The following is a 55,565-nucleotide window of genomic DNA, read 5'->3' on the forward strand; positions in this document are numbered from 1 at the left end:
GGCTTTTAGTCGGGATATAGTCTAGGCTAGGCTACTACGTGAGTCAATCAATCAATCAAATGTATTTATAGAGTCTGTTTTACAACAGCAGTTGTCACAAAGTGCTTATACAGAAACCCAGCCTAAAACCCCAGAGAGACAGCAATGCAGATGTAGAAGCACAGTGGCCAGGAAAAACTAGAGAGGAACCAGGGTTCCAGGTCAGGGTTCCATAGCTGCAGGCAAAACAGCAGAAACTGGGTCAGCAGCCCGTCCAGGTGGACTAGTGACGGGGACAGCCAGGAGTTGTCAGGCCAGGTAGTCCTGAGGCATGATCCTAGGGCTCAGGTCCTACGGGAGGGGGGAGTGAGAGAGATGAGAGAATTAGAGGGAGCATCTAAGATCACACAGGACACCAGATAAGAGAGGAGAATTACACTAGATATGACAGATTTACCCTAGCCCCCCGGCACATAGACTGTTGCAGCATAGATACAGGAGACTGGGGGGGGGGGGGGTTGGAGACACTGTGGCCCCGTCTAAAGTTACCCCCGGACAGGGAGAACCAGGCAGGATATAACCCCACCCACTTTGCCAAAGCACAGCCCCACACCACTAAATGGAAATAAACAGGCCACTAATTTACTTCCCTGAGACAAGGCCGAGTATAGCCCATGAAGAGCTCCTGACCGCACAAGCCCAAGGACAGGAAGGATGTTAGAGCGCGAGCAAACCAGTGACTCAGCCTCTGTAATAGGGTCAGAGAATCCCAGTGGAGAGTGGGGAGCCGGCCAGGCAGAGACAGCGAGGGTGGTTTGTCACTCCAGTGCCTTGCCGTTCTCCTTAGCACCCCTGGGCCAGACTACACTCAATCATAGGACCTACTGAAGAGATGAGTCTTCAGTAAAGATTTAAAGGTCAAGACCGAGTCTGCGTCTCTCACATGGAGAGGCAGACCATTCCACAAAAATTGATCTCTATAGGAGAAAGCCCTGCCTCCAGCTGTTTGGTTAGAAATTCTAGGGACAATAAGAAGGCCTGCGTCTTGTGACCGTAGCGTACGTGTAGGTATGTACGGCAGGACCAAATCGAAAAGATAGGTAGGAGCAAGCCCATGTAATGCTTTGTAGGTTAGCAGTAAAACCTTGAAATCAGCCCTAGCCTTTACAGGAAGCCAGTCTAGAGAGGCTAGCACTGGGGTAATATGATACATTATTGGGGTTCTAGTCAAGATTCTAGCAGCCGTATTTAGCACTACCTGAAGTTTATTTAGGGCCTTATCCGGGTAGCCGGAGAGTAACGCATTGCAGTAGTTTCATCTTGAAATGACAAAAGCATGGATTAGCTTTTCTGCCATAAATTTCGACAAAAAGTTCCTGATTTTTGCAATGTTACGTAGATGGAAATAAGACTGCTCTTGAAATATTTGTAATATGTTCGTCGGAGAGATCAGGGTCCAGAGTAACGCTGAGGTCCTTCACGGTTTTATTTGAGAGACTGTACAACCATCAAGATTTTGTGTCAGATCAAACAGGAGATGGCTTTGTTTCTTTGGAGTCAAAGGCAAATAATCAACCTACTAGGCTAGCGTAGGCTGCATAGCTAGCTAACATGCTAGAAGAATGTTCTGATAACACTGATGGACCAAACTACACTAAAGATTATCATCAGGAACACGCACCTCAATTTGGCAAATATTTTCCCAGCCTACTTGTTATCAAATATCAAAACGTAGATTCTGTGAAAACAAAAAATCTGATTTATCATGATGAGCAGTGGTGTAGCGGAGGGTATAGGCAGGTATACGCTGTATACCCACTTAAATTTTTGTGGTCATTGCGTTATCTCACTTTTTAATCCCCACAATGCATATCAAAGTAGTGTAGTGGACGAACAGATCAGAATGTTTATCTTAAAATGTTAACAAAATATTATTTCTTCATGTGCAGCAATGTGCACACAGCGTTCGACCTATGTTCTAAAATGCAATTTGCGGGAAAACACCATTCTAAAATGCGCACCCATGCAAGCTGAAAGGACATCATTAACATCAACAGGACTGAAGTGGAGCGGGTCGAGAGTTTCAAGTCCCATGGTGTCCACATCACCAACAAACTATCATGGTCCAAACACACCAAGACAGTTCTGAAGAGGGCACGACAACACCTTTTCCCCCTCAGGAGACTGAAAAGATTTGGCATGGGTCCCCAGATCCTCAAAACGTTCTGCAGCTGCACCATTGTGAGCATCCTGGCAGGTTGCGTCACCGCCTGGTATGGCAGCTGCTCGGCATCTGAACGTAAGGTACTACACGTGCGGTCCAGTACATCACTGGGGCCAAGCTTCCTTACATCCAGGACATATATATACTAGGCATTGTCAGAGGAAGGCCCTAAAAATTGTCAGACTCCAGTCACCCAAGTTAAAGACTGTTCTCTCTGCTACCGCACGGCAAGCAGTACCGGAGCACCAAGTCTAGGACCAAAAGGCTCCTGAACAGCTTCTATCCCCAAGCTATAAGATTTCTGAACTAATCAAATGGCCACCTGGACTATTTACATTGCCCCCCCCCTTTACACTGCTGCTACTCGCTGTTTATTATCTATGCATAGCCACTTTACAAATGACCTCAACTGACCTGTACCCCCTCACATTGATTTGTTACCAGTACCCTCTGTATATAGCCTCGTTATTGTTATGTAAATGTATTGTGTTACTTTTTGATTGATTTGATTTGACTTATTATTTTAACACTATTTCTTCAACTGCATTGCTGGTTAAGGGCTTGTAAGTAAGCATTTCACGGTAAGGTCTACACCTGTTGAATTTGGCACATGTGACAAATAACATTTGATTTGATTTCATGGACAGAGATGGAAAGTTAAGGTCCAGGTTTCAAACAATTAAGGAACAGGAAAAATCTTGAAGTGACAAAAGCATGCTAATGATTGGCTTAACCGTCTTTTGGTAGATAAAAAGGCTTTCCGAAAAACCTTCTCAACTAAATGTTAACTAGCTACAAAGTATGTCATGTGCTACAGAAATCAAATCAAATCAAATTTTATTTGTCACATACACGTGTTTAACAGATGTTATTGCAGGTGTAGCGAAATGCTTGTGCTTCTAGTTCCAACAGTGCAGCAATATGGGCGGCAGGTAGCCTATTGGTTAGAGCGTTGTACTTGTAACCGAGAGATTGCAAGATTGAATCCCCAAGCTGTGACAAGGTAAAAATCTGTTGTTCTGCCCCTGAACAAGGCAGTTAACCCACTGTTCGTAGGCCATCATTAAAAATAAGACTTTGTTCTTAACTGACTTGCCTAGTTAAAAAAAGGTAAAAAAATATCTAACATTTTCACAACAAATACCTAATACACACAAATCTAAGTAAAGGAATGAATCACCTCTAACCTAACAACAGTGGTCTCCTGATTTGGTTTAAACTGTTGTTATGGACTTAGAACATCCAATTTTGTTGTTTTTCTATTTTTAAAAAAAGTGTGACTTTGAGAGCACATTTTTTTTACAAAATCTGAAAGCTGTGAATTTCTGACTCCGTTAACAGCCTCATTTATCTGTTTCAATAGTAGGACTACTATTAGCCTACTAGCACAGTACAGCTGGGGCCTGACTGTGAAAGACCAATATGGGATTCATGATTTTAGGTAATTCACTGTTTGTCATAGAATTTTTCACACAGGGTGCTTTTCCTTCGCCGGGTGGGTCGTTTGGGAAGTGTATACCCAGACACCACTACACCACACTTGTCTCAAAGCAACTGTAAGGTTCTGTGTTTATTTTCTTAGTCAACCTTGTGTTCTGTTTCTTTGTGTTCTTGAACGTAGCTCTGTCTTTCATTTTTGTTCATTGATTTCACCTGTTTTAGTTACCTGGTCTCATCAGCTCCTTATTTAGTTCAGTTCATTCTGTTTGTGCCTTTGTGAGGTATTGTTCGTTTTGACTCTACTAAGCCTTTTCCTAGCTCGTTTGTGAGAACCAGCCTTCAGTCCTAGTTTTGACTCACCTGCCTGTTTGCTTACCTGTGTATGACCATTGCCTGCCTGTGACCACGATTCCTGCCTTCTGCAAAGGCGAAATTAACACCTGCCGCGCTCTGCGCGTGAATCTACACTTTTTCTCCCTGAGTATTCATTACAGCAACTAATAACGCTGTCCCAATCCTAACGGTGCTGAAATTATGGTTGACCACACACGGCTATTGCTTAAAAGTGTTTAAAATGGTTGGATGACTTTGGAAGTTTCAGTAAGGGATGTTCACAATTTACAGAACGGTTACCTGGAGGGAAATGGGTGAAGGATCATGCTTAGGGTGTAGTTATTTTTTTAAATGTAGTCCAGGGGAGGGTCATGTAATTTGTTATTGATGAAATGTCAATATTTCTCAGTGTTTTAGAATTTGTTGCTTATTAGGCTATATATTGATGTGTTCCCGATGCCCCTCTCATCTCTGATTCTCCGCTGGGCACACAATATCAAATGTGCCTATCGGCTATTTAGTGTGGTCTCAATCAAATGATCCATAGCCTATGTTTAGAACTGCCACGAGGATGGTAACAGCCTAGTAATGGGCGCTGCCTAGCAACCATCATTATGAAGCCTCAAATCTCATGAAAGGGAAAACGGGTACCTGTGAACGCATATTGCTTACATCGGACTTAGCTACGACTGGTCTTATTTTTGGTTGGTGCAACAGGTGTAAATTCTGATCCTAAAATTGGACATAGCTACGCCTGACCTAGCAGTTAAGACTAAATGTTTTCCGCTCAACTGGTGAAAACGATCATTGATTGTTAAAGTAAGGATTGGAGTAGGGTAAGCTGATCCTAGATCTCTGCTTATAGGATCACTTTCTACACAGAGCCCATACTAAAGGGCTGCAGGTAGGCTATCTGCGTGGGATGTGATGAAGTTGCCTATAAGTGCTGATCTAAGGTCAGATTTGCGTGTGACTTCATAATGATTACCTCTATCTCTGATCTAGGATCTCTATTACGTGAATAACAAATTTTTCTACCAATATATATATACGCTGTATTCACCATATAAAGTATGTTACCCAGCAGGAGATGCTGTATTCACCATATACAGTATGTTACCCTGCAGGAGATACTGTATTCACCATATAAAGTATGTTACCCAGCAGGAGATGCTGTATTCACCATATAAAGTATGTTACCCAGCAGGAGATGCTGTATTCACCATATAAAGTATGTTAACCAGCAGGAGATGCTGTATTCACCATATACAGTATGTTACCCAGCAGGAGATGCTGTATTCACCATATACAGTATGTTACCCAGCAGGAGATGCTGTATTCACCATATACAGTATGTTACCCAGCAGGAGATGCTGTATTCACCATATACAGCATGTTACCCAGCAGGAGATGGCTGTATTCCAGGTCAATACCAAAGACCTGACTGTGATAGATCTTGAGCCAGTGGAGGAACCTGCAGAGATTAATGACCTATTGAGTATGTGTGTGTGTGAGAGAGAGAGAGAGAGAGAGAGAGAGAGAGAGAGAGAGAGAGAGAGAGAGAGAGAGAGAGAGAGAGAGAGAGAGAGTGTGTGTCGTACAGATGGATTCCATTCAGAAGTTGATCTGCTTAGCAGGCTCTTTTTCGCCTGTATTTCTGTCTCCTTCTCTTCGTCGACCCAGGGGTGTATAAGAGGCTGATAGGCACAGCAGTCATAGACAAGGAGCAGGGCGCATTAATAATTCATGGACAGGGCTGAGCGTTAGCTGGGCATCAGGACTGCAGAGCGCTCATGATTGGGGGAAACCCTCTCCCACAGAGCAGAGTGGGATGAATGTTAATAGGCTAATGTGCTAAGTTTTTAGCAACGCGCTAGGCTATGCCACGCTAGCTAGGCTAGCATTGGTTTTTCCCTCCATTTTGGTTGTATTTCTCAAACCTGCCAATCAAATGATAGACTGTAAATTGTGTAAGAAAGAACATTTCTCTACGTGAAAAATACTAGCTGCCCGTCTCGTGATATGAAGGCATGTGGGTGTTGTCAAGTTGCACATTTCCCCTGCAGAGTCCAATCAATACTTTGTTTCACCAGATCCTGCTGTAGCTTCCTACATTATGCGTGTTGCTGTGGGTCTGGGGGAATCGTATATCCATATGAGCGCTTGTGGGAATTAACGTGGCCAATGTGTGCATTCATTCCAAGGTCATTGCAAGCATTGGCGATTTTGATGCCAGATAGTATGTCTAGACTATGTTGTAGTTCTTTCTGTCCGGAAATGATTTCATCGAAAATATATCAGACCTTTACAGAATTGCTTCAGTAGTGTTAAATGATACACAGTAGATATCAATTAACTTTGAGGAGCACAAGCAAAAATGTGACCTGTTACTTACCACGTGTACATGGTCGCAGGAAGTAGTTTGGGGGTGGGGGTGCTGCAATTTGCTGCAATTTTTTGGGGAGCAGCTGTTTCAGATCACTAATACAGGTCTAGTAAAGCCCCAGGGCACAACTTCCGTGAGAGTTTTTGTTGTTGTCTCTCTCAAAGAATATTGTTTAATTCATATATTTTTTTAAATTAAGATTTTTCAGGCTCAGCACCCTTACATCCCATGGCACGTATAGCTTATCTTAGCCTAGCTACAATGGGCCAAAAGCTCTTGTCTTTAGTCAATATCTACTAAAGTGTTCTCCTCCTATTGCAAAAAGCAAGTTCTCTTTAGTAATGGTAGACTAGTAGCCTAGCATGAGTAATGTATAGAATATCATTGCTGTCAATTGTTGCATGTAAAAAACTGGGGTGGATATTCAGCATACATCACATACTGTACTGTACATGCAGGTATATGATCTGAGCCCATTGCTCTTCATATTGATCGAAGCTAGTTAATATAAATCAATATTATTGGGATATTCACCACCCACATACCAACAACCCCTCCCCCCCAAATAATACTATCTGTCTGTGAGGCATGCATGTTTGTCCCCTATGATAATCATTGATTAAACTATACTCTGCAAATCCCTGCATAATCCTATTTGAGGCAGATTATGCTCTTTGGTCCTGCCAGAGCTAGATTGACTGATAGTTCCTGAGAGGCCTCTTCATCAAGGCAGGCCGAATGGAAGAGGGGCATTGATCCTGTCCTGCAGCCGCCTCCATGCTACACACTGATAGCTCGGTGAATGCACAGCTGGCTTGCGCTAATGTTACTGGTGTACAGCCCAATAAGAATCCATCTGCATGTAGTTAGCAGGCGCTAAGGCTAGGCTAGTGGAGTGCAAACATGTTAAGTATCTATCTACAGGAATGCTATCTATCACTAATGCTAGCATGAAGCGTATTTTATTTGTTTATTTATTTAACCTTTATTTAACTAGGCAAGTCAGTTAAGAACAAATTTTTATTTACAATGACGGCCTACCAAAAAACAAAAGGCCTCCAGTGGGGACAGGGGCCTGGGATTAAAAATAAAAACAATATAAATATAGGACAAAACACACATCACGACAAGAGAGACAACACAACACTAGATAAAGAGAGACCTAAGACAACAACATAGCAAGGCAGCAGCACATGATAGCACAGCATGGTAGCAACACAACATAACAACAGAATGGTAGCAACACAACATGGTAGCAGCACAAAACATCGTGCAAACATTATTGGGCACAGACAACAGCACAAAGGGCAAGAAGGTAGAGACAACAATACATCACACAAAGCAGCCACAACTGTCAGTAAGAGTGCCCATGATTGAGTCTTTGAATGAAGAGATTGAGATAAAACTGTCCAGTTTGAGTGTTTATTGCAGCTCATTCCAGTTGCTAGCTGCAGCGAACTGAAAAAAGGAGCGACCCAGGGATGTGTGTGCTTTGGGAACCTTTAACAGAATGTGACTGGCAGAACGGGTATTGTATGTGGAGGATGAGGGCTGCAGTAGATGTCTCAGGTAGGGGGGAGTGAGGCCTAAGAGGGTTTAATAAATAAACATCAACAAGTGGGTCTTGCGACGGGTATACAGAGATGACCAGTTTACAGAGGAGTATAGAGGATACTATAGAGGAGCAGAGGATACTATAGAGGAGCATTGGTGGCAAATCTGATGGCCAAATGGTAAAGGACATCTAGCCGCTCGAAAGCACCCTTACGTGCCGATCTATAAATTATGTCTCCGTAATCTAGCATGGGTAGGATGGTCATCTGAATCAGGGTTAGTTTGGCAGCTGGGGTGAAAGAGGAGCGATTACGATAGAGGAAACCAAGTCTAGATATAACTTTAGCCTGCAGCTTTGATATGTGCTGAGAGAAGGACAGTGCACTGTCTAGCCATACTCCCAAGTACTTGTATGAGGTGACTACCTCAAGCTCTAAACCCTCAGAGGTAGTAATAACACCTGTGGGAAGAGGGGCATTCTTCTTACCAAACCACATGACCTTTGTTTTGGAGGTGTTCAGAACAAGGTTAAGGGTAGAGAAATCTTGTTGGACACTAAGAAAGCTTTGTTGTAGAGCATTTAACACAAAATCCGGGGAGGGGCCAGCTGAGTATAAGACTGTATCATCTGCATATATATGGATGAGAGCTTCCTACTGCCTGAGCTATTTTGTTGATGTAAATTGAGACAAGCGTGGGGCCTAGGATCGAGCCTTGGGGTACTCCCTTGGTGACAGGCAGCAGCAGAGACAGCAGATTATCTGTCTTTATACACTGCACTCTTTGAGAGAGGTAGTTAGCAAACCAGGCCAAAGACCCCTCAGATACACCAATATTCCTTAGTCGGTCCACAAGAATGGAATTGGCTACCGTATCGAAAGCTTTGGCCAAGTCAATAAAAATAGCAGCACAACATTGCTTAGATTCAAGGACAATGGTGACATCATTGAGGACCTTTAAGGCTGCAGTGACACATCCAAAACCTGAGCAGAAACCAGATTGCATACCTGAAAGAATACTACAGACATCAAGAAAGCCAGTCAGTTGATTATTGACAATTTTTTCCAAAACTTTTGATAAACAGCAAAAAATAGAAATAGGCCTTTAACGTTAAGATCAGCTTGATCTCCCCCTTTAAATGAAGGACGAACCGTGGCTGCCTTCCAAGCAATGGGAACCTCCCCAAAAAGGAGAGACAGGTTAAAAAGTTTGGAGATAGGCTTGGCGATGATAGAGTCAGCAACCTTAAAGAAGAACGGGTTTGAACCATCTGACCCAGATGTTTTTTTGTGGCCAAGTTTAAGGAGCTCCTTTAGCACCTCGTAGTCAGTGACCGCCTGCAGGGAGAAACTTTGTAGTGGGACAGGGGAAAAAGAGGGAGAAGCATCGGGGATAGTTGCATTAGAAGGGGTGGGAGATGAGGAAATGTTGGACAGGCAAGGAGGCATGACTGAGTCAAATAGAATCCTGACTTAATGAAATGGTGATTAAAGAGCTCAGCCATGTGCTTCTTGTCAGTAACAACCACATCATCAACATTAAGGGACATGGGCAGCTGTGAGGAGGAGGGTTTATTCTCCAGGTCTTTAACCGTTTTCCAGAACTTCTTGGGATTAGACTCACAGAGAGAGAAAGTAACTCACTTTGGCCTTCTGGATAGCCTGAGTGCACTTATTTCTCATTTGCCTGAATGAGAGCCAGTCAGCCTGAGTATGTGTGTGCCGAGCATTTCGCCAAATGCAATTCTTGAGGTGGAGTAACTCTGCAAGATCACGATCGAACAATTTTAATTCTCATTTTCTTTATGAGGGCGTGTTTGTTAACAATACCAGTGAAAATATTAAAAAAGAAGGTCCAAGCGTCTTCGACAGAGGGGATCAAGCTGATTCTATACCATTTTGCAGAGGCCAGTTCATGAAGGAAGGCTTGCTCATTAAAGTTTTTTAGCAAGCGTCTATGACAAATCAGGACAGGTTGTTTCACTGAGCAGCCATTACAAACACAGGCTGTAAAACAGTGATCACTAAGGTCATTACAGAAAACACCAGACTGATACCTATCATGATAATTTGTGAGGATAACATCGAGGAGAGTTGCCTTTTCTGGGTGTTTGGAGTCATACCTTGTTGGATTGGTAATAATCTGAGAAAGATTTAGGGAGTCCTATTGCTTTAGGACTTGGTCAGGTGTTTAAGCATGTCCCAGTTTAGGTCACCTAACAGGACAAATTCAGACTTAGTTAAGTGTAAGGGGCCAGGAGAGAGCTTAGGGCAGGTAGGGTACAGGCCGGTGCTGATGGAGGACGATAATACCCAGCAACAGTCAACAAAGAGCTATTTGAAAGTTTAGTGCTTAAAACCAGCAAATAAAATTATTTGGGGACAGACTTGGTGGAGACAACCGAGCACTGAAGGTAATCCTTGGTAAAGATTGCCACTCCCCCACCTTTGGAAGATCTGTCTTGCCAAAAAAGGTTACAACCAGAAAGGTTAACATCAGTATTCAAACAACTCTTCCTTAACCACGTCTCAGTAATGACCAACACACCTGGATTGAAGCTGTGAAACCACACTTTCAATTGATCCATTTTAGGTAATAAGCTTCTACTGTTAACGAATAAGCTTCTGCTGTTAACGTGCAGAAAACCCAGGCTTTTATGAGAGCAGAAGTCAGTGAAGAAGATATCAGAGCACAAGTCAGAATTGGGGCGAGCAACAGTAGATGGGCCAGGGTGTACATGCACATTTCCAGATATCATCAACAGTAATACAATCAAGGCACGGCAGAGGACAGGGAGAGCTCTGCAGTGCTGATTTATGACATCTGAATGTGCATCAGATGGCAACAAGATCATGTTGTACAGCAATTTCATCAGGTAACATGAATACAAAGCCGGCGAGAGGTGGTTAGAATAGGATGGGAGGCCGAAAGTCTATGTAAAAAATAGAGAGTCAGAGTCCCGAGTGTGGGAACAAACAGTCTGTTCCACAGTTGGGTAAAGAAAGTTTGAGTCAACAAAGTATGCAGGAGTCATGAGGCAAATAGCAAAATAGCAAAATGCACAAGAAAAAATGTAAATATATAATGCCTTGGGGCTAGCCATTGTAATCTCAGTCACTCACACCAACAGTGCAGATTTCGTGTAGAAAATGCCAGTGAATGGTCTTTGAACATCAGGTGGGGGCTTCAGAGGACGCTTCAAAGACTCCTGACACTTGTTGGTCCAAAAGGCCTCGACACTCTTTACTTCCCACCTCATTGCTAATTGAAGTTGTATCTGGTCTGTCCTTGCAAGCCTGGCAGCCTTAACTCAGCATTCAGTCCCCATAGAGTAACATATATCATTGTAATGTCCTTTAAAAATATATATATATTTTCTTGTCTTTCAAAATAGCATCAGACCTAACACTACTCACTCAGTTCCAGGTTGGATGGTGTCCTCAGGTCTCTGCTGTTTGTTTTGTCTAGCGCACCCTCCGTATAGCTTGGAAACAGGAAACCTTGGAAGCAGTAATCTCTCCTGTTCATTTTGGTCAAAATTAGGTTGTAGGTTTGGAGTATGATACCCCGATAGGATTATATCTGCATGGAGACATGCAGGGGACTGCAATATTAGGTCAAATATGATTTATGGGTTTAAGAAAACATTGAGATAAGTTTGATATGATGCGTTTATGGCATATTGTGGAACAACGATAAGGTAGGAAACCAACAGCCACATTGTCCTTAACTGTGTATTGTCGTGTACATTCATTATCAATTCCATATTTGTATTTTCCATGCAAAATAAAGAATCTATTGCATTATGACTGTGGAGATTGCTCCCTTATTCAATGGAAGGTGTTAGGCTATGGTGTAGCTGGTACAGGCTGAGAGACTAGAAAATAATCACATTACTGTACAATGAGAGCCCTGAAGGCCTTGGCAAATCCATGTAATCTCCACAAAACCCAGCAAACATGGGAGAAATTCTCCCTAGGAATTTGAGAAGTCATTACTAGCAATAGGTAGACATGAACTCACTGGCATAGCAACTGATAAACCAGCATAGCAACTGATAAACCAGCATAGCAACTGATAAGCCAGCATAGCAACTGATAAGCCAGCTCTTAAATTGAAGTATCTACCACCCACTTAGAACCCTGAAATTCTTGTGATTTGAATTGAAGAGAGATTCAACGCAGCATGAAGTCATCCACATTTCATAAATTACGTTGTCATAAATAATTCCATTTGAACCGCAAAATGCATTTTAGAGTGTTACATTTAAAAGCACCATTTTTTCCCCTCCTTTTTTGAATGAAAGAGAGAGCATGAAAATTGGAAACCCTAAGGCCATTCTATTCAAACAGTAGTGAGTGATCGGGATACAGTAGTACACACACACACACACACACACACACACACACACACACACACACACACACACACACACACACACACACACACACACACACACACACACACACACACACACACACACACACACACACACACGTTACCCATCCCAGTCAAACAGACACAAATCACTTGTTTAATGGCCTGTTAAAGGAGGTGTTCTCCTGTTTGTGTTTCTCCTAGGTGTTGTAAACCTGGAGTGTCCAACCATCTAAAGATCTACTATCACAGCACTTTGAGATAATTCACACTTGAATCAAATAAGGAGACGCTAAAGGAAATCACAAACAAAATCACAAACAACAGGTAGCTGGGGACCGGTTACATCATGTAACAGAGAGTACAACATATAGTGATCAAAGAATATAAACGCAATATGTAAAGTATTGGTCCCATGTTTCATGAGCTGAAATAAAAGATCCCAGATATGTTCCATATGCACAAAAAAACGTATTTCTCTCAAATGTTGTGTACAAATTTCTTTACATCCGTGTTAGTGAGCATTTCTCATTTGCCAAGATAATCCATCCACCTGACAGTTGTGGCATATCAAGAAGCTGATTAAACAGCATGATCATTACACAGGTGCACCTTGTGCTGGGGACAATAAAAAGCCACTCTAAAATGAGCAGGTTTGTCACACAACACAATGCCACAGATGTCTCAAGTTTTGAGGGAGCGTGCAATTGTCATGCTGACTGCAGGAATGTCCACCAGAGCTGCTGCCAGAGAATTGCATTTTAATTTCTTTACCATATGCCGCCTCCAACGTCATTTTAGAGATTTTGGCAGCACGTCCTCACAACCGCAGACTAAGTGTATGGCGTTGTGTGGGTGAGCGGTTTACTGATGTCAACGTTGTGAACAGAGTGGTGGCGGTGGGGTTATGGTATGGGCAGGCATAAGCTACGGACAACGAACACAATTGCATTTTATCGATGGCAATTTGAATAAACAAAAGTACTGTATCGAGATCCTGAGGCTCATTGTGAGACACATTTTTATTTTATTTTTTACAACATTTGTATACCTCTATTCCCAGTCATAAAATCCACAGATTAGGGCCGAATAAAATGACTGATTTTCTAAAATCAATGAAATTGTTGCATGTTGTGTTTATATTTTTGTTCAGTATAGATGGCAGTGTCACAGACTTCTGAACTGTCTACCACAGAAGGACAAGATCAAAGTCGTGTTTCTAAAAGGGGGAGTTTACCTTTGTGCCTCTGCCATATCATGCTAATACATGTTGCCTAATGTGTGACGTTCCAGCCAAGTACCAATTAATTACTGTGACTAAAGGATACAAGCGTATCTAAAACCTCATCCTAAATCTCATCAGGTATAAAGTACATTGGGAAAGTATTCAGATCCCTTGACTTTTTCCACATTTTGTTATATTACAGCCTTATTATAAAATGGATTCAATTGGTTCATTTCCTTATCAACCTACACACAATACCACATAATGACAAATCAAAAACAGGATTTTAGATTTTTTTGCACATGTATTAAAAAACAACAACTGAAATAATACATTTACATAACTATTCAGACCCTTTACTCAGTGCTTTGTTGAAGCACCTTTGGCAAAGATTACAGCCTCGAGTCTTGGGTATGACGCTACAAGCTTGGCACACCTGTATTTGGGGAGGTTCTCCCATTCTTCTCTGCAGATCCTCTCAAGCTCTGTCAGGTTGGAATGGGGGGGGGGGGGGGGGGCGTTGCTGCACAGTTATTTTCAAGTCTTCAGAGACGTTAGATCGGGTTCAAGTCTCTGGCTGGGCCACTCAAGGACATTCAGAAACTTGTCCTGAAGCGACTCCTGTGTTGTCTTGGCTGTGTGCTTAGTGTTGTTGTCCTGTTGGAAGGTGAACCTTCACCCCAGTCTGAGGTCCTGAGTGCTCTGGAGCAGGTTTTCATCAAGATCTCTCTCTCTGTACTTTGCTCCGTTCATCTTTACCTCGATCCTGACTAGTCTCCCAGTCCCTGCCGCTGAAAGATATCCCCACAGCATGATGCTGCCACCATGCTTCATCGTGGGGAGGGTGCCAGATTTCCTTGAGATGTTACGCTTGGCATTCAGGCCAAAGAGTTCAATCTTGGTTTCATCAGACCAGATAATCTTGTTTATCATGGTCAGAGTCCTTTAGGTGCCTTTTGGCAAACTCCAAGCGGGCTGTCATGTGCCTTTTACTGAGGAGTGGCTTCTTTTATGGCCACTACCATAAAGGCCTGATTGGCGGAGTGCTGCAGAGATGGTTGTCCTTCTGGATGGTTCTCCCATCTCCAAAGAGGAACTCTGGAGCTCTGTCAGAGTCACCATCGGGTTCTTGGTCACCTCCCTGACCAAGGCCCTTCTCCCACGATTGCTCAGTTTGGCCGGGCGGCTGGCTCTAGGAAGAGTCTTGGTGGTTCCAAACTTCTTCCATTTAAGAATGACGGAGGCCACTGTGTTCTTTGGGACCTTCAATGCTGCAGAAATGTTTTGGTACCCTTCCCCAGATCTGTGCCTCAACACAATCCTGTCTCGGAGCTCTACGGACAATTTTTTAGACTTCATGGCTTCGTTTTTGCTCTGACATGCACTGTCAACTGTGGGACCTTATATAGACAGGTGTGTGCCTTTCCAAATCATGTCCAGTCAATTGAATTTACCACAGGTAGACTCCAATCAAGTTGTAGAAACATCACAAGGATGATCAATGGAAACAGGATGCACCTGAGCTCATTATCATAGCAAAGGGTTTGAATACTTATGTAAATAAGGTATTTCTGTTTTTTATTTTTAATAAATCTGCAAACATTTCTAAAAATGTAACGATCTTCTTCATCTGAAGAACAGGAAAGATCGGACCAAAATGAAGGGTGGTACGTGTCCATGTTAAATTTATTATAACTGAACACTAAATACAAAATAACAAAAGTGAAACAACGAAAATCGAAACAGTCCTGAAAGGTGACACAACACAAAACAGGAAACAACTACCCACAAACACCAGGTGGGAAAAGGCTACCTAAGTATGGTTCTCAATCAGAGACAACGATAAACAGCTGCCTCTGATTGGGAACCATACCAGGCCAAACACATAGAAATACAAAACATAGAAAAAACACATAGAATGCCCACCCCAACTCACGCCCTGACCAAACCAAAATAGAGACATAAAAAAGGAACTAAGGTCAGGACGTGACAAAAAAATTGTTTTCACTTAGTCATTATGGGGTATTGTGTGTAGTCTGATAAGGGGAAAAAAATATTGTATCCATTTAAGAATAGGGCTGTAATGTAAAAAAAATTGGAAAAAGTCAAGGGGTCTGAATACTTTCCGAATGCACTGTACATAGAGGTTAAACAGCTATAGTAAAATAGATTGATGGACAGCATCTTCAACATTATTTATGGTGAAACCTGAAAGTATGGACATTACTATGTTTCAGCATCCTACTACGTCACTTCTGAGGAAGAATCGGAAGCCTGGTTTATAATTACAACCATAGTTCCCGGAAGCATGCAGGACAATATGAAAGGACAATAACAGGCCAGCGCGGTACAGTTTGGGTCGGCGCTAGTCTGAATCAGGTATGCGAGTCAGCATATTAACTATTGTCCCAACAGCTACACAAACCCCAGAGAGGGATTACTCATCCCAATGACTTTTCTTACTAATAGAGTCACCTACTGATACAGTGGTGTATCCTTGACTAGATGGACAGGCAGAGGCTAAGTAATACATAACTAGAGTTAACCAAGTCCTTGCTGTTGATAAGATGGGAACGTTTCTCGATCTACCTGACCTAACTACAAGTCTGGGCTTGTTCATGATAAGGTCCCTACTTTCAAAAATATCCCCCAGGGTTCGTACTGAAAGTTAATCTCAAAGCATATCCAGCCACTTGAGACAGCAAGGCCCGCCTCCACAATTCCAGATACACATTACTTATGAATATTAATGATGTAGTAATGAGTTTCCATTTCTAAAAACCCATATCTAAACAGAATCAGAAGGCAGACACTATTTATTTTAAGCTGTGAAACATTGAGCTCAGATTCCATCGTTGATTCCCTTTGTGTTAATGTTTGTAACATTGTTGACATTGTTGAAATTAGGCATAATGTTGTTTTGGAGTCTAGACATAAAAATGTGACATTTAATTTGCTTTGTTTGATCAGGAAATATCACTTATTTCAACAAATACTCTTGAACATGGAATTTTCAGTTCAATTGTTTGCAATCAGAACATACCACGTGTCTCTTTAAGGTCAAGGCTACAAACCACTGTACTATCCGACACTTTACACTGCTGTTAGTAACCATGCTGCAGAAATAACATAGTCCATTGGGATATACTCCAAGTTGACACTCCATGACCAGCAGTAAGCTCATCAATCACAATAACCCTTTACATCTTGCTCTCCTAGGTAAGATGTAAAGTCATGGTCATGGAAACTATCCTAAACTCCACTATGGATATTGTTGAACAAACATCAAGAACAAAACACACTTAAAATAATATAGTTCGATTTACCATGCCAATGACTGCACCTCTTCTTCCTTGGCTTTATATTCAAAGACCCTCCCCCTTAGACTCAGTCCTCCAAAAAATGTAGGGTGATACTTTAAAAGAAAGGGTATATAATGTATGCTTGTATCTTTAAGTAATTAATCAAGTTCAATAATTAAATTGATGAGCGAGAACATGAGGCACTCATTATAAATGTAACCATGTCCAAAAGTGGACGACAGTCCTGTCATAATAAATATTTATTATGAAGGCTTTATAATACATCTACGAAATTCATGCCTAGAATTAGAAAATGTCAAGGTTGATTGTCATGCGTCGATAGCACATAGGTCTAACATCAGTACTAGTTGTTATATAGATAGGCCCCTGGATGAGCAGTAATAATGTAGTGCGTCAGTGTAGCGGTAGCCTAGCGTGTAGTCTGCTGTGGTCGCTCTCTCTTGCTCTCTCTCTCTCTCTCTCTTTTGCACACACACACACACACACACACACGAATCGGCACGCCCCTTTTAAATGCATATTAGACGCATTGGAAGCCCCGGGTGCAGGTAGTGTGTAGTCAGTCATCCAACGTAGGCTAGATGGTGCAGAGCATACGCAGAAATCCACTAGCAGTTGGGAAAGAAGGAAGAGTAGTACATGGTTCATCGATAAGGCGGATTACAGTTCTACCTCTAAAGATGCTCGATGTCGTCATTGTGTAGCAGCATTGCATCCCTGTCAAAAATGGACAAGCATTCGCTTGGAATATGGACTAAAGCGGTAAGAGTCACGTTATTGGTTCTTCACGGTTCTTTCAACAGATATCGACATCAGGAAATACATTTCAGGGAATGTAACATTCTATAGTAGTCTATCCTAAACTATCGTTTGCGTCTCAAGTGTCCTCTGTCCCCGCATCCCCATTTTCTAGTGTTCATCTACTCATTGGCAAACTATGGATGCATGTTTAAGCTAATGACGGGAAGGACAGATCATCATGCAATGATTTTGAGCGCGCTTCACATAGCGACTGCGTCCATACTCTATACTGGATCAATTATAATTAATTTACGTTTTAAAATCAATTTTACACTTTGGTAGCCTAACGCAATTTGGATGTGCTTAAAATGCGCATCAAATGTGTTTGAACTCTACCATCATAACCTATAAGAGCATCATTAACAGTCAGCATCTGTTCTATTCACAACCATATAGACTACCACTCATCTGTTTTCAACGAATATACGCTACTGCTTACTGCTGCATTTTGCGTTCTTATAGGGAGGTCAAATATCCTTAAATATAGCATTCTTCATCCACAACAAAACCATCTGGTTCCCGCCATAGCCTGTTTCACATCTGGAATTGATAACGTGGGACCTTACAACTCGACGAATTCAAAGCATGTGCTGTCATGGTAATAACCTTATCATCCCCCATGCACGTAGCTTTACTACACTGTTACTACTACACAGTAACCACGTGACTCAGGGAAAAAAACACGCTTCATGGGTTTCCCAACTGAGATTAACCTCCAGCTAAGCATGATGAAATGGCCTGCTCAGGTCACGTGGTGCTGGATGCTGAGACTCAATGCATGCCTTGCCTTGCAACAAGAGCAGAGTGTTATAGGTCCATAATGGATTACTGGGTGCAGTCAATGAAGCATACAACTCTAGGAGGTATGAATCCTTTTTCTTGGCTCAATGGCCCATCACTGTTGAGTATAAATTATTCCGTGTTTAGGCTACAATTGAGAGATCAGTTTTAAGGATAGGTTTGTAGAATAGGTGTGTAGCCTTACATCCACAGGCAGTATTGCTGTTGACCGTGAAATTATATTCGCATAAAATACGCAATATGAATAAATACACTCAACGCCATGATTAAGGATATCGAATGGATGGTCTGTGGTATTTAAGAAAGGGCCAGGCCAGCTTGCATCAGTGGCAGTGGACTAGCCTGGTCCCAGGTCTGTTTGTGCTGTCTTTTCAACTCCAATGGTCATTGTTTGGCCTGACAATAACCGTAGGAGTTGGCAAGACAGCACAAACGGATCTGTGACCAGGCTAACAGTGAACAACCATCAATGTGAAGTGACAAATGGCACAGGGCCAACATTGGAATGGACCTTCCTAGAGTAAGTGAAGTCCTAATATCGATCACTAATGGCATTTTTAGCAGATGTTCTTATGAATTAAGTGATACTTAGTCACACACGCCACAGCCAGCATGTTTTTTTTAGGGTGCCGTGCACACCTTTCACCATGGATGAAGAGTAGATATAATTTATCTTGAGCAGGGACAGATAACCGAATGGGCATGCAGGGCTGGGGCCCCCCTGGAAGTCGGGGGGCCCTCAGAGAGCATATAGAATTTCATGAAATTAGCTTTTAAACTGCAACATTTTCTCTCAGCCTCGTGGCAAAATGTGTATAATAGCAGGAAATGTGCTTATTTCCAAAAATAATAGTAAAAAACAAACAAAATATTTAATTATTTTTTGGGGGGTGGAGGAGGTCGGTGTCAGGGGCCCCCAAATGCGGTAGTCCAGCCCTGGTCTTGAGTTCTTTTTGTAAAGTTTGTTAAAATTCTTAAATAATATTTTTTATCTTAATATGCCTAAGTGGTAGATGGTATTATTAGTGTGTTTCTCTGGACTCAATGTGAAAAATGATTGTTCTTCATGTACACTACACATTGACCACCCATGCCCACATGAACTCACACATGGCATGTGACAGACACACGCACGCGCACACACACAGACCCTGCTTTTGAGTGATTCCTTATGAAACCCAAACAAAAAAAGGCCATGATTTTGGGGATTTTCACGAAATGTAATCGATAGAAGAGTCCTTTGGAGGAAGGATTGTTGACACATGTTTGACATTTGTATCTTAAAGCATAATTGAGAAATAATTAAAGTTGGCATATTAATTACATTTTAGCCTTACCCAGGCCTCTTTTAAGACTCCATAATGTTTCATCTGTTGATGCTACAAAGAAAGAATTGGTGTCATAAGAAGCTTTACAGCTTGCTCTGTAATATGATTGGTATTTTGATTTAAATAAAACAATTTGTACATTAATTTATGAATAGGAAAATATAAACATGAATATAAACTCAGCAAAAAAATAAACGTCTCTTTTTAAGGACCCTGTCTTTCAAAGATAATTCGTAAAAATCTAAATAACTTCACAAATCTTCATTGTAAGTGTTTAAACACTGTTTCCCATGCTTGTTCAATGAACCATAAACAATTAATGAACATGCACCTGTGGAACGGTTGTTAAGACACTAACAGCTTATAGACGGTAGGCAATTAAGGTCACAGTTATGAACATTTAGGACACTAAAGAGGCCTTTCTACTGACTCTGAAAAACACCAAAAGAAAGATGTCCAGGGTCCCTGCTCATCTGCGTGAATGTGCCTTAGGCATGCTGCACGGTGGCATGAGGACTGCAGATGTGGCCAGGGCAATAAATTGCAATGCCCATTCTGTAAGACGCCTAAGACAGCGTTACAGGGAGACAGGACGGACAGCTGATCGTCCTCGCAGTGGCAGACCACGTGTAACAACACCTGCACAGGATCGGTACATCCAAATATCAAACCTGCGGGACAGGTACAGGATGGCAACAACAACTGCCCGAGTTACACCAGAAATGCACTATCCCTCCATCAGTGCTCAGACTGTCCGCAATAGGCTGAGAGAGGCTGGACTGAGGGCTTGTAGGCCTGTTGTAAGGCAGGTCCTCACCAGACATCACCGGCAACAACGTCGCCTATGGGCACAAACCCACCGTCGCTGGACCAGACAGGACTGGCAAAAAGTTCTCTTCACTGACGAGTCGCGATTTTGTCTCACTAGGAGTGATTGTCGGATTCACGTTTATCTTCGAACGAATGAGCATTACACCGAGGCCTGTACTCTGGAGCGGGACCGATTTGGAGGTGGACTGTCCGTCATGGTCTGGGGCGGTGTATCACAGCATCATTGGACTGAGCTTGTTGCAGGCAATCTCAACGCTGTGTGTTACAGGGAAGACATCCTCCTCTCTCATGTGGTACCCTTCCTGCATGCTCATCCTGACATGACCCTCCAGCATGACAATGCCACCAGCCATACTGCTCGTTCTGTGCGTGATTTCCTGCAGGACAGGAATGTTAGTGTTCGGCCATGGCCAGCGAAGAGCCCGGACCTCAATCCCATTGAGCACGTCTGGGACTTGTTGGATCGGAGGGTGAGGGCTAGGGCCATTCCCCACAGAAATGCCCGGGAACTTGCAGGTGCCTTGGTGGAAGAGTGGGGTAACATCTCACAGCAAGAACTGGCAAATCTGGCGCATCCATGAGGAGGAGATGCACTGTAGTACTTTTAATGCAGCTGGTGGCCACACCAGATACTGACTGTTACTTTTGATTTTGACCCCCTTTTGTTCAGGGACACATTTCATTTCTGTTAGTCACATGTCTGTGGAATTTGTTCAGTTTATGTCTCAGTTGTTGAATCTTGTTATGTTCATACAAATATTTACACATTTTAAGTTTGCTGAAAATAAACTCAGTTGACAGTGAGAGGACGTTTGTTGTTTTGCTGAGTTCATGAATATACAAATATGACATTGTTAATTTGGCAAATTTTCCAATATACTGTTGAACATAATGTACTCTACGGGCATATCAAAGTTCTCAATCCTTCTCAACTCATGACCAGTAATACATGATGTACTCCAATACCTTAGAATTAACATAAGCCTAACCTCTTAGAAACCCAAGAAGACCAAGTGATCTTGAACATAGCCTCACTGTACAGCTGTGATGACTTATTTTTCACGCATTCATTCCTTCATCCATGTTGGCCTAGATATCACTGTCTCACACATAACCCAGTACATGAAAGCCCTGATATTTTCCCCTGTAGCTGGCCATGTCTTTATGTTCAGCTCTAAGGATCATGGAGCACTGGCAATGTTTGGTTGCCTGCTTTGCTAAATTAAAATGGGCTTCACTCACTAGACCTACACTATCCACGTGTAGCATGTTGCTAAGTATCCATACCATTTATTTGAGTACAGCTCAGTTGCTAATGGTTAGCCGCTAGCCTGACTCACTAGGCCAGCTGAACTGCCCTGAGGGCTGGAGTATGCCATGTAATGTGTGTTTCTACAAATTGAAAAACATGGCCTTCTGTGTCCTTCGCCCCTACCCTGCTGTGGCCTAATAACAATGACACATCTCTACTGTTTACAAGCTTTATCACTGGGCAAAATGTTTCCATATCAGGGGATATCTTTACATGGCACATTTTTGATATTCTACAGAATACAGACCATTTCCAATGCATATTTTACATTTGTGGATTTGCACTATATCCTGACAAATTATGAATCTAGATGTGTCTTTTAGACATATATGATATTGGGATTACTCCCAATATCACACATGGACAATTCCTGTGGCCGGATATAGACTCATTCAATATCCTGAGATATGAGACATCCTATGTTCTCTCTTCATGTTGACAAATACTGACTGTATACATCACATATCTTGGTTTTCTCAACACATTCAAGATATGAAGCTAGAATGATTCCAGATATGCTTCTCTTGGCTGAGGTCCATATCTGGATATTGATATGCTTTTTGATATGCTGAAAATAAGGAACATTTCTGATGTTCAATCCATATTTTTTATTTTATGCACAAATCAGTTTTAGATTCCCATTGGATATCATACATGGTATGGACGGATATTGACTCATTAGATATCTTGTGATAGGCCTATGTGGACATTTTATTACTGACAGTAAGCCTACAAATACTGACAGTAGGCCTACATCGTATATTTTCTCAGCACATACAATGCATATGCTCTTGACTGAGGTCCATATTAGGGTCTTGATATGAGATGGTTATTTGAGTTGACGACATGCTCAGTAATTTGACCAATATGACATTCATAGAATTCTTTCAGACACTAGCTATAATGTTTGTTTTCCCTCTGGATAAAGACGTGCACAAACCGCAAGCTAAAAGCATTGTAACTGGTAGCCTAGCAACAAGAATCACATATTTTCTTCAGAGTTCCAACTCATTTTTTTAATTGGGCGCCACAAATGAGTGTGTAAACGGTGTGTGCTCAAACTGAGGACTGGAGAAACAAAGAAGTGAGAAGCTGTTCAGAAAATACCTCAAAGAGGTTAACGCTAAAGTGAGTAGCTAATGTGAGATGTTTTATTTATCTTAGTAACTAGAATCAAGAAATGTAGCTAAATTGACCAGCAGCCAGTAGGGATAGCTAGCTATCTAGACTTGTTTGGGGAGTAAAAGCTAACTGGTAGCCTAGCTAGCGAACAAAGAACAAAATTTCCTTCCCTTGAGGGAAAAGCATTTTTACGTGACAGCTAACATTTAAAAACATTTAGGCTTGTTTTGTATTAATGGTTAATATAAGATAGCTAGCTTGTTCCAGTTCGTTTTCTCGTCATGAATGAAGCAGGTAGATGGTTATTTGAAATGACAATATTTTCTTGCAATATCGACACAATTTGGATTCATGTTTTAGGCATTGACAGTTTGGAGTGGATCACAGACCAACACTACCACCACGTTGGGTCTGGACTGTGAGATACCGCCGCTGACGACCCAATCTGCATCCACCGTCCATAACAAACAGGGCAGACAGGGGGATTGAGGGTATACAACTTTTATTTTCTGTTAAATAAATAAAATACATTTTTAGCAAAGATTGGCCAACGTTTGCATCTTTACAGAAAATGTGTTGTGATTGGAGCTCTGGATTTGCTATGCTGCATTTTTTAAACAGAAATAGTGGTACTTTGGAAATATTTACTCAGATTAAATGTGACGATGTTTGCCTTTCTGTGCCTTGTATAGCCTACTACTAAATGTGGTGCAAATGTATGCTCAGATATATCACCTTCATGTGAAGAAGGACTATGATTTTTGGCACCTGAACAGGTAAAATAATTTGGCTGGACATTTCATAATTTCGATTTAGACATATGAGGATGAATAGTACATATCATGTAAGGATATATGTTGAAATGATTATTTTTGGTGGGGGGGGGGGGGGGGTTGGATACTTAAATGATCAGGTAATGATACTGTAACGACCCGGTATTGTGTTCTGTGTTTGTGGGTGTGTTATGGTTCTCATGGCTACTAGCAGGGGTTAAATATGTCAGGACAGATGGAAAGGTTGGGGGGGTATGATGGGTAATCCCGCGGGATTTGGAAATGCATAAAGAGGGATGAGTGTCTCATATCTCTCTCTTCTGTTCGGGCCTTGATCTGTTCCTATGAGAGTGACCTTAACTCGACATGTATAATTGTGTACGTTCGGCATTTAGCGGCGTGGGCTGTGGCCTGAACAATAGCCCAGTTTAGGAATAAACCTGTGTTCTGACCTGTACACCTGGAGTCCGTCTCTTTTCTCTTTAATGACCCAGCCGGGTCATTACATTGGTGTCAGAAGTGCTTTCGAACTAAGGGATCGAGACTAGGCGAGTTAGCTGTTCAGTATAGGCCGGGTTGGCTTTAGCGTGACTCGCATCTACGGTCATGATGCCTGGGGCGAGGCGGAAAATTAAGGAAGAGTCGGACAAAGTGTCAGTTGTGAGCTCGGGGGTACCCGGTCGGGAGGGTCAGGCGGCGACTGCCGTAGAGGGGCTTGAGAGCCACTTGGCGGGAGTTAAATTGTCAGTCAGCAAGATGGCAGAACTGGCGGGTTTTCCTTCACATCGCTCGAGAGCAGACGTCACGGCGACGGGGATATCGACGTCACCGGGTGCGGAAATGGCTGGGCCTGCTTATGTAAACAGAGATGGCGGCGACCTATTGCCATTAGCCACGGTAGCGGCTAAACTACCAAAGTTCAATGGACAAGGTAAATGGGAAGTTTTTTTCACTCAATTCGAGTTGTTGGCTAGAGCCGGGAGGTGGTCTGACGAGACGAAAGCGTTACAGCTTGCCCTGAGCCTGGCGGAGGAGGCGTCGGAATGCCTGCTAACGCTAGCCCCGGACGATAGGGGCGACTACGGTGCGCTAGTGGAGGCATTGGGGGGCCGTTTCGGCAGCGACGCGCAGCCCAACATGCTGCGGATTGAACTGTGTAACAAAAAGAGACTTCAGGGGGAATCATTAAAGGCGTTGGCAAGTGGTATTCTGAGCCTGACCAGGCGGGCTTGTGCAACTATGCCGATTGGGGTGCAAGACGAGCTAGCACGGGACAGTTTTATTAGAGCGCTCTCTTCCACCGAACTGGGTAAGCATGTTCAGATGGCGGACCCACCATCTCTGCAGGCTGCAGTGGAGATAGCCAGGAAGAGGGAGCTGATCTGGGGTGAGGGAGTGAGAGTGGAAGTCACCAGTCAACCAGAGGTGAGAGCAGCGGTGGCTGGGGTGCCAGGGGTCACAAAACCAGAGTGGGTTGACGAGTTGGGCGGGCTAGTCAAGACTGCTTCGCTTGTCATGGAGAGGGGCTCCAGGCAACGTCGCAGTGTCAGCTCAACTCCTATTGTCTGCTGGGGTTGTGGCCAACCTGGCCACATTCAGCGGGAGTGTGGCAGATTCCCCCGTCACCAGGGAAACGACAACAGGTTCTCGCGCAGGGGGCAGCGCGGGCCCGCCCCCCGAACCCACTGTAAGCAAAGGAGGTACCCAGCAGCGCAGACAAGAGGGTGGGGACCTGCTCCCCCAGGGTGTAGCTGCCGCCGTGTTTCCTAGTCCGGTAGTTGTGGTGGGACGTACCACCGTTGGGGACTTCTGCAATGTCATCGTCAAGGTAGAGGGGGTGGAATGTTTGGCCCTGGTCGACACGGGCTCTACAGTAACCCTGGTGAGACCAGACATACTACCTGTTGGGGTGCGGGTGGAGCCGACCCTTGTCCAGCTATGGACTGTCACGGGGGAGCTAGCCCCCATGTTAGGGAAGTGTCAGCTATCTGTGACTGTGGGGGGGAGAACTGTGGGGTGTCCGGTGTGGGTAGCAGCGGTGCAGGACCCCTGTATACTGGGAATGGACTTTTTGAAAAACTGTGGGGCTCAGTTGGACTTAGCGTCAGGTACTTTGAGGCTGTCGGGGGGGCCCACAGTGGGAATGTCGCCTTCGGGAGGGCCAGCAGGGGGCAGGGCTGTCCCTCCGTCTTCCTCCAAGCTTGCAGAAACTCCACCGGTCATCCCGGCTGCTCCCTTGGTCGTTGTGCCATCCCAGCAGCTGTCTCCGGCGGCAACGGCCTTCACTCCCCATCATGGTGCAAGCACAGGCAGCCCAGTAGCCCAAAACACACTGGCCCCTTCAACCCATCAGCCCGACGGGGGGAAGGAGGAAGCTATCGACGCCGTAGAGGCTGTGTGGCTGAAGAACTGTCAGGGTCTGGATGAGGGACAACAGAGACAGTTAAAGCAGCTGCTGTTGGACTTTAAAGATAGCTTCGCTTGGGGGGAAGATGAGGTAGGACAAACGCACCTAGTTCAGCACGAAATAGACACTGGGGACGCCCGACCCATTAAAATTCGGCCCCGTCGTATTCCCCTTGCCAGGAGGGAAGCAGCAGACACAGCTATTGTTGACATGTTGCGGGCTGATTTCATTGAGCCATCAGATAGCCCATGGTCCGCGCCGGACGTCATGGTGCCTAAGAAAGGGGGTAAAATTAGGTTTTGTGTTGACTACAGGGGCCTAAATTCTGTCACCACTAAAGACTCTTATCCCCTACCGAGGATTGATGAGTCGCTAGACCACGTGAGAGGGTCCTCGTGGTTCTCCTCCCTTGATCTGCGCAGTGGCTACTGGCAGGTGCCCCTCTCGCAGGGGCATGTGAAAAAACGACCTTCTCCACAGATAGGGGCCATTGGCAGTTCAAGGTGCTGTGCTTCGGGCTCTGTAATGCTCCTGCCACCTTTGAGAGGCTCATGGACAGAGTGCTGGCGGGGGTTCCGAGAGACGAGTGTGTTGTGTACCTAGACGACATATTGGTGCACGGCACATCGTTTGAGGGGGCACTGGGGGCAATTAGGCGAGTGTTGGAGAGAATCTCGGGGGCGGGGCTAAAATTACATCCGGGAAAGTGCCATTTCATGCAAAGGGAGGTGGCGTTCCTGGGGCATCAGCTGGGTGGTGAGGGCATCAGCACGATGCCAGACAAAGTAGAGGCTGTGAGGGGGTGGCCAGTTCCAGGGGGAAAAAAAGAGGTTAAGAGCTTCCTGGGGCTGGCATCCTACTATCGTAGGTTTGTGAAGGGGTTTGCGGGGGTAGCGGCTCCTTTGAACCAGCTACTCAAGGAGGACACTGTTTTTCAGTGGACCGAAGAGCACCAGCGGGCGTTTGAGGCCCTCAAACGGGCCCTGATGGAGGCCCCTGTCCTGGCCTCACCAGACCCGAACCGTCCGTTCATCCTGGACACCGACGCAAGCAATGAGGGTTTGGGGGCTGTGCTGGCTCAGCGTGGTCCTGATGGGGAACACGTAGTAGCTTATTACAGCAGAACTTTTGATAAGGCTGAAAAACGCTACTGCGTTACAAGGAGAGAGCCCCGTGTGGCTCAGTTGGTAGAGCATGGCGCTTGCAACGCCAGGGTTGTGGGTTCGATTCCCACGGGGGGCCAGTACAAAAAAAAAAAAAAGTATGAATGTATGTACTTGTAAGTCGCTCTGGATAAGAGCGTCTGCTAAATGACTTAAATGTAAAAAATGTAAAAAAAAAAGAGCTTTTGGCTGTCGTGGCAGCAGTACGCCATTTCAAGTACTACCTGGGGGGCCTGCCGTTTGTGGTCCGGACGGATCACTCCGCCCTGCAGTGGCTTCTCTCCTTCAAGGAGCCAGAGGGTCAGATTGCCCGCTGGCTGGAGGAGCTACAACCCTACGACTTCCAGGTGGAGCACAGAGCCGGCCTTCGCCACAGCAATGCAGACGCCTTGTCCCGCCGCCCGTGTGCTGAGGATGGCTGTGGGTACTGCGCCAAACGGGTGGAGCGAGAGAGAGAACTGTGCAGGGAGGAGGGAGTCACCGCCACGGTGAGTCAGCTGAGTGTGACAGAGTGCCGGGAGCTTGAGGCTGTGGACGTTGGGGAGTGGAGGCGTCGCCAGGAGGAGGACGCAGAGCTGCGTCCTGTGCTGCGGTGGGTGGAAGAGAGAAGACGACCGCCGTGGGGGGACGTAGCACCTCTATCACCAGTCACCAAAGGACTGTGGGCTAAATTCACAGTCCTTAGAGTGGCCGAGGGAGTGCTCCAGAGGGGGTGGAAAAAGCCAGCGACTGGAGAAATTACGTGGCAGGTAGTGGTGCCCAAAAGGCTGCAGGGGAGCGTGTTACAGCAGCTTCATGGGGGAGTAGGCGCAGGGCATTTTGGGGTCTCCAAAACGTTAAAGCGCATGCGTAAAGGCTTCTATTGGGCCAGGCACAGGAGGGATGTTGAGGACTTTTGTAGGCAGTGCGACGAGTGTGCTGCTAAAAAAGGACCTCCAGGTCAGTCACAAGCCCTCCTACAACAATTCCCAGTAGGGGAGCCCATGGAGAGACTGGGGGTAGACATAGTAGGGCCGTTTCCAACCACAGACAGCGGTAACAGGTGGATTCTAACCGCTATGGACTACTTCACCAAGTGGCCGGAGGCTTACGCTCTCCCAGACCAGGAGGCGGGGACAGTAGCTGATGCGTTGGTGGGGGGAATAATCAGTCGATTTGGGGTGCCACAGTCTATTCACAGCGACCAGGGGAGAAACTTCGAGTCACGGGTGTTCACAGAGTTGTGTAGACGGTTAGGCGCGGAGAAGACGCGCACTACTCCGCTTCACCCCCAGAGTGATGGGCTGGTGGAAAGATTCAACAGAACATTAGCACAGCAGCTGGCCATCGTTACCTCAAAACACCAGAGAGATTGGGACACCCACTTACCGTTTATTCTTATGGCGTGTAGGTCGGCTGTTCAAGAATCGACTGCGTGCACCCCAGCACTACTAATGTTAGGTCGTGAGTTGCGCACCCCAGCCGAACTGACGTTTGGCCACCCTCCTGATAGTGACGACCGGGTTTTGCCTGGCCCGAACTATGTGTGTCGTCTGAAGCGGCTCACACCTTCGCAAGAGAGCAACTCGAGAACGCAGGGGTGCGCCAAAAGCGCCACTACGACTCGCGCGCTAGGGGGAGGCACTTTGGAGCGGGAGAATGTGTGTGGCTTCACAACCCCACGCGCAAGAAGGGGCGGTGCCCAAAGCTGGACAGTGCATGGGTGGGGCCGTGTCTGGTGATAGAGAGAGTGGGGGAGGTGACGTACCGGGTGGAGGTCCCTCCACGGAGCAGGAAGGTGGTGGTCCACCGGGATCGATTGGCACCCTACAGAGGGAGGAAAACGGTAGGGAATGGGAGCGAGGTCTCTGATGTGAGCCCACGGGAACAGTCTAACGAGGAGACTCTAGGGCAACCTGAGCCTGGGGAGGGGGCTGCTTCTTCGGAGGACGCTGGAAATGACATTGGGGCAGAGGAGTGTTCTGGGGGTTCACCGGTGAGAGTCACGGGGAGGCCCAAGAGACTGATGCGACCTCCGGGTCGTTTTAAGGATTTTGTTGTGTAACCCTAGGGGCTAGGGTTTAGAAAGGGGGGGGCTATGTAACGACCCGGTATGGTGTTCTGTGTTTGTGGGTGTGTTATGGTTCTCATGGCTACTAGCAGGGGTTAAATATGTCAGGACAGATGGAAAGGTTGGGGGGGTATGATGGGTAATCCCGCGGGATTTGGAAATGCATAAAGAGGGATGAGTGTCTCATATCTCTCTCTTCTGTTCGGGCCTTGATCTGTTCCTCTGAGAGTGACCTTAACTCGACATGTATAATTGTGTACGTTCGGCATTTAGCGGCGTGGGCTGTGGCCTGAACAATAGCCCAGTTTAGGAATAAACCTGTGTTCTAACCTGTACACCTAGAGTCCGTCTCTTTTCTCTTTAATGACCCAGCCGGGTCATTACAATACATTTCTATAATATTATTATATAATATAATAATTCTATAATACATTTAGGAATACCTAGGATAGGATAAAGTAATCCTTCTAACCCCCCCCCCCCCTTAAAAGAGTTAGATGCACTATTGTAAAGTGGTTGTTCCACTGGATATCATAAGGTGAATGCACCAATTTGTAAGTCGCTCTGGATAAGAGCGTCTGCTAAATGACTTAAATGTTAAATTTCTGAAAATATGTGGATTTGTTCATGCCTAAGTGTAAAGGCTTAGATATGCGCCTAGTGGTGCAGCGGTCTAAGGCACTGCATCTCAGTGCAAGAGTCATCACTATAGTCCCTGGTTTGAATCCAGGCTGTATCACATCCGGCTGTGATTGGAAGTCCCGTAGGGCGCTGCACAATTGGCACAGTGTTGTCCAGGTTTGGCTGGGGTAGGCCGTCATTGTGAATTAGAATTTGTTCTTAACTGACTTGCCTAGTGAAATAAAGGTTAAATAAAAAATATATATCAGCAAACCTACAGGGTGGTAGCTCTCCAGGAACAGGGTTGGAGAGCCCTGATGTAGAACCATCATAAAATAAATGTGGATATTTTCTATCAATCTTCAAAATCTGTCAGCCTTTATGGATTCACAGAATATATTTATACAGTATAAGCTATACATGGCTCTGTAGCACCAAACAGATGCTAGACATTCAGATTGACAAATAAACAAACGTTCAAACAAACAAAATACAAGAGTGTACACTATGTAATGCTAACTCAACAACAATGTTAAATGGTACAAGTAACATACAAAACCATTTCTATGAACACCAGTTCAGTGTGTCCAGGTGTGTCTCAGCTGTAGAGACACAAGTGCAGAGAACTAGCTACAGATTGTTACACCAGATAATGTGATTTACCCAAAGATTTCTGCAGACATCTTGTCTATTTCATGTCTTCTTTCATTGATCGAGACAGGTGGGTGTCCACCCCAAAGGGCTGCATGTCATGATGACAGAGGCCTGTCTTGATCAATGAGTGAGAAGACTTGAAATATACACGATAGCGATCCACATGTTATTGGATTACTTTATGGAGAAAAAAATGTATTTTCATAATGGAGAATTTTCTAAATTCTAACTGACCCCCTGCAGCTGGACACATACAGTGGGGAGAACAAGTATTTGATACACTGCCGATTTTGCAGGCTTTCCTACTTACAAAGCATGTAGAGGTCTGTAATTTTTATCATGGGTACACTTCAACTGTGAGAGACGGAATCTAAAACAAAAATCCAGAAAATCACATTGTGTGATTTTTAAGTAATTCATTTGCATTTTATTGCATGACATAAGTATTTGATACATCAGAAAAGCAGAACTTAATATTTGGTACAGAAACCTTTGTTTGCAATTACAGAGATCATACTTTTCCTGTAGTTCTTGACCAGGTTTGTAACTACTGTGATAACTGTGATTATTATTATTTGACCATGCTGGTCATTTATGAACATTTGAACATCTTGGCCATGTTCTGTTATAATCTCCACCCGGCACAGCCAGAAGAGGACTGGCCGAGGGTGATTGACCGTTATCTTGAACTTCTTCCATTTTCTAATAATTGCACCAACAGTTGTTGCCTTCTCACCAAGCTGCTTGCCTATTGTCCTGTAGCCCATCCCAGCCTTGTCTACAATTTTATCCCTGATGTCCTTACACAGCTCTCTGGTCTTGGCCATTGTGGAGAGGTTGGAGTCTGTTTGATTGAGTGTGTGGACAGGTGTCTTTTATACAGGTAACGAGTTCAAACAGGTGCAGTTAATACAGGTAATGAGTGGAGAACAGGAGGGCTTCTTAAAGAAAAACTAACAGGTCTGTAGGAGCCGGAATTCTTACTGGTTGGTAGGTGATCAAATACGTATGTCATGCAATAAAATGCAAATTAATTACTTAAAAATCATACAATGTGATTTTCTGGATTTTTGTTTTAGATTCCGTCTCTCACAGTTGAAGTTTACCTATGATAAAAATGACAGACCTCCATGCTTTGTAAGTAGGAAAACCTGCAAAATCGGCAGTGTATCAAATACTTGTTCTCCCCACTGTACATTTGATGAGACTCCTGTTTCCCCAAATAGAGGCCAACGACGGCATTGCTAAGGTTGGTCAAAAATGATCTTTGCTTCAGCTATCCAGTAACTCACAGTGATAGATACCAAATATATTTGGTTAAATCACATTATCTGGTGTAACAATCTGTAGCTAAGAGAACTGGTGATCAGCAGATGATGGGAGAGGTGGTCATGATGAAATTGCCTTTCCAAAGGAACATACAGTAAGTTAAGGGAATACTTGTAAAGCTGTGGGAGGAGTGTTATGATCAAGCTGCCATTCAGCTCCTCGTGAGTCATCTGCTTGAAAAATTGAGCATAATGTCTAATCCCTCGAGAGGGATACAGTTATGCTACAATGACACACCCAGTTAAAGGAATTCTGTTTCTGTATCTAGAATCCACTCCAGGAAGATGCCCAGGCACCACACGGTATTGTCTGTAAGACAAAAAACAAACTAAATTATACTCTATTATACAGTTTGGACAACAATTGAACCATGCCAGCATAATGTCAACCTTATGGTAGACTAGTTGAACATTCATACATATGCACACACACAGAGATTACATTTACAACCATATCTAGACTAATAGAAAGAGATAGGGCATAACCCTCAACCTTTGCACAGTGACCAGACCGTACAAATGAGCTTAGGTAGGTAGGCAGACAGTATCTACCTACAGCTATGTCTATCAGGCATGCTTAGGCAAGGATTTTTAAAGTAATACCAGCTACAATTTTAGAGATTTATAACAGTAAATTGTTGTATTATTGTTTCTCCTCACTGTTTGCTAGTAAACTTAGCTAGCTTGCTGGATATGCAATACTTGTTATTTACATCTGTTTGGAATCGTATCTTGCGTCATGCCTATAATTTTGTGTTTGAAATAATAATCATAACCAATGTCAACCCTTGTCAATTGTGCTACATAGCTAGCTAGTAAATTATTTAAAGTTGCTGATGTGACATGTTTGCTAAAAAGTTACAAATGCGAGGTGTGGCGCATTTGTTAGCAGGCGCCAGGCTAATTAGCTAGCCAACTCCAGTCATGTGCTATTGCTTTCTGGTAAACCTAGATGTAGGTGGCTGATTGTAATGTTGTAGCTTGCTGTTTGGTATTTAGCCATATCTACGACTAAAAAGATAAGAGGTTTTACAACCAAGATACAAAATATATATTTTTAGTCATAGATATGGCTACCGGTAGTTGTTTAGCTAGCTAACTTAGTTAGCTAACTTAGTTAGCTAGCTCTTTAGCTAGCTACAAAGCTGGCTGAATTATTTGATTTCCCCCCACTGTAACACAGCAGTATGTTAGCCAGCAATAGACAATATGGGTTTTAGTAGATAAACTAAAGTCAGCTAGGTGGCTTTCAGGAAAAATACATTACTTAGCTAGGCACCGTATTTCTCATCTGCCCTCTAGGTGCTGGCATCGGCTGTAGCTGAGCTTCTAACGTAAGCTAAATTCAATTCTTTGTTTCGATTCCTCTTAGCTAATAGATGCTTCATCATCAAATGTATGTGGATGAGAGGAATCACTTGAAGCCATTGCGACTGGTCAGTTCTTTCAGTTTTGCTCAAATTATTGTTGTTAGTGTCCACCTTCTTTTAAATAAAGGCTGTCTTGGGGGAGGGACGGGGGCCAGAGAACCGAAGACCGCCCAACACAAGTTGTAGTCTTTCTGAGACTGGAAAAAATGTGTCTGCTTGTATATTTAGCAATGTATCCACCGATAGAAACATCGCTGAAAGAAGTCCAATGGCTCTATCGAACAAGGACAACCATATCTACACCCACAAAAATGTATAGTCCTATCAGTGTAACATAGAGCCTTCGCGAAATGCCACAAAGCAGGACTACATGTATTTTTAGATCTCGTCCCCCCCGTCAATACACCGGAAGTCATCATAGGGTGTATCATTCAGCGCGTGAAGCCCTGACCTGCCTTCCTCCTGGGCAATTATATGTGAAACACATCTCACTGTCCTAGAAATGCCTCAGATATGATGAAAACAAGCCCAGATTCCCCCAGGGTGAAATTCCCCATGAAGTCTAGTTATGGGTATCTGAACTCCAAACATTTTGTACAACATTTAATAACTGAACAAACTGATTTGAGGTCTTTTGAACATACAGAAAATGACACATATGCCAATAAAAGGCACATCTGGAATGTACAGTGCATTCAGAAAGTATTCAGACCCCTTGACTTTTTCCAGATTTTGTTACATTACGACCTTATTAAATAAAAACATTTCCCTCATCAATCTACACACAATACCCCATAATGACAAAACGAAAACAGGTTTTTAGAAATGTTTGCAAATTTAAAAAATAGAGAAAATAAATGAAGTATCACATTTACGTAAGTATTCAGACCCTTTACTCAGTACTTTGTTGAAGGACCTTTGGCAGCGATTACAGCCTTGAGTCTTCTTGGGTATGACGTTACAAGCTTGGCACACCTACAAGATTGATAAAGGGGAAAGCCTTTAGATTGATAAAGGGGGAAAAAACAATTTAATACATTTTATAATAAGGCTATAATGTAACAAAATGTGGAAAAAGTCAATGGGTCTGAATACTTTCCGAATGCAATGTATAATTCTGAACTCCTTTCGAGGACAATCCATTGACGCAGTCAACATGAGCGATCACTAGGACAGCCAGATGTAAAACTGATGCATTGCACCTTTGAGGATGGGAAACACTGGAACAGAAGCATGGCTGAGGCCGCCACACGCCACGCTTTGGAATAAAAACAATGTGGTGGTTAAAGTAAGAAGATGATTGGATCGTGAGCTTGCCAACCTATGCAGATGGAGAGAATAGGAGATTACGTCAAGGTTGCGCCCATTAATATGTTGTCCCTTTGTAAGAGATTTACCATTTGTATACCCCCCACATAGCTGTCACTGTAGTACAAAGCACAACAGCTTGTGCTGTCCATCTCTCACAGATAGAAAGGCTGAAACACACCTGTATTGTTGGGCCGCAGAATCAAATGCTACGTATCTGGATTATTACTCCTAATATATAAAAAATGTATTATCACTTGACTATAAAGAAGGTCCAAGCCTTAAATTGGCCATTGAAATCCTTTCAATGGATATACCGTACATTGCCACAATATGACAAACCTGGCGCCGTAGTGATATTCTGTAACGAAGAACACGGTTTTGGTGCTATTGATTTTACAATGAAGTGTGGTCCAATCTCAATATCTGACTGTTCTATTTATACAGATTCAGTGTTTCCTCAACCACTCGGTTGCAACTTGCCATCCGCCTAAAAGAGCTCGGATGTTGCATTGGGGTGTCTTTGCGCCCTGCCTGGAAAGCAATGTTAGGGGAAAGACTGGAGTGGCGTTGGGTGCCTTTGCTCGGCGTTCTTAGTGGGTTTGTTTAGATGACTTCATGCAGTACCCGGGGCCTCTGGCTGGATTAGACAGATTAGAAAGTGGAAGGGTGGATTGAGTGACAGGGCAAATATTGGGATGGGACGAGCCTCCGACAGGGCAGATAGAACGCTGTCAGGGAGTCTGATTGCGATGGAATTAACGAGACCAGTTAGGGGCTGCGAAAATGGGGCAACTGGGGAATGAGATGGGGGGATAGATAAAGAGAGAAAGAGGGGGCAGAGAAAGACAGGGATATGGTGATGGAAAGAGAGAGAGGCCTTTGGCAATGCATGGTAAACTGGCCTGCTAGGCCACGAATGACGTCTCCACAGATGAAGATTTCGTAGAAAGACCATCCAGTGTGTCCTCTGCGCGCTTAGCCCCAAAATCAACGTTAATCACTCATTCTCATCTGTTGTTACCCAGCCAGCGGTGACACAAAGCTGTAGCTCTTGTGATGAAGACAAGACAGGCTAATACCTTAGAGGTCTCAGAGTATCAAGACGAAGAGATGATGAATGCATATTGCATTGCTGTTTTGACGCATCCATTCACTAACAAAGGTGATACGGGGGTTGAGGTTGATGTACTGCTTATCGGAGCATATCGGAGCATCTCTAATCCAAGCTAAAAGTTCTCTATCAAGAGATCTCTATGTGGGTGATTCTCATGAAACACAAAACATGTTGCTGTAGTTTGTCCATAAATCATAAAAATTGTATACTAGTTGAAGTTTACGTTAAACTATCATATTTATTATAATCAAACACAGTTTCTGTGGACATGTATGCCATTTTTCAAGTTCCTGTAAAAACCAAACCGTTTTTAAATAAAGTTTTATTTACCCACAATGCATCATCTAGTGGAGTAGCAGAAGCTAAGTTAGTTTATTCATTTATATGCCTTCAGAATTAGGTTATTATTCTCAAACACCCCCTTCACCCCACTTGGCTTCTCATTACCGAGACGGCTAAAAAGCTCAAATTTGGAAGAAAAAAAGTCTGATTTCATTTTATTCGAATTTCATTTGAAAGTATTTATATTTTCAGTGTTATGTTTAACTCAGGCCTTTTCATTAGGGGAGAAATGTAAAAAAATATAAAACATTTATTTGTTTTTAACTTTTTTGGACTGTTACATTAAGGCACATTTTGGGGAAATTGTGATAAAATGCATAATATCGGATCATTAATAATATATAATCTCAGTGATCCGAGAGGACATTTCGTAACAAATGAGACTTCAGAAGGATAGTAGCCTTGCATGTTGGTGGGGGGTGGAGACAGCAGATGTCTTTTCGATTACAAATCATGCTTCACCAATACACTTTAGAGTGACTGCCCCTGGACAGCTGTCGCAGTTAAGTGACATATTAAGCTCTGGTGATTGAACATTTTCTCCATCCTGTATATGAGCCTAGCTCTTCTAAAACTGTTTCATGATCGAGTGGTACCTTTTCAGAAAGACTCTCTGCTCCTCAGCAAGCAGTTTGTCCACTCTGTATGTGGACTACAGTCATCGTAACATCATGTGTTGTAATATTGCATGTGAGATGGCTAAGCAGAATGACAACCAGCTGGGAGATGTTACACATCAAAACAGAAGTACCTCTCCGACTCACAACTTGACAAGACAGTCATACTGTAGCTGTGAAGGGCCAAGCTCATTGACATTACATGAGGCCAGGGGGGACTATTCTTGAGGGCACGATGTCACAGAAAGCTCCTTTAGAGAAATACATGGTGTAGAACAGACATGGTTCACTGTCATTTAGAATGAAGAAGTGTCTTACCTCCATACATTAGCCTACATTCATATCTGCATAATTCTCTGCACACCTGCTAGAGAAGTTGCAGGTGCAAAGAAGTGACTGTGGAAAGGCAATACTCCACACTACACTACATCTTTCTGTGTTACCATGGTCAGAAGCTCAGACACTCAGGAGTTTTGATGAAAGCCACTGAATGAAAAACGTGTCTCATTACAGTCTGTGTAATGTTGGAGGGAGATTTCCTTTTCCCAGTATCTGCAAAGCTCTGGAAAGTTGTACTCCACTGAATAAGCCCCAGGTGTTATTAGGTAAATAAAGGTTTAGTTGTGTTGTTACTCTGATGTGGCTCAGTTGGTGGTACTTGCAATGCCAAGGTTGTGGGTTCAATTCCCACAGGGGACAAGTATGAAAATGTATGCTCTCACTACTGTAAATTACTATGAGGTAAAGTGTCTGCTAATGTGCGTTTGAGAATGGGTTGTATGGTGTGTGTGGTGAAGAAGAAGTCCCAGGTGTTCCCATGTTTAGGTTCCCTGAGTCAGGCTAGAGGTCAGATGAGGTTTAGGGTGTGGTGTTAGAGGGAGGGGTGGAGTGGCTGTGATTTGTCACCAGGCAGACCAGCATGGCCAGATGGTCCTATGAAAGATATGACAGGAGGGAGCCAATAATAGGAGGACATTGAAGAGGCACTTATCAGCCTTCCACTGATGGGACTCCAATAGTGTCCTCACAAAACATCCCATTGCACCATTCACTTGTTTTTTGCTTCTTTCAAACGATTCCCACAAAATAGAATTGCATAGAATTGCAAATTCCCATATGACGAGGAAGTACTGGTAGTCCTTATTGTGCCTGCACTGTTTTGTACACAGTGAAGGTCCAGGTCATTGCACGTATATAGATAGACAGTATGTTATAATTGTGAGCAGGGCTTGAGTTCTATGCCATTCACAGGGCTGGCCATTGTGCTATCTTACAAATGGACGGGCTACACAGGAATTGCTGGAGAGCCAGGTCTTTCATGGAGCGGGCCTGTTACTTTGACACTCAACTCATTTGGCAGAAAGAGGTTAGACAGTATGCAAGGCAGCAGATTATTTAATAGGCAACACAGTGGCACCAGACAGAAACATGTGGATGAGGAAGTGATGATGAAGGCTTTCAGATCCCACAATTAGCTATCCGCTGCTATCTCACCATTGTCATAGTAAGTAGTCAGTGCCGCCCACTTCTAGCGTTTTTGCAGTGTTCAAATAAATTACCTGCAATTCTACACATTTTGCCATGGTGTGTAAAGACAATGTTGCACATTTTCTAGGGGAGAAAATTCATCCTGCAATTCTACACAGTTTGCCACGACTTAAGCCATGTTCATATGATATCTGTGTGCAAGTGACTAAGAAAATCAATGGAGGCCCACTGCAGGTCAGGGACCCTGAACACATGCCCTGCATGCCTGGTCGGTAATTTGGTGATAATTAGGCCTAGTACAAGGTTTAGATAGCTGGCTAGACTAACTTATCTTTAGATATTTTTTGACATAGCTAGTTGAGTGACTGACATAACAAGTGGGAAACTACTGATGCACTAACACATTTCAAAATGGCACCTTGTGTATTCAACTTTTCTAATTCAACAGTTCCCCCTCCAAAAAAGGGGGGGGGGGGGTGGGGGGGTCGTGGCCCTACGCACAGCACAATGTCTGCTATAGGAAGAGGCAGCTCTGTAAGTAACTGTCAAGTGATGGGGTTGACTTTGTTTGGCCATTTTTTCGAGGTAAAGTTTCTTACATTCTGTTCTCATATTCATGAAAGCACAGCTGACGTCTTGTTCAAAATGCAGGCTGCTAAGTCTAAATTTGGCCAAGATACAGTATATGAAAATATTTGTATCTTTAAAATTGGGGGGAGCTGTGTCACTCATACCACTTGATCTTTCCAGATCTGTTACACAGCTCATCAGTGTCTATTGGATTTTAATGAATGGTTTAACACAAAAACAGGTGAAGGCCGTAATACTATGGTTGGCAGGGGAAAGGCTTAGGGAAACTGAATGCTCCAAGTGCACTAGTCTTTAAGTGTTACACATTCAGATGGATAAGGGGCTTTCATTGGAGCCATTGATTTGACTACCTGGCTTTGAATCGTAACGGCCATTGCCTTTCAACAGGAACGTGATGCCTCTTGGGGACTTAAGGGTTTCTAGTGTCTTCACATACTGTAGTAGCACACAGCTGGGTTCGGCAAGTTGTGGAAGAGACCATACAAACCTAGTCCTTAGCGCGTCCATTCTGGGCTGTATTTTCAGCTGGTGTTGAGGCGCAAGTTTCAAATGCACGTTAGTTTGCATTTTCGACCTGTTAAATACAGTAATCTGCTATTTTTAAAAAGTTGCGCAAAGATTGGTAATTTACCTGTCTTATAGCAGCTCGTTTGTTCTCAGATAGGTGGGGTGGAACTATTTGAGGTGTGTCCTTAAGAACATGATCCAGAGTGCTAATTTCAGGCAGCGGGTCTAGGGTTATTTAAGACCAACCAAAAGCTGGTTTTAGTGGTAATGAGTTGGTTTTGGCATGAATTTTGACATCGGAAACGCAGTCTAACCAATCGAGACACACACTGCCCATATGCACATGGCATAATATGCTTTTGGTGCTTGTATAATTCGTATTTAGAAACTGCTACCCTTACCCCAGGCCTACTATAATGAAGGCTGGTTCAACAGCAATGGCTAGTGTCTTTTTTTTATCCTGGCGATGTTATGATATCATTACATTTCACATGTATTTCTTGATGTAAAAAAATAAAAATAAGATTGTTTGTTTTTCTTTTAATTTATTACAACCAAACATATTAGAATGATTCACCTTGGTTTTATGGTGACGACGTCCGTGGCACGTACACAATGCAACTTCTAGAGTTGTGTGAATGGGATCTGATCTGTAAAATGGTTCCGATTATGTTCATGAAACATATTTGGGAGCAGTACAACGGTGAGTGGACATTCTCCCTTTCTCTTTATATTGGATCCTTGTCCAGCTACTGTGAAATGTTTGGATGTTGCTTAAAACCCTCCATCGTCAGTGTTGTTTGAATATTAAATGCCCAGATGGAGAAATGATGGTGCCTGTAAGTGTGATATTTAAAACAAGTTGTTATTTAGTTTCTGTAAGCTATTTAACAAACCATAACGGACTGACATTGGAATTGGAGTTTATTCCAAGGCAATACATAAAAGACTGTAAATACACTTGAAGCAACCACATATTTTGCCATGAAGCACTATCTGATTGGCCAACTTGTTTATTTATCAAAACTCAGCCCTTTGCACCAATGCCAGCAAGTCCACCGATAATTGTGGTTGTGAAAATAGCACAAATATTTCTGACACCCCCAAACCTTTAGCTATACCACCAACGCTTAGATTTAGCGTTGCGTTAGGTTTGTTAAAATAGAGCCCTCTGTGTCAATGCGCAGGCTTATTTCTCCTTCCATGTGCTGAATGACGTGAACATCTGCTGAGTTAGCTTTACACACCACTGCTTGTTCACAAAAGTGACATCACTGCATTTCTTACCAAAGCTCGTTGTTTTACGAGGTCCCTTAAGATTGAGAGACAAGGCACTTATTCATATCTTCGCTGTTTAGTTCGTTTGTTAGCTTGTTTTTCAAAATGTCTGTGTCACATGCTATTATGGGGACAATACTGTACAAAGAACCTGCCTGCATGAGCTTGGTACAGACATGGTGTCAATGCGGGTGCATTTAAATGTATCCATATGGCATTGAATACATTTTCAGCAGCAGACCACTTAGTTCTCTCTCCCAAAATAGCATTTTTGAACGACCAGGTTTGTTGTAATAATTGGCAAATAGGGACGGTGCACCTGCCAGATCAGCGCAGCGATTGTATATGAGCCGCGTAGAGAATTTTGCTCATGAATGAACTGCACAGCCAGGAAGAATCTTAGCTGAATAATTCATGTCCATGTGCGCAGGCAGAGGTATGGGCAAGTAGGCTCAGCTGGCACCTGCAACCATTCACACACATTCACAGGATCACGTCAGATGTGAAGACCCCAGTAAAGCATAGTGCTGTGGAAGAGAAAGGTGGATGGAGAGGCCCAGTAGTGCTATGATAGAGTAGTAATAGAATGAGCTAGACCTTAAAAGGATATATCGGGATTTTGGCAATGAAGCTCTTTATTTAGTTCCCCAGAGTCAGATGAACTCATGGATACGATTGTTCTGTCTCTGTATCCAGTATGAAGGAAGCTAGACGTAGTTTCGCGAGCCAATGTTAACTAGCACTAGCAAAGTGGCTGTAAGTCTATGGTATCTACTAGCATGCTTGCCGTTACCATAGGCTTCAAGTCATTGCACTAACGCTAGTTAGCAACTTCCTTACTGGAGGGGTCCGGGGGTAGAATCTGAGGAAGATATGTAAATTGTTGTAACTTGTCACTCTGATGTTAAAAGCGAGTCTTAGCACAAATGAAAACATTTAAAAAATATATAATTGCAGTGGTGGCAACTAATTTAGTGGAAACACTGACGTCACTACGAATACTATTACAGTGCATTTCTCTCTCCTTGCCAACTGTGTGTCTCTGTCATTCACTTTTATGTTCCAGTTGTGCTGAGCCATTTAAAACAGGGCGAGATAATCCTGTTACGAGAGCTGAGAATGCATCTCCCTTCCCGCGCTGGCTCGTCAACATGCAGCCGTATTCACGGAAGATCACGTGGGGATTCCGTTGTGGATCGGTGTGATGCATAAAGGGTTGTTTTTAGACATTTTTCTTTGCAGAGGCTGAGTGCTGTGGGCCACATGATGGTCACGTGATCTTGAGGGATCATGAGAAGCCGCCAAGTGAGACACACCACGGAATGGATTAACATAATCCTGTGGGGAACGTGTGTGATGCTTGACGGTCTTCATTTACATATCCCAGAGGTCGGACCAGAAACACAAAACAATATGAGCTTCTTGTTCCTCACACTTGAGCGTGTTTTTAATGAATGCCGAAAACAGTTAACCCTTAAAGGCTAGAAAGAAAGGGGGGGGGGGGGGTTTAAACCTCCCTCTCTTGTAGACAGAGGACAGCGAATTGAATCCAGTTTGCTTTTTCATCTTGTGTGTCACAGTAACACAGTTGCAGCTTGTGGTTTGGCTGAAGGCATTAATAGGAGGTACATGACAAGTAATATGACAAGTATTGTCTTATTTAACATTTAGGCATCAGCTTTTTCTATAAGTCTTCACGTTACAGCAAGCATTAATGCTTTTAACCATAGATGTATCATTGTGTGTCATGCTTTTTGATGTGCGGGTGAGGCGTTTCAGTTATATCTAGATGCTGTCTCTCAATCAACTTGTACATTATACCACAACAATCGTGTGCCCTTTAGGTAGAATAATGCTCCTTGGTTTGCAAGTAGCAGCGGTGACAGTGTCTGGTTCTCTTCCATGGGGCCCCATAGGAGTCACAGAGCTGGTGTTGTTGTGGTGTTGCTACGTTGCAGGTGCCCATATGAACGTACAGCGAATGTTTCACTGCAAATCTGTCTAGGCTGAGGAAATGGATTTAGCACCAAGCTGTGAGAACACTTGTGTTTACACATGCCCTAATATGACTAGGCCCCCATTGACTGAGAGCAAAGGTTATCTGTAGGTCAAATCTTTATAACATGCTATGCTTCCAAGTATTTAATTAAATCATAAATCCATTATCTTTGTCTGTTGTCAGATAAATTAGGTATGTTAGTGAGCTCAGTACTATTTCAGGCGTTTGTAAATCGATGGTGTACTCTTGATGTCACGGTTGTTGTCGTTAGTAAATGAGATTGTTGTCCCGTCTCTGGCAGTGTTGGCAGCTTGGTCCCTTGACATTTAGCTAAGACAAGATGAAGTGAAAAGCCTCAAGAGAAACTATTTTGAGCCTTGAATCCATTTCTTACTGTTCTGCTGTCAACTGTGATAAGAACAAGTAGTTGAGAAAAGTGTTTTAATGAAGTTGTGCAAATGGAACGTTTAGTAAGAAAAGTTATATCTTTTGAAATTGAGTATTTTCAGTTTAGGAATATACAGCAGTTTATATTAATCTGGGGATCCGATCAAAGTTTATAAAACAATCTACATTTATACACAAAATATTCATACTTTATGATAATGGAAAAACAGTTGCAGATGTAACACATTGATACCATCCACACGGCTTTGATATTAGTAATTACGTAGTCATTACAGGCCTGTTATGAATCAAACCTACTATGCAATACTCAAACAGAAACATTAAGATTAAAATGCATGAAGAAATGTTTACTAACCCTCTTATTATTTATGTCTATGGGGTTTTAACTGCCATTCTATTTACAAACATCCTTAACTCATCCGTAACTCATTTCATCTTATTTTGGGATTTGACAGAATTATTTACGCTGGTTTATTTAGTGTGAAGCTTGTGTGGGTGTGTGTTAGCGTAAACAAGGCCCAGTTAGATAGACAGTGTTGACTGCTTGCTAGAGCGCCAATCGGTCTATCTATGGGGATCAGGATTGAGATGGCTCGCAATGTTCTTCTCCTCTACACCATGGGCAAAAAGTGTTGAGTAATGTTTTATTTTAACCTTAGGGCTAGATGCAGTGTCAACAGCAAACACATGCTGATCTAGGATATCTTTGATTTACAGTAGAGATTTTCAATCTGTGGTAATTCCAGTTCTTTGTTTATGTGAGTGGTACTATATAATGGTCCCATGTTTTACTTCAAGCTCTTCACCCTCTACTCTGACAATCATCCTTTATGAATTTGTATATTCAATACATGTCATGCATATTACATTGCACACATGAACAAGAATTTTGCTTACACGTTTCTTTCTTTTTACCTCTGCAGGGAACGTCAACCTTAAATCAACTTGATGGGGAAAACTAGGAGAGTCCCTTTAAGATGACACGCACAGACCCGCCTGACATACTGGTATCGACTGTGTATAAAGATATAAAAGTGTTCCCTGTTTCTTCGCACTCCAAGTCCTCCCAACCCCCCGAACAATGTGATTCCCCAAACCGAAGCACACTGGACAACAATCAGGATAACAAGAGGCACTGCCGTACCTTTGACTACAAGTCACTGGAGTACCCCAAACACCACACATTCTCAATGGAGCACCCTTACAGGAGGGCTGACAGACATGCTGCTAACCCAGACGTGGCCTGGAATGCCTTGGGCCGCCAGCAGGGATACCGCTTTTCTGCACCGGACATTTTCAACCACAGACTGACCCCTCAGCCATTGGTCTCAGACATGGCTAGTGAGGTGGTTGTTCCAGTGCAAAGGAAAAGGACCAGGTCAAAAAGTGCCCCCAGAGTCCAAACTAACCTTACCCCTGTGTCCTTTGAGGAGTCCCCTTCCATGGGGAGGAGGGGTAGGGAGGCCCGGAGGGCACCTAGGGATCCTAACTGGAGACCAGAGGTGTCACCACGTAGGGAGTGCTCTTACGCAGCAACCAGGGCACTAATGCATGAGGTGCATCCCATCAAGCTCCAGCCACAGAGGAGTGATGCTAGCCGATATTCACCCCTCTATGTTGCTGACCATGTAGAAGAGGGAGGGCAGGACAAGCCAGCCACCAGCCCTCACGTCAGGTGTCGGGTGGACATCAAACCAGATGTGGCTGTCTTGCAAAATGCTGGACGGAAGCCTGCTACACCCAGAGTTGACATACCTTGGCAGAGGTACCCTAGTGGAGGAAGCAGGAGCCTGACAGTACCTCGCCATTTCACCTTCTCAAGGACCTCAACTCCCACTGACTCTTTTGGTGGTGAGTATGGGCAGGCATACCAGTATTCCCGCAGCATGCCAAATAGTTACATTCAGCCCATGGAGATGCCTCTGCAAAGAATGCCTTCCCCAGGTGATTACTATGGCAGGGAACGCAGGGCTCATTCCAGCCCCAATGTGCCAACAAAATTATTTTATGCAGACGACCCTGGGAGGTATGTGGCCACAGCCCCTCCCCAACCAAGGACTTACTATCAGGATGATCGCTATAGTATGCCAAGCCAAAACCTCACTCCCAAAATGCAGTATGTACAGGATCCAAGGACCCGCGTGGTGCATACTGTACCAGCCCGATCCTATTACACAGAGGTAGAGCCTTACCCATACCCAGTTCAAGCTGCATATCCGAAAGCCTATGCAGCAAGTGAACCAGGGCCATATATCATTCAGACCCCGCCTGCAAGAACGTTCTATGGAGATGATCTAAGGACTTATCAAATTCAGTCTGTTCCCCCGCGGATATATTACGCAAATGAAATGTATACACCTTCACAGGAGCATCACATTCCAGCAAGGGCATATTATACAGAGGGGCGTCGACATGCGCGAGTCGTCCAGTCTCAACCAGATGACTGGTACGGCTCTGAGGTGTCTGGTTATTCCACCCATCACCCTGCCTCGTATGGCTCTCAGGTCACCCCGACCAGAGCTGTAAGGCAAGAGCCAGCGCTAACACCATGGTATGCTAACCCATGCATTGAGCCGCCACGAATCGGCACCGATTCCAAACCTTACTCGAGGTCTTGGGATAATATCCTCAACTCCCGTGTGGAGAGGGAGCAGCCTATTCCAGTTCAGCGGGGTCGGAGTTATGAGAATCTTATTGCCCAAGCAAAGCGCACTGCGTCCGAAGATGACAGACCACAGCCAGTAGTTGTCAACCTTTCCAGTTCACCGAGACGTTATGCAGCCTTGTCTTTGTCTGATAACTCTCTAATTGACAAAAGCCCAACATCAGAGTCAGGGAAGACCACCTCTAGTAAGCTCTGGTTCGTCGCCCCTGAGATCACCATCACTGATAATGACATTCGACCAGGCAACCTTAACAAATTCGAGGCACGAAGAGCCAGCTGGGATGTGCTGCACTCTAAAAGTGCTGTGGTTCCAGAAGCTTCTCAGCCAGACACTATGTCCTGCTCTGTGGATTCTACCAAAGAAAAGACGCACAACAGCGCCTCTCTACAGCAAAGCCTGGAGCAACTTGATGAGCTTCTAGCTGATCTTGTTACTGACTACAAACCCCCTGCCACTAGGAGGCCAAGCGAGGATTTGCTGGACCAACTCAAGAAGCTGATCGATGAAGAAGAAGCAGCATCTCTGTCCAGAAAGGGTTCAAAGGCAGGGTCAGAGGAACCACCCCTGGACAAGCAACCCACCTCTATAAGAATGAACCCTGACGCCCTTCGAGATATGGACTGCAGCAGTGATGCCCTGAGGAGTGCAGACGAGTGCTCCCCAGACCAGAGCCCAGACGAGGACGACAGCATGATGTGCTCAAACAACAAATGCCGACGGACAGAGACCCTGTTCAATGCTTGCCTCTACTTCAAATCCTGCCACAGCTGCTACACTTACTACTGCTCCCGCAACTGCCGCAGGGAGGACTGGGACATTCACAAAGAGAGTTGCCTGTATGGCCGAATCGGCAGCGTGTGCCGCCATATCATCAAGCACTGCCGGGAGACTGTCGAGGTCCACAAAGCCTTCTCGCGCATTGCCAAAGTTGGCTTCCTTTCCCGGGGAAGGGGTGTGCTCTTCCTGGGATTCCCAAACCCAGGGCTGTCCGGTAACTTCCTACAGTACGGCCTGGAGAGCCTCCAGATGTCCCCGACTTATTTGTCTCTACGGGAGCTGGAAGGCTTCAAGGACAACCTGGGGGAGTATTGCAAGGAGCTCCAGGAGGCAGGCAAGGACTATGACCCAAACGAATGTTTCCTCTTGAATGTATCCATTGCCGTCGGCGAACAAATGCCTGACGGACCTTCACCAAGGAATCAAGCCCCAACTGTCAGGAAATATGCCAAGGTGGCGCTCGCTTCCTACAGCCCGGAGAAGAGTAAGGTTCACAAGAAAGAGAGGGATATGGAGACGTTGATCCTCACGCCACCCCCTGGAATGGCTGACATCGACAATGAGGGAGAGGAGGGCAGGAAGGCCAGGGAGATCTGCTTCATCAACATCCAGCGGGAGCTGCGAATTCGAGGAGTTTTTCTACGCCACGAATATCCAAAGGTATACCAGCAGCTCTGCGAGTTTGTGGAAAGTAACAGGAGGTTCACCCCCACAACCATCTACCCCATTGACAAGAGGACTGGTAAGCAGTTCATGTGCATGATCATGGCTGCTTCTGAGCCCAGAACACTGGACTGGGTAGGCACCCCCCATCTCCTCGATGACATTATTTAAGTGCACCTTTGGTTGTACATATATATGTATAGAAATACATATATATTGTTATACATATCTATATATCAAGCCTATTTATTATAAATGTTTGTAGATATGTATTTTACTATTGAAAAGAGATATATTCATGTCTGTGTGGTCAGTATTATTCATTCTTGGAATATTGCCTGTCAGATGCGGATATGAGTACAATAGGCTCCATTATTTATTTATTTTCATCTTTGAACTTAATTCACCATTTAGTAAATGTATTCACAACATTAATCATTTATTGGTGCCAGGTCATTTTCTATTCCATTATTCTGCATTATTTTTGGGGGGTAGGATTTTTGGTAGTAAAACTTTTTTTTGTATTAATTAAACATTTCTAAATGCATTATTTGAGGCTGAGTAAAAAGTGACTAAGTAGAACATGACTATTTTTCATATCTGATTGAAGTGGCATATAACGCAGAACATTTTAAAACATGTATTATTTTCTTAGCTCAAATACTTTCTATGCAAAGGAACATGCTTAATGGGATCATTTCCACATTCTAGTAAAACTGTTATTTGCGCTTGATAAAAGGATACAGAAATACTATTTATATTATATTATACAATATTATATTATATTATCCAGTATCCACAGGACATAACTATCCTTCTTTTAGAATTTCACATATTTTATTAAACTCTAACAAAAATAAACAGTTTTTGATGTAATTGAAATTAATGAGATTAACAAAATACAATACTTTGGGTAGATTTAAACGAGTTCCTCAGAATGCTCAGAAAGACACTGTTTAATGAAAAAAAAGGAAAGCTGTGCTAATCTAATCCTCCTAGAAAGGGGTTTCAAAGTCTCACTGCTTAGATTGGTAGTGCTGTAAATTGTTACCTTATTCCTGAAAGTGGTTTTATTGACGTGAGTTTCAATATAATTAATTCAATGGTGCTTTAATGTATGCTTGGTAGAATTACTGGAGCAATAACGGACTTGAAGATAAACATAAAATGATTGATATGGTACCAGTCGTGTGTTATACACAATAGGTGTTGGCTTGTACTGTTCAATTTGAAACACTGTGAATAGTAAAAGAAGTCATTCATCAACTTTAGACATGGTTGGTACCGTGGAATCATGCAATCTCACATAAGCTAGTTTATAAATTGCTATTTTTACATAATTTACAGAACATAATATATATGAATTAGCGAGCGAGATTTGCTACAGTTATTGTCCTTAGAAAAAAGGTGAGCCAGGTTTGGCAACAGTAGCTGTATGGTACGTAAAGTTTAAATGCTTGAAGAGGTTAGTTGTGTATTTGTGCTGCACTAGGTTGATTATGTGTGTGATATTTTTTGTATGAGAATGAGAACCTTCAAAAAGAAAATGGGATATGAACAGCTATGTTGTCTCATAATTATACTTGTATTTAGCCTTAGTTTGCAGATTAAAATATCGAACAAAACCTCAGTATCCAGGAAATGTTACAAAGAGAACATTTATCTAAAATGTTATTTTAGACAGATCTCTTTGACAAGGGACTCACATACATATATATTGTTTCTGGGTGAAATTGACCATTTTTCATTACTCTATGAATTCTACAGTTTATTTTAAACCAATGTTCAGTATCTACTGCTCTTTTGAGCTCAATTATCTGTCAGCAGCAGGTTTACATAGAGTTCATTCATATCACAGCTCAACACTTTCTGAGGAAGGACTATTGTTTAGAGCCTGTAGCACATATTTCAGAAATACTTGTTTGGCTGACTGGATGTGTACAGATGCAATGAGAAGTAACTGACTGCATGTAATTGTATTTCTTCCCCCAGCTTTATCATAACCTCAACGATGACGCAATACAATAACCTGCTTGATGATTTGATATGTAAACATGGTTGAGAACTATTATACTATAGAAAAAAATATTGATATTTTTTATTGTGTCAGCCATTCAAGTTAAAACAAGGAAATAAAGAGACCTCAAAATAAAAATGTTTAGAAAATGTTGTTTGTTGTATTTTTTCTACTTTCATCATATGTATCTGAGTATGTGATATTTATAAACATATCTAATAAATGGAATGGGAACACTGGTCAATGCTCTCTGCCTGTTTTTTAGGTGGAAATACAACCACGTGATTCTGTTGTGATAGGCCACATCACTTTGGCTAAAATGTTGTGTGCGTGTGTGTGCGCGTGCGTGTGTGTGTGCAAGTGTGTCCGCTTCAGTCACTGAAAAAATAAAGAAAGAGCTCCTTTCAGCTCGGTCTCACACCAGCCAATAGCAGGCCAAGCAAACCAGTTACCACTTTTACCCGTTGCACCATTTACCCTTGTTACCCAGCTCCCCTGCAAAGCTACCATAGATATCCCCAAGTGGCTGATCACTAAGTGGATGGCCACTGGGAGTGAGGTAAAAATGCAAGTGGAGGGTTAAGCTAAGTGCAGGCTGGCAGGGGGCACTAGTCCCACTCATTAGTTCATGAAAGGAAGTGAACCCGTTTGATCAACAGTGGCCCATATGTGACAATGCGTGTGTGTGTGTGTGTGTGTGTGTGTGTGTGTGTGTGTGTGTGTGTGTGTGTGTGTGTGTGTGTGTGTGTGTGTGTGTGTGTGTGTCCAGAGTATGGGTGAGGGATGCCTGAGAGAATCTGGGCCAGAAGAACAGCCCATTCAATGTCTTTGAAACTCATGCAGTAAGTGTACTGGGCCCATTCCTTTCATGAGCCTCCCTAGCAGCAAAGGCTATGTCCTATTTCAAGTATCCAACATTTGCAGAGTTTTGGCCTCAGGAGAGGTAAGTTGCCCAAAGACGTAGCACTATAAATGATGTTTGAGATGTAGTGGGAAAATTTTACTACTGATACATAATGATTAATGTACTCATATAGAGACTGTTACTATATTAATGTTATATAATATATATTGTAATATAATACATTCATGTTATATAATATATCATATTAATTCAAGACACCAGTAAAATGTAGATTCACTTGCCTATGAAGAGCCTGGTTTGGTCATTATACTACATACACCAAGTTCTTTATACAGTTCAAGGTTTTTATTTTTTTTCAATTTCACTTTTATTTAACACAGTAGGCCAGTTGAGAACAAGTGCTCATTTACAACTGCGACCTGGCCAAGATAAAGCAAAGCAGTATGACACAAACAACAACAGTCCCTAGCCGCGTCCTTCCTAGCCGCGTCCTCCCAACATCCCTAGCCGAGTATGGGTTAGGCCAGTATGGGTCAGAGCATGCGCAGACCATCTGGCTGGTGTGTTTACGGACATATTCAATCAATACCTATCCCAGTCTGCTGTTCCCACATGCTTCAAGAGGGCCACCATTGTTCCTGTTACCAAGAAAGCTAAGGTAACTGAGCTAAACGACTATCGCCCCGTAGCGCTCACTTCCGTCATCATGAAGTGCTTTGAGAGACTAGTCAAGGATCATATCACCTCCACCCTACCTGACACCCTAGACCCACTCCAATTTGCTAACCGCCCCAATAGGTCCACAGGCGACGCAATCGCAGTCACACTGCACACTGCCCTAACCCATCTGGACAAGAGGAATACCTATGATAGAATGCTGTTCATTGATTACAGCTCAGCATTTAACACCATAGTACCCTCCAAACTCGTCATTAAGCTCAAGACCCTGGGTCTCGACCCCGCCCTGTGCAACTGGTCCTGGACTTTCTGACAGGCCGCCCCCAGGTGGTGAAGGTGGGAAACAACATCTCCACCCCGCTGATCCTCATCACTGGGGCCCCACAAGGGTGCGTTCTCAGCCCTCTCCTGTACTCCCTGTTCACCCATGACTGCGTGGCCATGCACGCCTCCAACTCAATCATCAAGTTTGCAGACGACACTACAGTGGTAGGCTTGATTACCAACAATGACGAGACGGCCTACAGGGAGGAGGTGAGGGCTCTCGGAGTGTGGTGTCAGGAAAATAACCTCACACTCAACGTCAACAAAACAAAGGAGATGATGGACTTCAGGAAACAGCAGAGGGAGCACCCCCCTATCCACATCGACGGGACAGAAGTGGAGAAGGTGGAAAGTTTTAAGTTCCTCGGCGTACACATCACGGACAAACTGAAATGGTCCACCCACACAGACAGCACGGTGAAGAAGGCGCAACAGTGCCTCTTCAACCTCATGAGGCTGAAGAAATTTGGCTTGTTACCAAAAACACTCACTAACTTTTACAGATGCACAATCGAGAGCATCCTGTCGGGCTGTATCACCGCCTGGCACGGCAACTGCTCTGCCCACAACCGTAAGGCTCTCCAGAGGGTAGTGAGGTCTGCACAACGCATCACCGGGGGCAAACTACCTGCCCTCCAGGACACCTACACCACCCGATGTCACAGGAAGGCCAAAAAGATCATCAAGGACAACAACCACCTGAGCCACTGCCTGTTCACCCCGCTATCATCCAGAAGGCGAGGTCAGTATAGGTACATCAAAGCTGGGACCAAGAGACTGGAAAACAGCTTCTCTCTCAAAGCCATCAGACTGTTAAAAGCCATCACTAACTTTGAGTGGCTGCTGCCAACATACTGACTCAAATCTCTAGGCATTTTAATAATTAAAAATTGGATGTAATAAATGTATCACTCGTCACTTTAAACAATGCCACTTTATATAATGTTTACACACCCTACATTACTCATCTCACATGTATATACTGTACTCTATACCATCTACTGCATCTTGCCTATGCCGCTCATCCATATATTTATATGTACAAATTCTTATTCATTCCTTTACACTTGTGTGTATAAGGTAGTTGTTGTGAAATTGTTAGATTACTTGTTAGATATTACTGCATGGTCGGAACTAGAAGCACAAGCATTTCGCAACACTCGCATTAACATCTGCTAACAATGTGTATTTGACCAATAAAATTTCATTTGATTTGAGTTACATATGGAAAAAACAAACGTACAGTCAATAACACAACAGAAAAGTATATGTACAGTGTGTGCAAATGAAGTAAGATTAGGGAGGTAAGGCAATAAATAGGCCGTAGTGGCGAAATAATTACAATTCCGCAAATAAACACTGAAGTGATAGATGTGCAGAAGATGAATGTGCAAGTAGAGATACTGGGGTGCAAAGGAGAAAAAAAAATAAAACATTTAAATTGAATAAATAACAATATGGGGATGAGGTAGTTGGATGGGCTTTTTACAGATGGGCTATGTACAGGTGCAATGATCTGTAAGCTGCTCTGATAGCTGATGCTTAAAGTTAGTGAGGGAGATTTGAGTCTCCAGCTTCAGTGATTTTTGCAATTCGTTCCAGTCATTGGCAGCAGAGAACTGGAAGGAAAGGTGGCCAAATGAGGAATTGGCTTTGGGGGTGACCAGTGAAATATACCTGCTGGAGCCCGTGCTACGGGTTTCACACTATTGGTTAGAGCTTGTAAGTAAGCATTTCACTGTAAGGTCTACACCTGTTGTATTCGGCGCACGGGACAAATAAACTTTGAATTGATTTGATTTGCTGCTGTGGTGACCAGCGAGCTGAGATAAGGTGGGGCTTTACCTAGCAAGGACTTATAGATGACCTGGAGCCAGTGGGTTTGGCGACGAATATGAAGCGAGGGCCAGCCAACGAGAGCATACAGGTCGCAGTGGTGGGTAGTATATGGGGCTTTGGTGACGAAATGGATGGCACTGTGATAGACTTAGACTGCATCCAATTTGCTGAGTAGAATGTTGTAGGCTATTTTGTAAATCGCCGAAGTGAAGGATCGGTAGGATAGTTTAACGAGGGTATGTTTGTCAGCATGAATGAAGGATGCTTTGTTGCGAAATAGGAAGCCAATTCTAGATTTCATTTTGGATTGGAGATGCTTAATATGAGTCTGGAAGGAGAGTTTACAGTCTAACCAGACACCTATGTATTTGTAGTTGTCCACATATTCTAAGTCAGAAGCGTCCAGAGTAGTGATGCTAGGCGGGCGGGCAGGTGCAGGCAGCGAACGGTTGAAGAGCATGCATTTAGTTTTACTTGCATTTATGAGCAGTTGGAGGCCACAGAAGGAGTGTTGTATGGCATTGAAGCTCATCTGGAGGTTAGTTAACACAGTGTCCAAAGAAGGGCCAGAAGTATACAGGATGGTGTCGTCTGCATAGAGGTGGATCAGAGAATCACCAGCAGCAAAAGCAACATCATTGATGTATACAGAGAAGAGAGTCGGCCCAAGAATTGAACCCTGTTGCACCCCCATAGAGACTGCCAGAGGTCCAGACAACAGGCCCTCCGATTTGACACACTGAACTCTATCTGAGAAGTAGTTGGTGAACCAGGCGAGGCAGTCATTTGAGAAACCAAGGTCGAAGTGCAAACTAAACAAGACATTAAACAAGCACACCCACTGGTCACATGAAACACTGCATCGAATACGAACTACTGGAATGTCATTTTACACTTATATTCCTACTATGACAAACAATACACAACTCAGTCTTCCAAAGTATTTTTTTGCTGTTAATTTTTTTGCATAAATTGCAATAATATGGTATATTAGTTCACCACTCAAAGGTTTAGTCCTTGGTTTAAACACAGCACTGGCCCAACGCCTTACATTTCAGACATTCATTTCAGACAAAAGTCAATACTGACGTGCATCATACACCAATTTGGGATTAAATCTGGTTAGAAGTAATTTTCTTATTTGCAATGTTGGGATGTTTATGTTTGTGTTGATATGGGACTTTGGCACCCCCTGGTGGTAGAATCACTAACAGGTTTTTACACAACCAGAGAAAATACAATACATTTTCCCCTCTTTGCAACACGCCCCAGGTCATGTGTTACCAGAATTGTTTGGCCCACGACCCTATTTTGATATCAGAAAAGTATTGCGACCCCACCATGTAAAAAAAAAACCGCAAGTGTTTATTTTTTTTATTTGTGGCAATGACAGTTATGACAAGTCAGTCTGACAGTATTTTTGACAGTATTTCAATCTGAAGGAAAATACATTAAAAAACATTATGAAATGCAGCCAAGAGGTAATGGGAAGATCAACGTCTAATTTTGATTCACGTATGACTGAGTTGTCTAACGGGAATTGAACGTTAAATAAAATTAAAATAACTATGTCATTAGATTTAGGTTAAAAGTTGGGTAAAAAAAGACAAACATTCCCGAAATTCCTTTACATTGATGACTGTTTGCAAATCCAATCAGTTTTCCACATTGATTGAATGTCATCACATTAAATATTTTTTTTGTAGTTGTTGAAAGTTTTGATTGTTTTAATTTCAATATTAGACGTTCAAGGACAGCGACAGTGATGTTTTATAGATTGAGCTTGAAAGTTTAGCTGCATCTGAGTCTGAGTATGAACCTGATGACAGTGACAGCTTGAGTTCCACATGTTCTCCACAGAAAAGGGATTCAACAAAGTAGATTCAACCAGTTTGTGTCCACTGGTTTTTACTTCCAACCGTTCAAAAGTAAGAGCCAAATTTGTAGGAAGTTAACAGAAACCGTTTCGTTCGTCCCAACCGCTAATGACAAGATTCAAAAGGTTACTCATGTAACCATGTGAGTTTCTCCGGTGACCCCAATTTCAAATTAGGACCCCTTGTTTGGGTAATGTTGCCCTATAGGGGTGGCAGGTTGCCTAGTGGTTAGAGCATTGGGCCAGAAAGGTTGCTAGATCTAATCTCCAAGCTGTTGCTAGGCTGTCATTGCAAATAAGAATTTGTTCTTAACTGATAATGGTTCAATAAAATAGGGTTATTTTCCCATTCCGGTCCAGTGTCATTTGTTTTTAGAATGTATTTGTTGTAGTTATGATTGATGTCATCATGTCTTTATATTTCTTTATTTTTTGTTTTACTGCTGGTGACATGTTGCCCTACCTATTTTTCCCCAATTGGAGGCCAGCCCTTTTTGTGTGCATGTATTACTTATTTAGGACTTTACAGTGATCTTTAATTGAATAAATTTATTTTGTGTGCCTTATTCTAATTTGCATGAATTTCTATGGTTTGCTGTGCCTCTTCATCTTTTTGTGTTTTGTAATTGATGTATTGTAGACTCCTCCCCCTTGGCTGGTCTCCTTGGAGACGGGAGTTAGTCCAGCTCTGCCACATCTGGGCCTGATCAACTAACAAGCTACCTGAGCTCCTTAAAATGGAGCTTCCAGTTCACTGTGGTCAGCTGCTGGAGGAGAATGACAAGCGCCGAACTACTGCTGCC

General features: G+C 43.4%; 1 protein-coding gene across 1 annotated transcript; it reads left to right on the plus strand.

Annotated features, from left to right (window-relative positions):
* Positions 1–17,246: 17,246 nt before the first annotated feature.
* Positions 17,247–49,419, plus strand: ajm1 (apical junction component 1 homolog). Its single transcript, XM_055875405.1, has 2 exons — positions 17,247–17,603; positions 43,981–49,419. Exon 2 carries the CDS (start codon positions 44,035–44,037, stop codon positions 47,332–47,334), a length of 3,300 nt encoding a protein of 1,099 aa, XP_055731380.1. The 5' UTR covers positions 17,247–17,603; positions 43,981–44,034; the 3' UTR covers positions 47,335–49,419.
* The last annotated feature ends 6,146 nt before the right edge of the window (positions 49,420–55,565 follow it).

Source organism: Salvelinus fontinalis, chromosome 21 (genome assembly GCF_029448725.1).
Source record: "Salvelinus fontinalis isolate EN_2023a chromosome 21, ASM2944872v1, whole genome shotgun sequence".
NCBI classification, from domain to species: domain Eukaryota; kingdom Metazoa; phylum Chordata; class Actinopteri; order Salmoniformes; family Salmonidae; genus Salvelinus; species Salvelinus fontinalis.

Bases quoted from the DNA above. Each gene is read 5' to 3' on its own strand.
- ajm1 (XM_055875405.1), top strand. From the start codon at position 44,035: ATGACACGCACAGACCCGCCTGACATACTGGTATCGACTGTGTATAAA.